General features: G+C 52.4%; 2 protein-coding genes across 2 annotated transcripts; both read right to left on the bottom strand.

Annotated features, from left to right (window-relative positions):
- Window positions 1–11145: 11145 nt before the first annotated feature.
- On the bottom strand, window positions 11146–53695 carry LOC309685864 (olfactory receptor 14A16-like; the record flags this gene model as incomplete). The annotated part of the gene is made up of 2 exons (XM_082501562.1): window positions 11146–11936; window positions 53551–53695. The coding sequence occupies 2 exons, from the start codon at window positions 53693–53695 to the stop codon at window positions 11146–11148; spliced, it is 936 nt and encodes a 311-aa protein (XP_082357688.1).
- Window positions 38725–39660, bottom strand: LOC309685842 (olfactory receptor 14I1-like; the record flags this gene model as incomplete). The annotated part of the gene is made up of 1 exon (XM_082501546.1): window positions 38725–39660. The coding sequence occupies one exon, from the start codon at window positions 39658–39660 to the stop codon at window positions 38725–38727; it is 936 nt and encodes a 311-aa protein (XP_082357672.1).
- Window positions 53696–70973: the final 17278 nt, after the last annotated feature.

Here is a 70973-nt window from a genome sequence, read left to right as displayed (position 1 = left end):
TTCAGAAAGAGACAGTTAGTGATGACTTCATTGTGCTTCAAACTCTGCTCCCCAGGAGAGACCCCGCTGCCTTGGAGGAGCTGTCAGCCCTGGAGGCGCAGGGACACCTCGAGGGATTGGGGCAGTGCGGGGAGGAGGCAGAGAAAGGCCCAGCGGGTCCTCTGCTGCTGAGCTGGGCCGGGCTGCTGGGACGGAGGGAGCTCCTGGTAAGCGGGCAGCGCTGCAGAGAGACAGCTCTGCCCAGGAGCAGCTCCTCTGCACAGCGCAGCAGGGCTGAGGGCACTGCCTGCAGGCAGCGAGGGCAGAGCAGGGAGGCGGAGAGAGGTTGAAGGCAGTCTGGAGAGGGAGGATGCTGAGGGTGAGTGGGGGGAGAACTCTTCCCAAAGCAGAGCAGCTGCAGTAGCTGGAGAGATCTCCAACAGCTGGCACCTCCCACAGCCCGTGGGATCTTTCAGGAGGACGCTCACAACTTCTCTGCTGTGGAAGAAGAGGACATTCTCTAGATTGGGGCTTCCCTGCTGCACCATCAGAGGCACAGGGCATGACGGCTGCCTTCTCCCAGGAATGGTTGAAGGGCTGTGAAGGTGGGTGTGCAGGCAGGGGTGTGCAGGGCTGTCCTTGCCAGCAGGGTCCCTGCACCTCAGGGGCTGTGTGCCAGGGCAGGGACTCTGCCGCCTGCCAGGGTCAGCTCTCCGCCTGCCCGGGGAGCTCCCACGTAGCTTCTGTGGGGAGAAGCTGTGGGTGGAAGGAGTGACCCCTGGCTGGGCAATGTCCTTCTGCTTTGAAGAGGGTGCTGTGTGGGTCAGGGCTCTTTACACCTCCAGATGACCTCTGGTCATTCCTGGAGGGACTTTTCAAGATGGAGTTCCCTTAATATGAAGGTAAATTTCTTTTGCTGTTTCTTCTCTTGGTTGACTGGGTGGGCAGTGGCACATGACCAAGAAGACTCAAATGAAAGATCAAAGGAGGGTTCATGTAGAGATAAGGAGCTTTGCTGAGTCTGTGTCTTTGGTTTCCAGCTTTGTGGGCTACAGACAGCACCAGCATCCCCTTTCCAGTCTCACCAGGGTCTGTGGCACCTGCTCTTTAGCCCCTGCACACACGCAGAGGCTGCAGGGCAGAGCTGGGCACACGGGGGCTGCCATGGGGTCTGTGAGCACTGGCAGAGAAGAGATGTGGGGGCAGGGAAAGAGCTGCTGGCAGGGAGAGCTCCAGGCAGTGGATGGGCAGGGAAGGAGGGAGCTGCTCCTGGAAGCCCTGCTGCAGGGGAGATAGGGGCACCTCCAGCCACCCCTGCAGTGCAGATGCTTTCCCTGAGCCACCCAGCACAGCCCTCAGCCCTCACGGCCATGGGCTCTGGGGTGGGAGTCAGCTCTGTGCCCGGCAGAGCAGCAGGAGAGGCGAAGGGCATCCCTCCTGCCACGTGCCCCATTGCTGCTGCCCAGCGGTGGGGCTGAGGGCACCTGCCCTGCATGATCAGTGTCTGGGTGGTGGCGTGCCCAGCAGGGTGAGGGTAATGCTGCCCTGAGTGCCCGGCTGCCTCTCCCCGTGCCTATCCCAGTCAGACCCTCATGGGATGTCTCCTGGTTTCTTCATGTGTCTCCTTTAAAGTTACCTTTTTATTGCTGTCAGCGTACTTGGGGATGGGAATTTCAGCTGCAGAGTCCCACACTGATCTTCTTCCACTCCTGCCGGTGTGTCCATGGGAACCAGTGTCCCAGCTTTCCTCTGACCTGTGGGGCTGTGGGCAATGCAGTCTGTGGGAGTGGGGAAGGAGTCCATTTTCTCTCACTGAGATCCCATAAATTGGGTAAGTCCTTTGGGTGTCCATGGAAGCTGTGAGCTGCCCTCCAGGATGCCAACCTGTCCCATAGCACCTTTGTGATATCGGAAAGCCCCACAGAGAAACACAGAGATTCTGTGACTGAGGAAATGCTGTTGGGTGGGTGAAATGAGCCGTGGGTGTCCTTGGCTAGAGGTGGGCTGCTGAGACCTTGAGAAAGGGTGAGACATTTCATGGTCTGGGATGGATCCTTCTGCTCTCAGCAGTGTCTGATTGCATAATACAAGAGGGTAATCCCCCTCCATCTCATGACGGTGCAAGATGGAGGGACAAACCATTTCCCTTGACTCTGCTCTCTGCCCCAGGCAATCCTCATGTCTCACAGCACTCACTCTGTTCCCCTGGAGGCAGCAGAAGTGCTGAGATGTTGAAAAGCCCATCTGCATTAGGTGTGGGTTCCTCAGCCAAAGCAGAACACCAGGACTGGCTCCTGCCGCCACCCTCCCTATGAACTCCCTGCTGCAGAGCAGGGCTGACCCCTCGGCAGCCACTGGGCAGCGCCCTGCTCCTCACGGCACAGGCAGCCAACGCCAATCAGAGCTCGAGCTATGGACGTGAGGAAGGTCTCCTGGAAAATGAAAAGGGAGTGTATGCAACAGAGACAGAGCCTACGGGAAATGGCTTTCATTTTTCTTACAGAAGTCTGCATTGACTTACTCTGTTTCCCTCCTTGGACAGGTGCCCCTGCCCAGAGGCAGCAAATATCCAACAGCAGCTCCATCACACAGTTCCACCTCCTGGCATTCGCAGACAGACGGGAGCTGCAGCTCTTGACCTTCTGGCTCTTCCTGGGCATCTACCTGGCTGCCCTCCTGGGAAACGGCCTCATCATCACCGCCATCGCCTGTGACCACCGCCTCCACACCCCCATGTACTTCTTCCTCCTCAGCCTCTCTGTTCTTGACCTGGGCTCCATCTCCACCACTCTCCTCAAAGCCATGGCCAATTCCCTCTGGAACACCCAGGATATCTCTTACTTTGGCTGTGCTGTCCAGCTCTTTTTCTTGCTCTTTTTTATGTCAACAGAGTATTTTCTCCTCACTGTCATGGCCTATGACCGCTACATTGCCATCTGCCAACCCCTGCTCTATGGGACCCTCCTGGGCAGCAGAGCTTGTGTCCGCATGGCAGCAGCTGCCTGGGGCAGTGGGTTTCTCAATTCTCTCCTGCACACGGCCAATACATTTTCACTGCCCCTCTGCCAGGGCAATGCCCTGCACCAGTTCTTCTGTGAAATCCCCCACATCCTCAAGCTCTCCTGCTCACACTCCTACCTCAGGGAAGTTGGGCTTCTGGTGCTTAGTGTCTTACTAGCATTAGGGGCTTTTGCTTTCATTCTCTTTTCCTATGCGCAGATCTTGAGGGCTGTGCTGAGGATCCCATCGGAGCAGGGACGGCACAAAGCCTTTTCCACGTGCCTCCCTCACCTGGTTGTGATCTCCCTGTTTAACAGCACTGCCATGTTTGCCTACCTGAAGCCCCCCTCCATTTATTCCCCATCTCTGGACCTGTTGGCGTCATTTCTGTACTCAGTGGTGACTCCAGCAGTGAACCCCCTCATCTACAGCATGACGAACCAGGAGCTCAAGGATGCCCTGTGGAAACTGATGACTGGTATCTTGGCAGAAGCAGCAATGAACTGCCCATCTTCTACATATCACACATGATGTAACTCATTACAGGCCCAAATTGTCTTTAGTACTTTTTTTCCTTTCATTTGTTTGTTTTTTAGCTTTTCTGGGTTTTGTTAATGCTGTCAATAAAAGTGAAGAATCATCCTATTGCTATGTCAGGATCTGTCTGTGTTGTGGGAGCCAAAGACTTTGTGTAAATAAGAAGCTCTTCTCTCTTTGTTTTTAAAAAACTGAAGGGCCCTGCACTGACTTGTTTGTCTGAGATCCTTTCTCCGAGAACTTCTCTATAGATGCAGGTGCCGTGTCTGTGTGCTGAGGTGGAGGGGGCAGGAGCCACCCGAGCTGGGTCTGCCTCCCAGCCTGACCAGCATGGCCCTGGGCACCACAGCCCCCGGCTCTGCAGAGCTGCACCACCAGCTCGGGGGCTGTGGGACGCCTGTGGAGGGGGTGCAGGGGTGGTTGGCCAGGCCAGCACGGATGAGCTCTCTGGGGAAGAGGTTCTGAGGGGAGATGGGCTGCGGCGGGAGAAGAGCAGGGCACCACGTGTGTGCAGGGCAGCCATGGCAAGAGGAACTCTTTGCTGCGGTGGGACAGCTCGGGTCAGGCTGCCCTGTCCCTGGGGACCTTCCTGAGGGTGCCCTGGGCCAATTCTCTCATGATATCCTGGGAAGGACGTTTGGCAGGGGGGGCTCCAAGCTGCCTGGGGTGGATATCTCCTCAGCATGAAGGCTGGGTGGACCATTGCCAATGGGGCTGCTCTGCTGGTCTGTGCTGGGAGAGAGCAGGAGGTGTCCAGATTCAGGGAGGGTGTGGGCTGGCGGGGCTGGCAAGTGCCCCAGAGAGGAAAATCCCAGGGAAGAGCTGAAGTGGGGGAGTGTGCAGGGTTGGGGCACACAGCAATGTCCTGGCACAGCCGGGCTCCTGCGAGAGACATGACAGACCAGACAAGCAGGGTCTGGGCTGTGCCTGTGCTCAGTGGATACCCCAGGGAAGTTGTCCCAGGGCCATCATCACAGAATCACAGTATCATGGAATTTCCTAGATTGGAGAAGACCTGTAAGATGACATAGTCCAATCATTAACCTAACACTGACAAGCCCATCACTAAACCATATCCCTCAGCACTATATCTACACGACCCTTAAACACCTCCAGGGATGGGGACTCCACCACTGCCCTGGGTAACGCATTCCAATGCCTGATGACCCTTTCAGTAAAGAAATTATTCTTAATATCCAGTCGAAACTTCCCTTGGCGCAACTTGAAGCCATTTCCTCTTGTTCTAACACCCGTTACCTGACAGAACAGGTGGACCCCCACCTCTCTGCAACCTCCTTTTAGATATGTTTAGAGAGCGATAAGGTCTCCTCTCTGCCTCCTTTTCTCCAGGCTAAAAAACCCCAGTTTCCCCAGCCGCTCCTCATAAGACATGTGCTCCAGACCGCTCACCCATTTCGTTGCCCTTCTCTGGACACGCTCTGGTGCCTCAATGTCCTTCTTGTGGTGAGGGGGCCGAAAGTGAACACAGTACTCAAGAAGCAGCCTCCCCAGTGCCCAGTACAGGGGGAAAATCACCTCCCTGGTCCTACTGGCTACACTAGTCCTGATACAGGCCACGATGCCGCTGGGCTTCTTGGCCACCTGGGCACACTGCTGGCTCATGTTCAGCTGCTATCAACCAACAACAGAGGTGCTTCTCTGCTGAGCAGCTTTCCAGACACTCCTTCCCAAGCCTGTAGCATTGGCGGGGTTGTTGTAGCCAAAGTGTGAGACGCAGCACTTGGCCTCATTGAAACTCCTACAGTCTGCCTTGGCCCATGGGTCCAGTCTGTCCGAATCCCTCTGCAGAGCCTCCCTACCCTCAGGCAGATCAACACTCCCACCCAGCTTGGTGTCATCCGCAAACTGACTGAGGGAGCACTCCATCCCCTCATCCCGATCATTGATAAAGATGTTAAACAGGACTGGCCCCAGCACTGAGCCCTGGGGGACACCACTCCTGACCGCCCGCCAACTGCAATTAACTCCATTTACCACCACTCTCTGGGCACGGCCTTCCAGACATTTTTTTACCCAGCAAAGCGTGTGCCCATCCGAGCCATGAGCAGCCAGTTTCTCCAGGAGAATGCTGTGGGAAACAGTGTCAAAGGCTTTACTAAAGTCCAGATAGACAACATCCGCAGCTTTTCCCTCATCCACTGAGCGCGTGACCACGTTGTAGAAGGAGATCAGGTTAGTCAAGCAGGACCTGCCTTTCACAAATGCCTTTGATAATGTGGCACTGAGTTCCACCTGTCTATATCAGATTTTATCCCACAGCGAAGGACCGCAAAACTAGAAAGGGCTACTGCGAATGTGCCAAGAGAATTAGAAAAAGCCATTAATGAGGGCAGGCAGTATGACAGCCTTAGAGGAAGAAATCAAATTATTATCAAAAATGGTTATATAGAATGGCTTAGCTCTAGAGCACCCTTTAGAAATACAGGACAGAGTAGGTGCGTTCTTGAAGAACAGCTGCTGGGGTTTTTATGTCAGTCAAGACCAGAAAAACAAAACTGAGAGAAACAAGAGAAAGACTCATTTAAAAATATTACACAAAATAGGGCAGGGATCTCCCCTAAATCTCTTTGGGTAGCTAACCTCTTGGCTCCCAGACTTAAGAACAGGACTGTGAACTGAAAGGATTTGGGTTGTTGTATTCACTCTCTTGTTTTGCTTTCTAATTAGATGGGTGTGTTTACAGTGTAGTATTACCTTATGAACATGACTTACGACTTAAATAATGAAGAGTATAGTGTGACCCTGACGGTGAAAGGAAAAGGAGGGACTGTTAGGAAAATCTCATTCCAGAACTATTGTAACAATTACTTTTTAGAGTACGAAACTGTATGAACTTTCTTAAGATATACAGCGTTTCTATTGCGTACTGCATAGCCATGGTTCAGTCAGCATGACTACAGGACCCAGCTCATTGTCGGGAGGAGAAGACAGCCCCCAGCCGGAAGAAGAAAGGATACTCCAGCACTGCGCGGATGACGCCAGCCTCCCAGCCCCTCTGACACCCCTGTGAAACCCTCCCCTGATCTGGCATCAGAGATAAGGAACTGCAGCAAAACCGACTCCAGGGATGTCTCCATTAGGAGAGCAGCAGGTGGATGATGATGCCACAGCATGAGAGTTGCTTTGCCAAACAGCAGCCTGTGTGTGCGTGTTAAGTAGCGATCACTCAAATTGTATTGTACCTGAATGCTCTAAAGGTATAAGAACCATGTGTGAAACTGCATTTGGGGTGTCCCAATTTAACTGGGACCACTCGTGCTCGTGAACAGAGAATCACTCGTGTAATTCCATACTTTGTGTCCCAGTCTCTCTCCTGGGACAGCATGGGCAGTTGGAAAGTTTTCATGATGTTATCCTCGAAGGCCGAGAATTGTCCCCAGGGGTGGCCCAGAAGGCACTTGACTGCCTTTATGGTGCTGTCCTCCCAGGCAATGATCGTTCAGGAAGGACTCTGACTGAAACCATGACTCGAATAGGACTGCCTCAAGAACATGAGAGCGATGTGCCATCCTCCCCTATGCAAGATGGTCCCCCTTTCGAGCCCAGTCGAAAGGAACAGGTGGTTTGCAAACTCTTTTGGGCAAGGATTTCCGATGCTTGTGCAATGCCTCACACAACTGTGGCCTGGGCACTCATAGACAACAGACACCTGATCATTTCCATAGTGTCAGTGTCAGTGTGTGTGCCTTCTGAAACCATGCACGTGCCAACAAGCAATGGGATTTGGGTGAGTGGCGTGTATGTACAGTGAATATGAACTTCAAATTTATACCCTTGTGAAGGCAGGATTTCAAAAGTCCCAAACAAAGTCCTTACTGTCAAAAATGCTGAGTTTATTTTTTCTAAGGTAAGAATAACCTAGACTTTCTTTGTTTTAAATAAATGCCCTTTGTCCCCCATTCCACTCTGCCTTGCCCAGCAAGACTGCAACCTGCTGCCTCCTGTTCTGCGGGTCGTGAGCCATCCATTGCAGAACGGCCTTGAACATGTCCTCTTCTTTCCCACAGAGCTGCTCCTTCTGCAGGACGCGCTGGAGCTCTTTGACGGAGAGCTCCAGAAACTCTCTCAACACCCTGGTCACCCCCTCCAAGTGATGGAGGATGAAAGCATGGGCGTCTTCTCGCAGGTCAATAATAAAGTCAATAATAAAGGCAGTAGTAATACTCGGTGAATCTCCAGATGCCGACGCAGTTCTCCAAGCACAGCTGGGACTTTAAGAACTCGCAGCACAGTCTGACGATGCCCATGACGTTGAACTGGTCGGCCGCTATCAGCAAACGTTCAACGTTGTCGGCCGTGACCGGTACTGTGCCGGTGTAGGCGTACTCGATAATGAGCCGCATCATTTCAGGTGAAGTGCGGGGGATTTTATGGACGACGTTCCCGGTATTGCTCCAGCGGGTGGAAAACAAAGCCCTGAAAAAAGCAAAGCAGTGCTGGGGGAAAAAGCATCTTTGCTGCATTAAACCCGTACCCTATTATCCCCTGTGCCTCCTTCCTGGGGCACCAATTTGGGCACACGCAGTAGCCACGCTGGGAGGCCGTGGGGTTTATTAATTCATGTGTTACGAGCCGGTTGTTTTAACAAGGAGTCACCGCCTCCGGCTGTGCACAGAGAGCCACAGGGCCAGTGCCCTCCTTGCTTCAACAAGACCACCAGAGAATGGCGCTGTGTGGGGAAGGAACACCTCCCGCCCCACGGCAGACAAGCCCGGGTGGCCACGCTCCAGCCCTGCACCGCATCTGGGGGTTCGTCAGGCACCGCTTCCAGTGCTGCTGTGATATCTTGGGTTGGGGATGAATTCCAGTGTCCAAGGAGGCACCAGGACTATGGGGAAGTGCTGGAAAAGAGGTTCAGTGCCGAGGGAAGCACTGGAGAGACACTAAGGCAGCGTGACACAGCCTGGGAAATGCTGTGTGTCCCCATCCCCTCTTGTTCCAAGCACTGACCTGAAGTATTGACTGCAGCTACAGAGGATGTTGTTGTGAGCACTGAACTCAATGCCACCCACGCTGAGAACCACATCGCAGAGTCTCTCCTCCAGGCAAAGTTCACTGAAGGCGGTGCAAAGCACAGCACTCATCTTCCTCTCCCTGGGTGAGGATGAGTGTCGCTGGGAGCCAAGCTATCGCCCACGTCACAGCCTGTGGCAGTGGAAAGTGCTTCTCCTGGAGGTGCTACAGCGCTTTGTCCGTGCCCTCCCTCCAATATCGTCTCCCAACCCCTGCCTGTCTGGTGGCTCTGGAATGTGCCCCAAAGTGAAATCACAGGCGCAGGGGTGACCCGGGACCGGCTGTGAGCCCCCGTGCAGCTGGCGCTTTACCTCCATATTGATTCATGGGTGGTGGCAAATGCTCTGTGGGGGTGGTTACAGCAGTGGGAGCAGAGCAACTGGCAGTGCAGAGGTAGACCCATCTGGGCTGCTGAACTGTGGCAAGACATTGCTGCCCAGATAGAGAATCTGGTTGTGAAAGTACATCGTGTAGATGACCACGTACCCAAGGGTCAGGCCACTGAGGATCATCAAAACAACCAGCAGGTGGATCAGGCTGCTAAGATTGAAGTGGCTCAGGTGGACATGGACTGGCAACGTAAGGGTGAACTATTCATAGCTTGGTGGGCCCATGACGCCTCAAGCCATCAAGGAAGAGATTGCGACATATAGATGGGCTTGTGACCAGGGGGTGGACTTGATCACGTTCACTATTGCACAGGTTATCCATGAATGTGAAACGTGTGCTGCATTTAAGCAAGCCAAGCGGTTAAAGCTTCTTTGATATGGAGGACGTTGGCTGAAATATCAATACGGGGAGGCCTGGCAGATTGGTTCTATCACACTCCCTCAAACCCGCCAAGGCAAGCGCCACGTGCTCACAACGGTGGAAGCAAACACCGGACGGCTGGAAACACACCCTCTACCCCATGCCACCGCCGTGAACAACTATCCTGGCCCTTGAAAAGCAAGTCTGATGGCGACATGGCACCCCAGAGAGAATTGAGTCAGACAGTGGGACTCATTTCCAAACAGCCTCATAGACACCTGGGCCAAAGAGCATGGCATTGGGCGGGTGTATCACATCCCCTACCATGCACGAGCCTCTGGGAAAATGAAACAATACAACGGACTGCTATAAACTACACTGAGAGTCATGGGGGTGGGACCTTCAAAAGTCGGGATACACATTTGGCAAAGGCCACCTGGTTAGGTAACATTTGAGGATCTGAATATGTTCGGGAAGACAGTCTGGGTTATTCCTGACACAAGCAAAGGCAAAACTATCTGTGGGATTGCTTTATTTTAAGGCCCTGAGTGCACTTGGTGGGTGATGCAGGAGGATGGGGATGATCGATTTGTTCCTCAAGGGGATTTGATTTTGGTGAGAATGTCCAATGAATCAAATGATATGATATTTATTGTTAAATTACCACTATATGTCATCACTGATACAGTTGCTATATGCTCTATCTATGGCATTGCAGTGAAAGTGACCTAAATTAATGAAGAATGAACTTTGATGAAACTGAGCAAAGTGCAGAAGTGATGAAAACAGAAGTGGCTGCAGCAACTGGCACTTGGGAATTGTCTTGAGATCGACATCTTCAACCCACAGATGATGGGCATGGGCCCTGCCGGCTACACCAGCTGCGAGCTCCAGATGCAGCACGCAACAATTCAACACCACACACCACGTCTCCTGCCGGGAAAGACAGTTACAACAAATGGAGCCCAAAGTCATGGACTAAATGAACTCAAGGGACATTTCAGTGGGATGGCCCATGGACTAAGGGAATGATATCTGTGTGCATATACACATATATGAAAGACAGGAAAATGGTGGTGATTTATGGAAAAGTGTAAGACCTGGGCATGAGGTAGATGGTATAGAATAAGGGGCAGACGCTGTCCTGGTTTTGCCTGGGATAGAGTTAATATCCTTCCTGGTAGCTGCCGTGTTTTTGATTGACTATGAGAATAACATTGTTAACTCATATTGTTTTAGTTGTTGCTGAGTGATGCTTATATTAAGTCACGGACATTTTCAACTTCCCGTAGAAGGTGGGGGGCCACAGACAAGACAAGCTGGCCAAAGGAATATTCCATCCCATAGACGTCATGCTCAGTATATAAATGGGAGTTGGCTTGGGGGAAGGAATCGGTGATCACTTCTCTGGACAGGCGGGGCAAATGATCATTGGGTGTTGACAGTAATATATTTTGCATCACTTTATTCTATATATGCTTATTATTATTATTATTATTATTATTATTATTATTATTGTTGTTGTTGTTGTTGTTGTTACTGCTACTGCTTTTATTTTCTGTTACTGTTCTATTAAAAAATATTTATCTCCGCCCATGTTTTGTTTCTCCCTGTTTTTGCCTTTTCTCGCTATTCTACTTGAGACATCCCGTTTCATTTAAGAGCTGTTACCAGACCGGCCAGATCTGACTCAGTGTTGTGCAAGGGTCAGACACAGTAGGATCAAGCCTCAGAATAAGTAGTATAAACCCAGAAAAATATCAATCAGCAGGGTTATGACAAGAGAAAAATTAGGCTCCTGATCTAAGATAAACTCTGGGCAATGTGCTGAGAAGGGGCGGCAGGTTATTGTCGGTGAAACAGCCTCCATTGGGTCAGTTTCGATAGGGCATGCTTGAGCTCCTGGTTCCTCATGCTGTAGATGAGGGGGTTCACTGCTGGAGGCACCACCGAGTACAGAAATGATACCACCAGGTCCAGGGATGGGGAGGAGATGGAGGGGGGCTTCAGGTAGGCAAACATACCAGTGCTGATAAAGAGGGAGACCACGGCCAGGTGAGGGAGGCACGTGGAAAAGGCTTTGTGCCGTCCCTGCTCAGAGGGGATCCTCAGCACCGCCCTCAAGATCTGCACATAAGACACCACAATGAAAACAGAACACCCAAAGGCTAAACAGACACTAACCACCAGAAGCCCAGCTTCCCTGAGGTAGGAGTGTGAGCAGGAGAGCTTGAGGATGTGGGGGATTTCACAGAAGAACTGGTCGAGGGCATTGCCCTGGCAGAGGGGGAGTGAAAATGTATTGGCCGTGTGCAGGAGAGAATTGAGGAACCCACTGCCCCAGACAGCTGCTGCCATGCGGACACAAGCTCTGCTGCCCAGGAGGGTCCCGTAGTGCAGGGGATGGCAGATGGCAATGTAGCGGTCATAGGCCATGACGGTGAGAAGATAAAACTCTGCTGAAATGAAGAAGCCAAACAGAAAGACTTGAGCAGCACACCCTGCATAGGAGATGGCCCTGGTGTTCCAGAGGGAATTGGCCATGGCTTTGGGGAGAGTGGTGGAGATGCAACCCAGGTCCAGAACAGAGAGGTTGAGAAGGAAGAAGTACATGGGGGTGTGAAGGCGGTGGTCACAGGCGATAGCGGTGATGATGAGGCCGTTTCCCAGGAAAGCAGCCAGGTAGATGCCCAGGAAGAGCCCGAAGGTCAAGAGCTGCAGCTCCCGAGTGTTTGCACATGCCAGGAGCAGGAACTGTGTGATGGAGCTGCTGTTGGACATTTGCTGCTTCTGGGCAGGGGGACATGGTCGAGGTCTGTTACCAGAGATTTTCCTAAGGAAAATGAAAGCCATTTCCCATAGACTTTGCCCCTCCTGTAATACGCCCTTTTCCTTTTCCAGGAGACATTCCACAGCTTCCTGACTCGAGCTCTGGTTTACTCTTGCTGATTGTGCTGTGAGGAGGGAAGAGTTCCTGGGAAGAGTGAGGACCGGGGTCCGTGCCGATGTTCTGCCTGTTCTGATGGAACCACCTACAATGCAGAAGGGCTTGTCAGCATCTGCACATGCATTGCTAAGGAACCAGGATGGCAGAAGGCAGTTGGAGAGGCTTTGGGTATTTTACAGCTCCCCCACCTCCCCTGGGCACTGTTCTGGGATGTCAGAAACCCTCAGCATTTCTGCTGCACTCCAGGAGAACAGAGTTAGTGCTGTGCGACGTGAGGATTGCCTGGGGCAGAGAGCAGAGTCAAGGGAGATGGTTTGTCCCTCCATCTTGCACCGTCATGAGATGGAGGGGGATTCCCTCTTCTATTATGCCATCAGACAGTGCTGAGAGCAGAAGGATCCATCTCAGACTATGAAATGTCTCACCCTTTCTCAAGGTCTCAGCAGCCCACCTCTAGCCAAGGACACCCACGGCTCATTTCACCCACCCAACAGCATTTCCTCAGTCACAGAGTCTCTGTGTTTCTCTGTGGGGCTTTGCGATAACACAAAGGTGCTATGGGACAGGTTGGCATCCTGGAGGGCAGCTCACAGCTTCCATGGACACCCAAAGGACATACCCAATTTATGGGATCTCAGTGAGAGAAAATGGACTCCTTCCCCACCCCCACAGCCTGCATTGCCCACAGCCCCACAGGTCAGAGGAAAGCTGGGACACTGGTTCCCATGGACACACCGGCAGGAGTGGAAGAAGATCAGTGTGGGACTCTGCAGCTGAAATTCCCATCCCCAAGTACGCTGACAGCAATAAAAAGATAACTTTAAAGGAGACACATGAAGAAACCAGGAGACATCCCATGAGGGTCTGACTGGGCGAGGCACGGGGAGAGGCAGCCGGGCACTCAGGACAGCATTACCCTCACCCTGCTGGGCACGCCACCACCCAGACACTGATCATGCAGGGCAGGTGCCCTCAGCCCCACCGCTGGGCAGCAGCAATGGGGCACGTGGCAGGAGGGATGCCCCTCGCCTCTCCTGCTGCTCTGCCGGGCACAGAGCTGACTCCCACCCCAGAGCCCATGGCCGTGAGGGCTGAGGGCTGTGCTGGGTGGCTCAGGGAAGGCACCTGCACTGCAGGGGTGGCTGGAGGTGCCCCTATCTCCCCTGCAGCAGGGCTTCCAGGAGCAGCTCCCTCCTTCCCTGCCCATCTCCACTGCCTGGAGCTCTCCCTGCCAGCAGCCTTTTCCCTGCCCCCACGTCTCTTCCCTGCCAGTGCTCGCAGACCCCATGGCAGCCCCCGTGTGCCCAGCTCTGCCCTGCAGCCTCTGCGTGTGTGCAGGGGCTAAAGAGCAGGTGCCACAGACCCTGGTGAGACTGGAAAGGGGATGCTGGTGCTGTCTGTAGCCCCCAGAGCTGGAAACCGAAGACACAGACTCAGGAAAGCTCCTTATCTCTACATGAGCCCTCCTTTGATCTTTCATTTGAAAGTCCTCTTGGACATGTGCTACTGCCCACCCAGCCAACCAAGAGAAGAAACAGCAAAAGAAATTTACCTTCATATTAAGGGAACTCCATCTTGAAAAGTCCCTCCAGGAATGACCAGAGGTCATCTGGAGGTGTAAACAGCCCTGACCCACACAGCACCCTCTTCAAAGCAGAATGACCCTGCCCTGCCAGGGGTTGCTCCTTCCACCCACAGCTTCTCCCCACAGAAGCTACGTGGGACCTCTCTGGGCAGGCGGAGAGCTGACCCTGGCAGGCAGCAGAGTCCCTGCCCAGCACAACGCCCCCGGGGTGCAGGGACCCTGCTGGCAAGGAAAGCCCTGCACACCCCTGCCTGCACACCCACCTTCACAGCCCTTTGACCATTCCTGGGAGAAGGCAGCCGTCATGCTTGTGCCTCTGATGGTGAAGCAGGGAAGCCCCAATCTAGAGAATGTCCTCTTCTTCCACAGCAGAGAAGTGTGAGCATCCTCCTGAATGATCCCACAGACTGTGGAAGGTGCCAGCTGTTGGAGATCTCTCCATCTACTGCAGCTGCTCTGCTTTGGGAAGAGTTCTCCCCCAACTCGCCCTCAGCATCCTCCCTCTCCAGACTGCCTTCAACCTCTCTCTGCCTCCCTGCTCTGCCCTCGCTGCCTGCAGGCAGTGCCCTCAGCCCTGCTGCGCTGTGCAGAGGAGCTGCTCCTGGGCAGAGCTGTCTCTCTGCAGCGCTGCCCGCTTGCCAGGAGCTCCCTCCGGCCCAGCAGCCCGGCCCAGCTCAGCAGCAGAGGACCTGCTCTGACTTTCTCTGCCTCCTCCCCGCGCTGCCCCAATCCCTCGAGGTGTCCCTGCGCCTCCAGGGCTGACAGCTCCTCCAAAACAGCGGGGTCTCTCCTGGGGAGCAGAGTTTGAAGCACAATGAAGTCATCACTGACTGTCCCTCTCTGAACCCTGGACGGATCGATCCCTGTGGTGGGAAGGAATCTCTGCTCTGCCAGGGTGTGTGGACCTACAGGAGGCATCAATGTTCAGTCTTCCTCAGCAGTATTCTTGAGGCCGGAGGGGCATTCAGTTTCTCCAGTGCACCCCACAGACCCACCAGAGGGGGGATTCCTCTTGCCTCAGCTCAGCTGCCCTAAATCGGTGTGAGCTCCTTCTCTGAGCTGCCCTGTGAGTAATGGAGACAGAGGCCAGGAGGGAGCTTTTCCAATGCAAACACCGGGTGACATCTGAGGTGCCAGAGGTGGTTCAGGACACGTGCAGGGAACTGCAAGCTCTAATGGAGCAATTGTGAGAGACAGGGCAGCATCTGGGGGCATTGTCCTGGATGCTGGTGGGGAATCCCTTTGGCCAACAAAAACATAGAAGACCACAGAATCACAGGATCACAGAACGGTAGGGGTTGGAAGGAACCCTCAGAGATAGTCTAGTGCAACACCCCTGCCAAAGTAGGGTCACCTTCAGCAGGTTGGACAGGAATGAAGCCAGGCGGCTTTTGAATATCTCCACAGAAGGAGACTCCACAGCCTCTCTGGACAGCCTGTTCCAGTGCTCTGTTGCCCTCAAAGTAAAGACATTTTTCTTTGTGTTCAGATGGAATTTCCTGTGTTCCAGTTTGTGCCCATTTCCCCTTGTCCTTTTGCTGGGCAGCACAGAAAAGAGTCTGGCCCCATCCTCTTGACACCCGTCTTTTAGATATTGATAAGCATTGAGGAGATCCCCTCTCAGCCTTCTCTTCTCCAGGCTCAACAGACGCAGCTCTCTCAGCTGTTTCTCATAAGAGAGGTGCTCCAGTCCCCTGAACATCTTTGTAGCCCTCTACTGGACTCTCTCCAGCAGTTCCCTGTGTTTCTTGCACTGGTGTACCTGGAACTGGCCACACTACTCTAGATTCGGCCTCAGAAGGGCAGAGCAGAGGGGAAGGATGACCCCCCTTCACCTGCTGGTCATGCTCTTTTGTAATTCACCCCAGGAGACTATAGGCCTTCTTGGCCAACAGGGCACATTGCTGGCTTATGGTCAACTTATTGTCCACCAGGAATCCCAGGTCCCTCTCAGCAAACTGCTTTGCAGCAGGTGAACCCCCAACCTTTACTGGTGCATGGGGTTTTTCCTCCCCAGGTGCAGGACCCTACACTTGCCCTGGCTGAACTTCATTATGTTCCTCTCCACCCAACTCTCCAGCCTTTCCAGGTCTCACTGATCGGCCTGCCGTTTCCTGGGTCCTCCTTCTTGCCCTTTTTGAAGACTGGTGTGACTTTGGCTTTCCTCCAGTCGTCAGGCACCTCTCCTGTCCCCGTGACCTTTCAAAGATGATGGAGAGCGCCTTTGTAATAACATCTGCCAGGTCCCTCAACACTCCTGGGAGTGACCCATCAGGGCGGTGGGTGTCAAGTTTGCCTAAATGATCTCTAACCTGATCTTCCTCGACCAAGGGAAAGTCTTCATTTTCTCAGATTCTTTCTCTTCGCTCCTGGGTCTGGGATTGCTGAGGGCCGGCCTTACCAGTAAAGACTGAAGCAAAGAAGGTATCAGTAATTCTGCCTTCTCTGCATCTTCCGTCACCAGGGCGGGCACCCACCTCATTCAGTAGCAGGCCCACATTTTCCCTGGTCTACCTTTTACTACTGAGGTACTTGGAGAAGCCCTTCTTATTGTCCTTGACATCCCTGGCCAGGTTTAATTCCAAGTGGGCTTCAGCCTTCCTCGTTGCATCCCTACGTACTCTCACAATGTTTATATACTCCTCCTCTCCCTGAAAAAAATGCCCCCCCAGCTCCCCTGTAGGCCCCCTTTAGGTACTGGAAGGGTCTATAACGTCTCCTTGAAGCCTTTTCTTATGCAGGCTGAACAACCCCAACTCTTTCAGCCTGTCTTCAGAGGAGAGGCGCTCCAGCCCTCTAATCATCTTTGTGACCCTCCTCTGGACTCACTCCAACAGTTCCGTGTCCTTTTTCTGTTGGAGGCTCCAGAGCTCGATGCAGTACTCCAGGTGGAGTCTCACAAGAGTAGAGTAGAGGGGAAGAATCACCTCCCTCGACCTGCTGGCCATGCTGCTTTTAATGAAGCTCGGGATGTGCTTGGCTTTCTGGGATGCAGGCACACATTTCTGGTTCATGTTGAGCTTATCCACCAACACCTCCAAGTCCTTCTCCTCAGGGCTTCTCTCTATCCATTCTGCACCCAGCCTGTATTTGTGCTTTGGTTGACTTCCTCTTGCAACTCTAAACTTCAAACATTTTTGGTGTTGTTATTCTCTTTGCTTGGTTTTGTCTTGTTTTAATAAGTGATTTCTCAGCGATTTTGTGTGCTGCCTTTGTTTGCAAAGGCAAGTGATTATAAAATTGGGGTGGGATGCAGTGAGAGGGACACGGGAGTGCGGTGCCAGTGTAGGTGCCTGGGACCCTCTGCCCAGGCTCCAGCTGCAGCTTCCCAGGGGCTCTGGTCTCCAGCAGCTCCTCTGGGACAGCAGCCAGGCCCAGGCAGGTGCTTCGGAGACACAGGGTCCTCTGGAGGCACCACTGGGTACTGATGGTCAGACAGCGGAGCGCTGCCTGGAAGCCTGAGACATTTTGACATGTGTATGAGCATGACCTCATCAGCTAAAACAAGAGAATACTTTTAATAAACATTCGGTCTTCTCCCATGAGATGTAGATGAGGAGTTTTCAGGATGTCCATTGACAGAAAGACAAGAGCTACTGACCTTTCCCTCTCTTTGCATTGTCAGGACTCTCTCTCTCAGCCTCTGAATTTAATCTCCCTCATCTTTCACGTATTTCCACCTCTCCTAAACGAAGTGGCCATGTCTGAAGGCACCTTTCCAGCAGTGCACGTGCACAGAAGAACTTGTGATTGCTCTCTACATTTCCCTTCCCCTTCCTCTTTCATCATTAGGAACACCTCTCAACAATCCCACTGCTGCTTTGAGCTTCAGGCAGTTAAAATTTGTCTTTCAGTAGTCTGTTGAATTCTGGGTTTAGGACATCGCTTCATTTGTTCTTATTTCCGTAATAACAGGTTCAACAAGACTTTAGGTTCAACAAGGTTTCAGGTTCAACAAGGCCAAGTGCCAGGTCCTGCACTTGGGTCACAACAACCCCATGGACAATACAGGCCTTGGGCAGAGGGGTTGGAAAGATGCCCGGCAGAAAAGGACCGGCAGATATGAGCCGGCAGTGTGCCCAGGTGGCCAAGAAGGCCAACAGCATCCTGGCCTGTATCAGGAATAGTGTCGCCAGCAGGACTAGGGAACTGGCCATACCCCTGTACTGGGCACTGGTGAGGCCCCACCTCGAGTACTGTGTTCAGTTTTGGGCCCCTCACTACAAGAAGGACATTGAGGTGTTGGACCGTGTCCAGAGAAGGGCAACGAAGCTGGTGAGGGGTCTGGAGGACAAATCTTATGAGGAGCGGCTGAGGGAACTGGGGTTGTTTAGCCTGGAGAAGAGGAGGCTGAGGGGAGACCTTATTGCTCTCTACAGTTCCCTGAAAGGAGCTTGTAGAGAGGTGGGAACTGACCTCTTCTCCCTAGTGACAAGTGATAGGACAAGAGGAAATGGGTTCAAGTTATGCCAGGCAAGGTTTAGATTGGATATTAGGAATTTTTGTTTCACTGAAAAGGTTATCAAGCATTGGAATAGGCTGCCCAGGGAGGTGGTGGATTCGCCATGCCTGGAGGTGTTTAAAGAAAGGGTAGATGTGGTACTTGGGGACATGGTTTAGAAGTGGTTCTGCCAGGGTAGGTTAATGGTTGGATTTGATGATCTTAAAGGTCCCTTCCAACCTCAACAATTCTATGATTCTATGATTCTATTCTATGAAATCCATGCTGATGTTTCTTGGACATGTTCTTCTGTTATCGGTGCCCAGAAATGCCACCAAGGAGGGCTCTGACTGATGGCACAACACTCCTCACCAAAGTGAGCTTGTACAGCCTGTGGCTCCCTGGGTTGCACATTTGGACTCTTTCAAAGACGGGTGCTACATTTGCTTGTCCTCTCTCACCACAGACCTCTGCCAATCCTATGACCTTTCAAAAGGGATATTCCAAAGAAATATTGATCTTCCCCTGTAACCTCATTACCACTCTTCTCCCTGTTACACACTGTGTGTACTTTCTCTAATCTTTCAGATGCTTACCCTTCTCCTGAGACAATGTTCATTTCTAAAGTCATCTTTGCAGATGCAGACTCTCTGGGCAAAGGCCCTTTCCTTTCTTCGCCAGTTTTCTCCTCCCCTTACTCTTTCTTCACTCAGATACCTCTCACCTGTGCTGCTGCTTTGACTTTCAAGGAGTTCAGAGCTTGCCTGTCTTTCAACAATCTAATTGTCTCCTCAGCCAACTCCTTAATTGTGTTTATATGTCTTGTCTATCTACCTTCCTAAACTCTTTCTCATAAGAACTCCCTTGTAGAAAGGCAGCCTCATTAGAGGTAGCTTGTCCTGAGCGTGTGATTGCGGACTGTGTGTTATTGTTTAGGAAATCTGATTATGCTTTACTTTTCTTTTCTTACAAACAGGAAAAGTTCTCCTGCACCTGGGTGCAGCCAGGGCTCTGAGGAGCGCAGGTGGGAGATGGGGCAATGGAGCTGTGACATCCAGCTGCAGACTTCAGTGGAGAAGTCTGATGCAAGGACCAGGGGTGCCAGTCCCAGGTGGCCAATGTCAGAAATGGGGAGGGTGGGGAGGTGAGGAGCAAAGCTGTCCTACAGTGTCAGACCTCCAGGGACTGCTTCTCCTCCCTGTCCAGACCCCCTGAAGGGACACCCTGTATCCAGAACAATCAGAGAATGCTTCTATCCTAATCATAAGTGATAATCAGGAGTAATATAGTATATCCTTTAAAATGAAAAAGACATTTTTCTTAGGTGCACTTTGAAATCTCCTCCTTAACTACACTCTGAAACCTCTCTAATTGGCTGTACAAGTCTTGAAGATTTGAAGAAAATTACAAGAACGATGAACACCTTGTTAGGGCTTTCTGTCTTTTAATGAGCCCCACGGTGTATTTGGTGCTGAGTCCATGAGCCTCAGGCACTGAGAGAAGATTGAACAAAGTGCTCCAGAAGTCCAAGTCAGAAGCAAAGTACCTTGAAGCCTTGATTGGCCCCACGGAGGGTCCTTACTGCCAAAGTCTCCCCAGGGACTCGTTAGAGGAGATAACTGGAGGCTGTGGCTGCAGGTAGGCAAAGGCACTGTGCAGGTGGCTGTAATGCTGAGGAACCCCTTGGCTTGGTTGATGCAGCAGAAAGGCCAAACCTTGACCCTCAGGCCCTGGGAAGGCAAGTCCTGCCCACTGGTGGCTCAGGGCTCTTCCTGGGGGCAGTGGGGTGTGAGGGTGAGCGAGGCTGAGTGTAGGAAAATTCTGTGACAACTCCTGCCCTCCCAAAAAGGGTCAAGGACAGAACAAAATCCAGAGTCCCAAAAGAATCACAGAATCATTGAGAATTGCAAAAGACCTTTAAGATCATAGAGTCCAACTGTAAACCTAACACTGCCGAGTCCACCACTAAACCACGTCCCTGTTTGGCACATCTGCACATCCATTAAATACCCCCAGGGATGGTGACTCAACCACTTCCCTGGGCCGCCTGTTCCAGTGCTCGAAAGCCCTTTTATCTGAAGAAATTTTTCCTAATACGCAATGTAAATCTCCCCTGGAGAAACTTGAGGCCATTTCCTCAAGTCCTCTCTCTCGTTACTTGGGAAAAGTGACCAACCCCCACCTCGCTACAACGCCCTTTCAGGGAACCGTAGAGAGCGAGAAAGTCTCCCCTCAGCCTCCTCTTCTCCAGTCTGAACAACCCCAGTTCCCACAGCCGCTCCTCACAAGACTTGTCCTCCAGACCCCTCACCAGCTTCATTGCCCTTCTGTGGACACGCTCCAACACCTCAATGTCTTCCTTATACTGAGGGGCCCAAAACTGAACACAGTACTCGAGGTGGGGCCTCACCAGTGCAGAGTACAGGGGGACGATCACTTTCCTAGTCCTGCTCACCACACTTTTACTGGTACAAGCCCGGATGCTGTGGGCCTTCTTCGCCACCTGGGCACACTGCCAGCTCATATTCAGCCACCAACACCCCCAGGTCCTTTTCAGCTGTGCATCTTTCCAGCCACTCTGCCCCAAGCTTGTAGCGCTGCGTGAGGTTGTTGTGACCCAAGGCCAGGACCCGGCACTTGGCCTTGTTGAACCCCACACTATTTGGGGCCCATGGATCCAGCTTGTCCAGATCCCTCTGCAGAGCCTTCCAACACTCAGGCAGATCAACACTCCCACCTTAATTGGTGTCATCTGCAAACTTACTGAGGGGGCACTCCACCCCCTTGTCTAGATCGTTGATAAAGATATTGAAGACAACCGGTCCCAGTACTGAGCCCCGGGGAACATCACTTGTGACCGGCCGCCAAATGCATTGAACTCCATTCAGCACCACTCTTTGGTCCCGGCCGTCCAGCCAGTGTTTTACCCAGCAGAGTGTACACCTGTCCAAGCCATGAGCAGCCAGTTTCTCCAGGAGAACACTGTGGGAAAAAGTGTCAAAGGCTTTAATGAAGCGCAGGTAAACAACACCCACAGCTTTTTCCTCATCCACTAAGCTGGTCACCTTGTCATAGAAGGAGGTCAGGTTTCTCAGGCAGGACTTGCCTTTCATAAACTCATGCTGGCTGGGTCTGATCGCCTGGTTGTCCTGTATGTGCTGCATGATGGAACTCAGGATGATCTCCTCCGTAACCTTCCCCAGCACCGAGGTCGGACTGATAGGCCTGTAATTCCCCAGGTCCTCCTTATGGTCCTTCTTGTAGATGGGTCCCGCATTTGTTATCTTCCAGTCAACTGGGACCACCCCAGTTAGCCAGGAATGCTGATAGATGATGGAAAGTGGCTTGCTGAGCACTCCTGCCAGTTCCCTCAGTACCCTTGGGTGGATCGCATGCGGCGCCATAGACTTGTGTATTTCTAAGTGATGTAGCAGGTTCCTCACCATTTCCCCTTGGATTGCGGGGCTTCATTCTGCTCCCCAACCCTGTCTTCCAGCTCAGGGGGCTGGGTACCCAGAGAGCAACTGGTCTTACTCTTAAAGACTGAGGCAAAGAAGGCATTAAGTACGTCAGCCTTTTCCTCATCCCTGGTCACTGTGTTTCCCTCCACATCCAATAAAGGATGGAGATTCTTCTTAGCCCTCCTTTTGTTGATGATGTATTTACGAAACATTTTTCATTGTCTTTTATGGCATGGCCAGATTAATTTCTAGTTGGGTTTTAGCCCTTCTACTTTTCTCCCTGCATAACCTCATGACATCCTTGCAGTCCAACCGAGTTGCCTGCCACTTCTTCCAACTGTCATAAACCCCTTTTTTCCCCTCAGTTCCAGCCAAAGCTCTCTGTTCAGCCAGGTCTTCTTCCCTGATGGCTCATCTTTTGGCACATGGTGACAGCCTGCTCCCGTGCCTTTACAAGTTCCTTCTTGATGAATGTCCAGCCTTCCTGGACTCCTTTGCCCTTCAGGACTTCCTCCCAAGGGACTCTGTTAACCACACCCCTAAACAGGCCAAAGCCCACCCTCCGGAAGTCCCAGGTGGCAGTTCTGCTGACCCCCCTCCTGACTTCTCCAAGAATTGAAAATTCTGTCATTTCATGATCACTATGCCCAAGACGGCCTCCAATCCTCACATCCCCCACAAGCCCTTCTCTGTTGGCAAACAACAGGCCCAGTGGGGTGCTTCCCTCCTCTGCTCCCTCCCCACCTGTGTCAGGAAGTTATCCTCAACACACTCCAGGAACCTCCTGGGCTGTTTCCTCTCCACTGTATTGCATTTACAGCAGACATCCAGTAAGTTGAAGTCCCCCACGAGGACAAGGGCTGACTATCGTGACACTTGTCCCAGCTGCTTCTAGAATATTTCATCTGTCTCTTCATCCTGGTTGGGTGGTCTATAACAGACTCCCACCATGATATCTGCCTTGTCGGCCTTTATTTAACACCTCCCAGTACAGACTGGGTCCTGTCCAGTACAAAGTGGATCATTTTAACGTGTCCCAGTATAGACTGCGCCGAATCCCAGTGTCAGTGGGATCCCCTGATCCCCTCTGAATGCAGACTGGGCACCATCCAAGTACAAACTGCATCTCCTGGCAACCTCCCAGCACAGACTGGGCCCTTTCAAGTCCAAAATGGGGCCCTTTGAACCAAGCCCAAGAAGATTGGGCCTCGTCCCTGTACAAACTGGATCCCCAATCCCCTCCCAGTACAGACTGAGCCTTGTCCCAGTATAAACTGCACCCCTTTAACCCCTCCCATGACAGACTGGGCCCCTGTCCCACTAGAAAGTGGATCTCCTCAACCCCTCCCAGCAGAGACTGGGCCCTGACCCAGTATGAAGTGGATCCCCTCAACCTCTGCCAGTACAGATGGGGCCCTCTCCTAGTACAAACTGGATCACTCGATCCCCTCTTAGTAAAAACTAGTTCCTGTCCCAGTACAAACTCCACCACCTCATCCCCTCCACACAGAAACTGGGTCAGGTGCCAGTACAAACTGGATCCCATGGCCCCCTCCCTGTAACCCCTGGGCCCCATTCCATGAGAAACTTTACCTCTTTAAACCCTCCCGGTATACACTGCGCCCTTCCCAGTACACACCAAATCCCTTAACCCCTCCCACTACAGACTGGTCCCCGTGGCAGTACGAACTAGATGCCGTGGCCCCCTCCCAGTACAGACTGGGTCCCCTCCTGGTACAAACTGGATCCCGTGCTCCCCTCCCAGTACAGAACTGACTGTCAACAAATAGAGATTACTCCATTTAACTCCTCCAAGTACAGACTGGGCCAATGCCAAGTCCAAAATGGACTCCCCGGTCCCCACCCACTACCAACTGGCCACCTCCGATACAATCTGGATCCTCTAACTTATGCCAGGACAGACTGGGACCTGTCCCAGTCCAAACTGCATCCCCCGATTCCCTCCCAGTACAGAAGGGGCCTTGTCCCAGTATAAAGAGAATCCCTTTAATTCCTCCCAGTGGAGAAAGAGCCTCTTCCTAGTCCAAAGTGGATCCCAGCCCAGCTCCCAGTGCAGACTGCTCTGTGTACCAGTACAAAATGGATCGCTTTAACACTGCCCTGTACAGACTGGGCCTCATCTCAGTACAGACTGGATCCCCCAGTTTCCTCCCAGTACAGTCTGGGCCCTCTCCACGTAGAAACAGGATCCTCTGAGCCAATCCCAGCAGAGTCTGGGCCTCGTCTCAGTACAAACAGACTGGGCCCTGTCCCAGTACAAACTTTATGCCTTTAGACCCTCCCAGGGTACACTGGGCCACCCTCCCAGTCCACACTGGAGCCCCTGGCCCCTTCCCACTACAGTCTGGGCTCTGTCACAGTACAAACTGGGTTGCTTTAACCCCTGCCAGTACAAACTTGGCCCCTCCCACTACAAACTAGTCCTCTTTAACCCCTCCAAGTACAGGCTGAGCACACTCCCAGTATAAACTGCATCCTCTCATCCCCTCCCAGTACGATTTGCACTGTGCCATTTCAAACTGGATTTCATTAAACCCTTCCAGTACAGACTTGGTCCCCTCCCAGTAAAAACGAGCTCTGGTTAGAATCATGGAATGGTTTGGGTTGGAAGGGACCATTAAACACCATCTAGTGCAACCCCCCTGCCATGAGCAGGGACACCTTCAACTGGATGAGCTGTCTCCAAGCCCTGGCCAACCTGGCCTGGTAAGCAAACAGCTTATGGCAATATGCATTAAATTTCAGAGAGTTCAGTTAGTTCGAGGAGGCTTGGCTGCAAAGTCAAATTACTGAACAGAAAATGGGTTCTGTTTCGCCTCAAACCAGCACAGGTGGGCTGTTCTTTTGGGAGGGCATAAGGAGAATAAAAGAGAAGCACTCGGGATTTCAGGGAATGGAAAGAGAAGCAAAGGATGCTGTTGGCCTTCTTTGCCCCCGGCTCCTGTTTTGCCTAATGAAACTGAAGGACCAGCAGAGCCTTTCCCGCAAAGCTGCCACCCAGCCACACCGCCCCTGCCCTCTGTCATTGCACGGGGTTAGTGCACCTCAAGGGCAGGACTTCAGAGTTCTCTTTATCGGACATCATGATATTACTTTTGGCCCATCCCTCTGGCCTGTCTATGTCCTTTGGCATGCCAGCCCTTCCCGCCAGAGTAGTGTCTGCAAATCCTATGAAAAAGAACACTTGAGTCTTCTCCAGGTCCTTAAAAACATGATAAACAGGGCAGGTGGCAGGACAGACCCTTGCAGGAGCTTTCAAGCTAGATGCCTCAAGGAAGAGTACCACACATTGACCACACACCTCTGAGCCGAAACAGCGGTCTGGTTAGTTACCCATCTCCTTATGCACCCATGCAAGCCATGACATCCTAATTCGGGCACAAGCATATTGTGGGGGAAGATGTTGAAAACTTTGCTGACTTCCAACTTAAAAGACCAGCACTGCTCTCCCTGCGCTGAGCAATCCTGTTCTTCCATCACAGGAAGCAGAGAACGGTGGGACACAAGCTGCCCTGGGTAAATCCAGGGTTTCAGACACCCACAAATGGGTTCTGAGTGGACACACTCTGGGGCACAGCCTTGAGTTCCCCTGCTTATCCGTTGGCCAATTTTTAAAAGAGCATGCAATATTTGGATGCTGCCAGTCATCAGGGAGTTCCCTCCCACAACATCCATGGCCTTTCAATGATTACGGAGTGTCATTGGACATGCTGGGACATTGGCTTACCCTGTCATCTCCCTCAGCTGCCACCCCTCCTGTCCCATAGACTGGTAAGGATTGTCTTAGTTAAGGTGACTTGGGAACAATCCACTGCTGATGGTCTTCCACCAGATTCCTACCCCGAGTCTCAGAGCCCTGGGAGACCTTGCTGGGGCAGACTGAGGCAAAGAGGATGTAGAGAATTTCCGATATAGCTCCACCCGCTCTCTGAAACTCAGCAGTGGCCACACAGTGGCTTTGTTTCTCTTCAAACTGTTCCTGTAGGAGTAAAGACTCATTCTAGTGCCCTTGAATTGCCTTTCAGGCTTAGACTGAATTGTGATGTGGACTATAGCACAGCTTGGAGGAGACTGTCCTTGAAGACCAGCTGGACTGAGCTCTGCCACCATGTCACAGCTCTGCCTGCCACAGGAACGGCTCCAGCTTGTCCTTTCTGTGCCCCTGGCTGAGATCATTGCTGCACATTTGGGCTGAAGCCCCCCAGCTGTGGCACCAGGCAAGCGGTGACTTGCCATAAGGACTCCTGGTACCAAGAGTCCAAGAACCCGTGTGTGCTACTGGTGGGACAAGAAGACGGGGTACTCATGGCCAGCTCTTCTTCTGCTGGGAGAAATAACACTGCTGCAAGTAAGTGTCTCTGCGCAGCGGAGGGAGGGAACATGAGAGATTGCATCAGCATTTTCCACAGGCGGTTCCCCTGGAGCCCCAGGGACACCTCCAAGGAGGAGCCCAGAGGGGACAGAGAGAGTGCCACCGTGGGCTGGTCCTCTGCTGCTGAGCTGGGCCGGGCTGCTGGGCCGGAGGGAGCTCCTGGCAAGTGGGCAGCGCTGCAGAGAGACAGCTCTGCCCAGGAGCAGGGCTGGGGGCACTGCCTGCAGGCAGAGAGGGGAGACCTACGAGGCAGGGAGAGCTTAAAGGCAGTCTGGAGTAGGGGGTGCTGAGAGCTCGCTGGGGCAGAAATCTTCACCGCCCTCTGCGTGGTAAGTGTCGGGGTGCCGGGCAATGCAGCTCCAGTTCCTGGAGGGATCTCCTCAAGCTGGTCCATCTGAGAGCTGCTGGGCTCTGTCAGGAGGACTCTCTCAGTTTCAGTGCTGTAGAGGAGGAGGATGTGCTCCAGAGCAGGGCTTCCCTGCTGCCCGGTGAGAGGGACAGGGCCCGAGGGCTGCCTTCTGCTGGGGTTGGTTGTGGAGGTGTGCGTAGGGGTGTGCAGGCAGGGGTGGCCAGGGCTGTCCTTGCCAGCAGGGTCCCTGCACCCTGGGGGCTGTGTGCTGGGGCAGGGACTCTGCCAGGGTCAGCTCTCCACCTGCCCGGGGAGCTCCCACGGAGCTTCTGTGGGGAGAATCAGTGGGTGGAAGGAGTGACTGCCAGCAAGGCAGATGCCTTCTGTTGCTGAGATGGACCTGTGTGGGTCAGGGCTGCTCCAGATCCACATCACCCCCAGGACATTTGCAGAGGGCCCTTTTGAAGAAGGATATCGAGGCACCTTTCCCCTGAAAGAGAACAAGTCTGTGCTGTGGGATTTCTCCTCTTTGCTGCTGGGTGGGCAGTGGGAGGTGGGAGTGGATTTCTCCTTTGTGGAGAAGGCACAAAGACCCCCGTTCTCGATAGCACTTCCCTGAAGCCCTCCTGAGCCCCAGCACACCCAGAGATGCCCCCGGGCAGCGCTGTGCTGCCAGGAGGGGTCTGCAGGGCAGAGCTGAGCACACAGCGGGTGGGATGGGCTCTGGGGCACTGGCAGGGAGGAGACCCGGGGGCAGAGAAGCAGCTCCAGGCAGGGGCAGCTCCTGGCAGCCCAGACACAGGCAGGGACAGAGAGGGAGCTGCTGCCAGAAGTGCCCAGGCAGGGGGGATCCCGGCACCTCCCGCCATCCCCTGACCTTCAGACAACCTCTCCGCAGCAAGCCTCTGCTCTCCTCTCCCGCCAACCCCACAGCCACAGGGTCCAGAGCTCGAGATGCCTTCTCAGCAGCTGCACCTTCAGTCCAGGAGAAGTGTTTGTGTCCTACAAGTGATGCACAACATAAAAGCAAGTACCCTGCAGTGTCTCTGTCTTGAGACACTGTCACTGAGGAGAAGGCTTCACTGCACGCCTGTCTGACTCCCTCTCCTCACTTCCTTTTTTCAGAGCACAGAGGCATTTCTCCTCGTTTCCCCACCCCTCTGTTGAACTCTGCATCTCAGGAGTTTGGGAGGGGGTGCGGGTCAGCTTCTCTTCTGCCTCTGACTCTGGGAGTCCTGCCCCAGAGGTGTCCTCATGGAAAGTAGGTGTCGAAGTAGTATTTTACTTGATAAGGGAGTGTGTCATTGAGTTTGTGGGGTTGGGAATGAGCTGGGTCATTCCTCATTCACCTGTGGGAGGGGGATTTCTGTGAGGAATGGCATTGGGATTTCCTCAGAGAAGTCTGTCCCAGTTTGTCACTACCTTTTCCTCCTTGGACAGGTCCCCCTGCCCAGACACAGCAAATGTCCAACGGCAGCTCCATCACCCACTTCCTCCTCCTGGCATTGGCAGACATACGGGAGCTGCAGCTCTTGACCTTCTGGCTCTTCCTGGGCATCTACCTGGCTGCCCTCCTGGGAAACAGCCTCATCATCACTGCCATCACCTGTAACAACCACCTCCGCACCCCCATGTACTTCTTCCTCCTCAACCTCTCCCTCATAGACCTGGGCTGCATCTCCACCACTCTCCCCAAAGCCATGGCCAATTCCCTCTGGGACACCCAGGATATCTCTTACTTTGGCTGTGCTGTCCAGCTCTTTTTCTTTTTCTTTTTTATGTCAACAGAGTGTTCTCTCCTCACCGTCATGGCCTATGACCGCTACGTTGCCATCTGCCATCCCCTACACTACGGGACCCTCCTGGGCAGCAGAGCTTGTGTCCGCATGGCAGCAGCTGCCTGGGCCAGTGGGTTTCTCAATTCTCTCCTGCACACGGCCAATACATTTTCACTGCCCCTCTGCCAGGGCAATGCCCTGCACCAGTTCTTCTGTGAAATCCCCCACATCCTCAAGCTCTCCTGCTCACACTCCTACCTCAGGGAAGTTGGGCTGATTGTGGTTGGTGTCTGTTTAGCCTTTGGGTGTTTTGTTTTCATTGTGGTGTCCTATGTGCAGATCTTGAGGGCAGTGCTGAGGATCCCCTCTGAGCAGGGACGGCACAAAGCCTTTTCCACGTGTGTCCCTCACCTGGCCGTGGTCTCCCTCTTGATCAGCACTGGAGTGTTTGCCCACCTGAAGCCGCCCTCCATCTCCTCCCCATCTCTGGACCTGGTGGTGTCATTTCTGTACTCGGTGGTGCCTCCAGCAATGAACCCCTTCATCTACAGCATGAGGAACCAGGAGCTCAAGGATGCCGTACGCAAACAGGCCCAATGGACACTGTTTCGCTGAGAATAACCTTCTGCCCCTTCTCTGCACATTGCCAAAGGCTCATCTTAGGCTGCAATTCTGCTTTTTCCTCTCGTGATAATCCTGCTTATAGATAATTTTCTGAGTTTACGCTGCTTGTCTTAAGGCTTGATCCTACTGTGTCTGACCCTTGCACAACACTGAGTCAGGTGTGGCCTGACAGATAACAGCTCTTCAGTAAAAGGGCACCTCCCAAGGGCAGGATGGGCTGTTCCTCCAAAGTTCCTTCCAAGAACATGTTCAAGGAATCAATATTTTAAGGAGTCTGTTCTTGTTTTTTCAATGTTTCTGGAGCCAAGCTCACGGTACTATTGGGTTCCACTGCACCAAATATTCTGGATTTAAAAGCGCTCTTGGTGCCCAATAGAAGGGGAGACCGTCCATGAGCTCCCATTATCTCCTCAGTCTTCTTCATGTATGAGAGGACTGACGGCATATACCGGACATTCTGGAAATGCATTTTTTAGGGGGGAGGAGAGGCGGGATTAGGGACTCAACACTTGCCCTTGGACTGGAACGGATGGAGACTCCGAAGGTGAAACACCCTCCAAGGTGAAGTCCACCAATATAAAGCACTGAATCAATGTGTCCACGCACAAGGACGCTGCAGTGCCGAGGGAGTCAGCAGGGCCTCATCAGGCACAGGGAGGGGAGAGTGGGGAGACGCATGAGGTGCCTGAGGGGACCCCAAGGCCAGGACTGCTGTGCCCTCATGCGCCTGGCCAGATTCACTTCTACCTGGTCTTTAGCTTTCCTAACCTGATCTCTCGCTGCTCGCACAATTCTTTCCAGGATACCTGTCCTTGCTTCAACCCTTCTGTAGGCTTCCTTTTCCTTTTTGAGATTGACCAGGACCTCCTTGGTCATCCACGCAGGCCTCCTGCTGTCTTTCCCTGAGTTCCTCTTTGCCGGGATGTATTGCTCCTGAGCTTGGCTGAGGTAGCCCTTGGATAATAGCCAACTTTCATGGGTCCCTCTTCCTTTCAGGGCTTTGTCCCAATGTAGTTCACCAAGCAGGTCCCTGAAGAGGCCAATGTCTATCTCCTGAAGTCCAGGATAGCGAGCTTACTGTGTGCTCTCCTAGCCACCTTAAAGATCCCAGACTCTGCCACCTCAAGGTCACTGCAGCCAAGGCTGCCCTTGACCATGACATTCCCCATGGGCCCCTCTTTCTTGGTCAGGACAAAGTCCAGCATAGCATCTCTCCTCATTGGCTCTGCTGTCACTTGGAGAAGGATGTAATCGTTAAGGTGTTCCAGGAACCTCCTGGATTGCCTATGCGCTGCTGTGCTTTCCTTCCAACAGCTATCAGGCTGGCTAAAGTTCCCTCTGAGGACCAGGGCTTGTGAATGTGAGCCTACTCCAATCTGTCTATAGAGGGCCTTATCCACTCGGTCTTCTTGGTACCCCCATGTACTTTTTCCTCTTCAACCTCTCTGTTCTTGACCTGGGCTCCATCTCCACCACTCTCCCCAAAGTCATGGCCAATTCCCTCTGGGACACCAGGGTCATCTCTTATGCAGGACGTGCTACACGGGCCTTGCTGTTTGTCTTTTTCATTTCAGCAGAGTTTTCTCTTCTCACCATCATGGCCTAAGACCGCTACGTTGCCATCTGCCATCCCCTGCACTACGGGACCCTCCTGGGCAGCAGAGCTTGTGTCCGCATGGCAGCAGCTGTCTGGGGCAGTGGGTTCCTCAATTCTCTCCTGCACACGGCCAATACATTTTCACTGCCCCTCTGCCAGAGCAATGCCCTGCACCAGTTCTTCTGTGAAATCCCCCACATCCTCAAGCTCTCCTGCTCACATTCAGACTACCTCAGGGAAGTTGGGCTTCTGGTGCTTAGTGTCTTACTAGCATTCAGGGCTTTTGCTTTCATTCTGTTTTCCTATGTGCAGATCTTGAGGGCTGTGCTGAGGATGCCCTCGGACCAGGGATGGCACAAAGCCTTTTCCACGGGCATCCCTCACCTGGTTGTGATCTCCCTGTTTAACAGCACTGCCATGTTTGCCTACCTGAACCCCCCCACCATTTCCTCCCCATCTCTGGACCTGTTGGTGTCATTTCTGTACTCAGTGGTGATTCCAGCAGTGAACCCTCTCATCTACAGCATGAGGAACCAGGAGCTCAAGGATGCCCTGTGGAAACTGATGACTGGTATCTTGGCAGAAGCAGCAATGAACTGCCCATCTTCTACATATCACACATGATGTAACTCATTACAGGCCCAGATTGTCTTTAGTACTTTTTTTCCTTTCATTTCTTTGTTTTTTAGCTTTTCTGGGTTTTCTTAATGCTGTCAATAAAAGTGAAGAATCATCCTTTATCCTATTGCTATGTCAGGATCTGTGTTGTGGGAGCCACAGACTTTGTGTAAATAAGAAACTGTTCTCTCTTCGTTTTTGAAAAACTGAAGGACCCTGCACTGACTTGTTTGTCTGACATCCTTTCTCCGAGAACTTCTCTGGAGCTACAGGGGCCACGTCTGTGTGCTGAGGTGAAGGGGGCAGGAGCCACCCGACCTGGGTCTGCCTCCCAGCCTGACCAGCATGGCCCTGGGCACCACAGCCCCCAGCTCTGCAGAGCCGCACCACCAGCTCGGGGGCTGTGGGACGCCTGGGGAGGGGTGCAGGAGTGGCTGGCCAGGCCAGCACGGATGAGCTCTCTCGGGAAGAGGCTCTGAGGGGAGATGGGCTGTGGCGGGAGAAGAGCAGGGCACCGCGTGTGTGCAGGGCAGCCATGGCAAGAGGAACCCTTTGCTCTGGTGGGACAGCTCGGGGCAGGCTGCCCTGTCCGTGGGGCCAAAGGACCTTCCTGAGGGTGCCCTGGGCCAATTCTCTCATGCCATCCTGGGAGGACGTTTGGCAGCTGGGGCTGCAAGCTGCCTGGGGCAGAGATCTCCTCATCATGCTGGCTGTGTGGAAATTCTCACTGGCCTCTGTGTCCTGCTGTGGGACCAGTCCCAATGGGGCTGCTCTGCTGGTCTGTGCTGGGAGAGGGCAGGAGGTGGCCAGATTCTGGGAGGGTCTGTGCTGGCAGGGCTGGCAAGTGCCCTAGAGAAGAGAACCCCAGGGAAGAGCTGAAGTGTGGGAATGTGCAGGGTGGGGGCACATAGCAGTGTCCTGGCACAGCTGGGCTCCTGCGAGAGACATGAGGGACCAGCAGAGCAGGGTCTGGGCTGTGCCTGTGCCCACTGGACACCCCGGGGAAGTTGTCCCAGCGCCATCATCACAGAATCACAGTATCACAGAATTTCCTATATTGGAGAAGACCTGTAAAATCACATAGTCCAATCATTACCCTAACACAGACAAGCCCACCACTAAACCATATCCCTCAGCACTATATCTACACAACCCTTAAACACCTCCAGGGATGGGGACTCCACCACTGCCCTGGGTAACGCATTCCAATGCCTGATGACCCTTTCAGTAAAGAAATTATTCCTAATATCCAGTTGAAACTTCCCTTAGCGCAACTTGAAGCCATTTCCTCTTGTTCTAACACCCGTTACCTGACAGAACACGTCGACACCCACCTCTCTGCCACCTCCTTTCAGATATGTTTAGAGAGCAATAAGGTCTCGCCTCAGCCTCCTTTTCTCCAGGCTAAACCACCGCAGTTCCCTCAGCCGCTCCTCATAAGACATGTGCTCCAGACCCCTCACCCATTTCGTTGCCCTTCTCTGGACACGCTCTGGTGTCCTTTTTGTGGTGAGGGGGCCAAAACTGAACACAGTGCTCAAAATGCGGCCTCCCCAGTGCCCAGTACAGGGGGGAAATCTCCTCCCTGGTCCTACTGGCTACACTAGTCCTGATACAGGCCACGAAGCCGGTGGGCTTCTTGGCCACCTGGGCACACTGCTGGCTCATGTTCAGCTGCTATCAACCAACAACAGAGGTCCCTCTCTGCTGAGCAGCTTTCCAGACACTCCTCCCCAAGCCTGTAGCATTGGCGGGGGTTGTTGTGGCCAAAGTGTGAGACGCAGCACTTGGCCTCATTGAAACTCCTACAGTCTGCCTTGGCCCATGGGTCCAGTCTGTCCGAATCCCTCTGCAGAGCCTCCCTACCCTCAGGCAGATCAACACTCCCACCCAGCTTGGTGTCATCCGCAAACTGACTGAGGGAGCACTCCATCCCCTCATCCCGATCATTGATAAAGATGTTAAACAGGACTGGCCCCAGCACTGAGCCGTGGGGGACACCACTCCTGACCGCCCGCAAACTGCAATTAACTCCGTTCACCACCACTCTCTGGGCACGGCCTTCCAGACAGTTTTTTACCCAGTAAAGCGTGTGCCCATCCGAGCCATGAGCAGCCAGTTTCTCCAGGAGAATGCTGTGGGAAACAGTGTCAAAGGCTTTACTAAAGTCCAGATAGACAACATCCACAGTCTTTCCCTCATCCACTGAGTGCGTGACCACGTTGTAGAAGGAGATCAGGTTAGTCAAGCAGGACCTGCCTTTCATAAATGCCTTTGATAATGTGGTACTGAGTTCCACCTGTCTATAGCAGATTTTATCCCACAGCGAAGGACCGCAAAACTAGAAAGGGCTACTGCAAATGTGCCAAGAGAATTAGAAAAAGCCATTAATGAGGGCAGGCAGTATGACAGCCTTAGAGAAAGAAATCAAATTATTATCAAAAATGGTAATATAGAATGGCTTAGCTCTAGAGCACCTTTTAGAAGTACAGGGCAGAGTAGGTGCGTTCTTGAATAAGAGCTGCTGGGGTTTTTATGTCAGTCAAGATCAGAAAAACAAAACTGAGAGAAACAAGAGAAAGACTCATTTAAAAATATTACACGAAATAGGGCAGGGATCTCCCCTAAATCTCTTTGGGTGGCTAACCTCTTGGCTCCCAGACTTAGGAACAGGACTGTGAACTGAAAGGATTTGGGTTGTTGTATTCACTCTCTTGTTTTGCTTTCTAATTAGATGGGTGTGTTTACAGTGTAGTATTACCTTATGAACTTGACTTACGACTTAAATAATGAAGAGTATAGTGTGACCCTGACGGTGAAAGGAAAAGGAGGGACTGTTAGGAAAATCTCATTCCAGAACTATTGTAACAATTACTCTTTAGAGTATGAAATTGTATGAACTTTCTTAAGATATACAGCGTTTCTATTGCGTACTGCATAGCCATGGTTCAGTCAGCATGACTACAGGACCCAGCTCATTGTCGGGAGGAGAAGACAGCCCCCAGCCTGAAGAAGAAAGGATGCTCCAGCACTGAGCGGATGACACCATCCTCCCAGCCCCTCTGACACCCCTGTGAAACCCTCCCCTGATCTGGCATCAGAGATAAGGAACTGCAGCAAGACCGACTCCAGGGACGTCTCCATTAGGAGAGCAGCAGGTGGATGATGATGCCACAGCATGAGAGTTGCTTTGCCAAACAGCAGCCTGCGTGTGCGTGTTAAGTAGTGATCACTCAAATTGTGTTGTACCTGAATGCTCTAAAGGTATAAGAACCATGTGTGAAACTGCATTTGGGGTGTCCCAATTTGACTGGGACCACTCGTGCTCGTGAACAGAGAATCACTCATGTAATTCCATACTTTGTGTCCCAATCTCTCTCCTGGGACAGCATGGGCAGTTGGAAAGTTTTCATGATGTTATCCTCGAAGGCCGAGAATTGTCCCCAGAGGTGGCCCAGAAGGCACTTGACTGCCTTTATGGTGCTGTCCTCCCAGGCAATGATCGTTCAGGAAGGACTCTGACTGAAACCATGACTCGAATAGGACTGCCTCAAGAACATGAGAGCGATGTGCCATCCTCCCCTATGCAAGATGGTCCCCCTTTCAGGCCCAGTCGAAAGGAACAGGTGGTTTGCAAACTCTTTTGGGCAAGGATTTCAGATGCTTGTGCAATGCCTCACACAACTGTGGCCTGGGCACTCATAGACAACACATACCTGATCATTTCCATAGTGTCAGTGTGTGTGCCTTCGGAAACCATGCACGTGCTAACAATCAATGGGATTTGGGTGAGTGGTGTGTATGTCCAGTGAATATGAACTACAAATTTATACCCTTGTGAAGGTAGGATTTCAAAAGTTTCAAGCAAAGTCCTTACTGTCAAAAATGCTGAGTTTATTTTTTCTAAGGTAAGAATAACCTAGACTTTTTTTGTTTTAAATAAATGCCCTCTGTCCCCCCTTCCACTCTTCCTTGCCCAGCAAGACTGCAACCTGCTGCCTCCTGTTCTGCGGGTCGTGAGCCATCCATTGCAGAACGGCCTTGAACACGGCCTCTTCTTTCCCACGGAGCTCCTCCTTCTGCAGGACACACAGGAGGTCATTGATGGAGAGCTCCAGAAACTCTCTCAACACCCTGGTCACCCTTTCCAAGTGATGGGAGATGAACGCGTGGGCTGCTTCCCGCAGGTCAATAATAAAGTCAATAATAAAGGCAGTAGTAATACTCGGTGAATCTCCAGATGCCGACGCAGTTCTCCAAGCACAGCTGGGACTTTAAGAACTCGCAGCACAGTCTGACGATGCCCATGACGTTGAACTGGTCGGCCGCTATCAGCAAATGTTCAACGTTGATGGCCTTGACCGGTACTGTGCCGGTGTAGGCGTACTTGGTAATGAGCCGCATCATTTCAGGTGAAGTGCCGGGGATTTTATAGACATCGTTCCCGGCATTGCTCCAGTGGGTGGAAAACAAAGCCCTGAAAAAAGCAAAGCAGTGCTGGGGGAAAAAGCAGCTTTGCTGCATTAAACCCGGACCCTATTATCCCCTGTGCCTCCTTTCCGGGGCACCAATTTGGGCACACGCAGTAGCCACGCTGGGAGGCCGTGGGGCTTATTAATTCATGTGTTACGAGCCGGTTGTTTTAACAAGGAGTCACCGCCTCCGGCTGTGCACAGAGAGCCACAGGGCCAGTGCCCTCCTTGCTTCAACAAGACCACCAGAGAATGGCGCTGTGTGGGGAAGGAACACCTCCCGCCCCACGGCAGACAAGCCCGGCTGGCCATGCTCCAGCCCTGCACCGCATCGGGGGGTTCGTCAGACACCGCTTCCAGCGCTGCTGTGAGATCTTGGGTTGGGGATGAATTCCGGTGTCCAGGAAGGCACCAGGACTGTGGGGAAGTGCTGGAAAAGAGGTTCAGTGCCGAGGGAAACACTGGAGAGACACTAAGGCAGCGTGACACAGCCTGGGAAATGCTGTGTGTCCCCATCCCCTCTTGTTCCAAGCACTGACCTGAACTATTGACTGCAGCTACAGAGGATGTTCTTGTGAGCACTGAACTCAATGCCACCCATCAAAGAGTCTCTCCTCCAGGCAAAGCTCACTGAAGATGGTGCAAAGCACAGCACTCATCTTCCTCTCCCTGGGTGAGGATGTGTCGCTGGGAGCCAAGCTATCGCCCACGTCACAGCCTGTGGCAGTGGAAGGTGCTTCTCCTGGAGGTGCTACAGCACTTTGTCTGTGCCCTCCCTCCAACACCGTCTCCCAACCCCTGCCTGTCTGGTGGCTCTGGAATGTGTCCCAAAGTGAAATCACAGGCGCAGGGGTGACCCGGGACCGGCTGTGAGCCCCCGTGCAGCTGGTGCTTTACCTCTATATTGATTCATGGGTGGTGGCAAATGCTCTGTGGGGGTGGTTACAGCAGTGGGAGCAGAGCAACTGGCAGTGCAGAGGTAGACCCATCTGGGCTGCTGAACTGTGGCAAGACATTGCTGCCCAGATAGAGAATCTGGTTGTGAAAGTACATCATGTAGATGACCACGTACCCAAGGGTCAGGCCACTGAGGAACATCAAAACAACCAGCAGGTGGATCAGGCTGCTAAGATTGAAGTGGCTCAGGTGGACATGGACTGGCAACGTAAGGGTGAACTATTCATAGCTTGGTGGGCCCATGACGCCTCAAGCCATCAAGGAAGAGATGCGACATATAGATGGGCTTGTGACCAGGGGGTGGACTTGATCACGTTCACTATTGCACAGGTTATCCACGAATGTGAAACGTGTGCTGCATTTAAGCAAGCCAAGCGGTTAAAGCTTCTTTGATATGGAGGACGTTGGCTGAAATATCAATACGGGGAGGCCTGGCAGATTGGTTCTATCACACTCCCTCAAACCCGCCAAGGCAAGCGCCACGTGCTCACAACGGTGGAAGCAAACACCGGACGGCTGGAAACACACCCTCTGCCCCATGCCACCGCCCTGAACAACTATCCTGGCCCTTGAAAAGCAAGTCTGATGGCGACATGGCACCCCAGAGAGAATTGAGTCAGACAGTGGGACTCATTTCCAAACAGCCTCATAGACACCTGGGCCAAAGAGCATGGCATTGGGCGGGTGTATCACATCCCCTACCATGCACGAGCCTCCGGGAAAATGAAACAATACAACGGTCTGTTATAAACTACACTGAGAGCCATGGGTGGTGGGACCTTCAAAAGTCGGGATACACATTTGGCAAAGGCCACCTGGTTAGGGAACATTTGAGGATCTGAATATGTTCGGGAAGAGAGTCTGGATTATTCCTGACACAAGCAAAGGCAAAACTATCTGTGGGATAGCTTTTTTGTAAGGCCCTGAGTGCACTTGGTGGGTGATGCGGGAGGATGGGGATGATCGATGTGTTCCTCAAGGGGATTTGATTTTGGTGAGAATGGCCAATGAATCAAATGATATGATATTTATTGCTAAATTACCACTCTATGTCATCACTGATACGGTTGCTATATGCTCTATCTATGGCATTGCAGTGAAAGTGACCTAAATTAATGAAGAATGAACTTTGATGAAACTGAGCAAAGTGCAGAAGTGATGGAACCAGAAGTGGCTGCAGTAACTGGCACTCGGGAATTGTCTTGAGATCGACATCTTCAACCCACAGATGATGGGCATGGGCCCTGCCGGCTACACCAGCTGTGAGCTCCAGATGCAGCACGCAACAATTCAACACCACACACCACGTCTCCTGCCGGGAAAGACAGTTACAAGAGATGGAGCCCAAAGTCATGGACTAAATGAACTCAAGGGACATTTCAGTGGGATGGCCCATGGACTAAGGGAATGATATCTGTGTGCATATATACATATATCAAAGACAGGAAAATGGTGGTGATTTATGGAAAAGTGTAAGACCTGGGCATGAGGTAGATGGTATAGAATAAGGGGCGGACGCTGTCCTGGTTTTGCCTGGGATAGAGTTAATATTCTTCCTGGTAGCTGCTCTGTTTTGGATTGACTATGAGAATAACATTGCTAACTCATATTGTTTTAGTTGTTGCTGAGTGATGCTTATATTAAGTCACGGACTTTTTCAACGTCCCGTAGAAGGTGGGGGGGCACAGACAAGACAAGCTGGCCAAAGGAATGTTCCATCTCATAGACGTCATGCTCAGTATATAAATGGGAGTTGGCTTGAGGGAAGGAATCGGTGATCACTTCTCCAGACAGGCGGGGCAAATGATCATTGGGTGTTGACAGTAATATATTTTGCATCACTTTATTCTATATATACTTATACTTATTATTATTATTGATGTTGTTACTGCTAATGCTTTTATTTTCTGTTACTGTTCTATTAAACGATATTTATCTCAGCCCATGTTTGTTTTTTTTTTTTTTCCCTGCTTTTCCCTTTTCTTGCTATTCTACCTGAGACATCCCGTTTCATTTAAGAGCTGTTACCAGACCGGCCACATCTGACTCAGTGTTGTGCAAGGGTCAGACACAGTAGGATCAAGCCTTAGAACAAGTAGTATAAACCCAGAAAAATATCAATCAGCAGGGTTATGACAAGAGGAAAATTAGGCTCATGATCTAAGATAACCCCTGGGCAGTGTGCAGAGAAGGGGTGGCAGGTTATTGTCGGTGTAACAGCGTCCATTGGGTCAGTTTCAATAGGGCATGCTTGAGCTCCTGGTTCCTCATACTGTAGATGAGGGGGTTCACTGCTGGAGGCACCACCGAGTACAGAAATGACACCACCAGTTCCAGAGATGGGGAGGAGATGGAGGGGGGCTTCAGGTGGGCAAACACTCCAGTGATGATAAATAGGGAGACCACGGCCAGGTGAGGGAGGCACGTGGAAAAGGCTTTGTGCCGTCCCTGCTGTGAGGGGATCCTCAGCACCACCCTCAGGATCTGCACATAGGACACCACAATGAAAACAAAACACCCAAAGACTAAACAGGCACTAACCACAAGAAGCCCAACTTCCCTGAGGTAGGAGTGTGAGCAGGAGAGCTTGAGGATGTGGGGGATTTCACAGAAGAACTGGTGCAGGGCATTGCCCTGGCAGAGGGGCAGTGAAAATGTATTGGCCGTGTGCAGCACAGCATTGAGGAACCCACTGCCCCAGGCAGCTGCTGCCATGCGGACACAAGCTGTGCTGCCCAGGAGGGTCCCGTAGTGCAGGGGATGGCAGATGGCAACGTAGCGGTCATAGGCCATGATGGTGAGGAGAAAATACTCAGCTGAAATAAAAAAGAGAAAGAAAAAGAGCTGGACAGCACATCCTGCATAGGAGATGGCCCTGGTGTTCCAGAGGGAGTTTGCCATGGCTTTGGGGAGAGTGGTGGAGATGGATCCCAGGTCAAGAACAGAGAGGTTGAAGAGGAAGAAGTACATGGGGGTGTGGAGGTGGTGGTCGCAGGCGATGGCGGTGATGATGAGGCCGTTTCCCAGGAGGGCAGCCAGGTAGATGCCCAGGAAGAGCCCGAAGGTCAAGAGCTGCAGCTCTCGTGTTTCTGCAAACTCCATGAGGAGGAACTGTGTGATGGAACTGCCATTGGACATTTGCTGCTTCTGGGCAGGGGGACCTGTCCAAGGAGGAAAAGGCAGTGACAAACTCGGAGACTTCTCTGAGGAAATCCCCATGCCATTCCTCACAGAAATCCCCCTCCCACAGCTGAATGAGGAATGACCCAGCTCATTCCCAACCCCACAAACTCAATGACACACTCCCTTATCAGGTAAAATACTACTTCGACACCTACTTTCCATGAGGACACGTCTGGGGCAGGACTCCCAGAGTCAGAGGCAGAAGAGAAGCTGACCCGCACCCCCTCCCAACTCCTGAGATGCAGAGTTCAACAGAAGGATGGGGAAAGAGGAGAAATGTGTCTGTGCTCTGAAAAAAGGAAGCGAGGAGAGGGAGTCAGACAGGCGTGCAGTGAAGCCTTCTCCTCAGTGACAGTGTCTCCAGACAGAGAAACTGCAGGGCACTTGCTTTTATGTTGTGCATCACTTGTAGGACAATCACACGTCTCCTTGACTGGAGGTGCAGCTGCCGAGAAGGCATCTCGGGCTCTGGACCCTCTGGCTGTGAGGTGGGCGGGAGAGGAGAGCAGAGGCTTGCTGCGGAGAAGTTGTCTGAAGGTGAGGGTATGGCAGGAGGTGCCGGGATTCCCCCTGCTTGGGCATGTCTGGCAGCAGCTCCCTCTCTGTCCCTGCCCATGTCTGGGCTGCCAGGAGCTGCCCCTGCCTGGAGCTGCTTCTCTGCCAACGGGTCTCCTCCCTGCCAGTGCCCCAGAGCCCATCCCACCCGCTGTGTGCTCAGCTCTGCCCTGCAGACCCCTCCTGGCAGCACAGCGCTGCCCAGGGGCGTCTCTGGGTGTGCGGGGGCTCAGGAGGGCTTCAGGGAAGTGCTATCGAGAACGGGGGTCTCTGTGCCTTCTCCACAAAGGAGAAATCCATTCCCACCCCCCACTGCTCACCCAGCAGCTGAGAGGAGAAATCCCACAGCACAGAATTCTTCCCCTTCAGGGGAAAGGTGCCTCGATGTCCTTCTTCAAAAGGACTCTGTGCAAATGTCCTGGGGGTGATGGGGATCCGGGAGCAGCCCTGACCCACACAGGTCCATCTCAGCAACAGAAGGCATCTGCCTTGCTGGCCATCACTCTTTCCACCCACTGCTTCTCCCCACAGAAGCTCTGTGGGAGCTCCCCGGGCAGGTGCAGAGCTGACCCTGGCAGAGTCCCTGCCCCGGCACACAGCCATGGGGTGCAGGGACCCTGATGGCAAGGACAGCCCTGCCCACCGCTGCCTGCACACCCCTATGCACACCTCCACAACCATCCCCGGCAGAAGGCAGCCCTCAGGCCCTGTCCCTCTCACCGGGCAGCAGGGAAGCCCTGCTCTGGAGCACATTCTCCTCCTCTACAGCACAGAAACTGAGAGAGTCCTCCTGACAGAGCCCAGAGCTCTCAGATGGACCAGCTTGAGGAGAACCCTCCAGGAACTGGAGCTGCATTGCCCGGCACCCTGAGACTTACCACGCAGAGGGCGGTGAAGATTTCTGCCCCAGTGAGCTCTCAGCGCCCCCCACTCCAGACTGCCGTTAAGCTCTCTCTGCCTCGAAGGTCTCCCCTCTCTGCCTGCAGGCAGTGCCCCCAGCCCTGCTCCTGGGCAGAGCTGTCTCTCTGCAGTGCTGCCCTCTTGCCAGGAGCTCCCTCCGGCCCAGCAGCCCGGCCCAGCTCAGCAGCAGAGGACCAGCCCACGGTGGCACTCTCTCTGTCCCCTCTGGCCTCCCTCAGAGATGTCCCTGGGGCTCCAGGGGAACCGCCTGTGAAAAAGGCTGATGCAATCTCTCATGTTCCCTCCCTCAGCTGCGCAGAGACACTTACTTCCAGCAGTGGTATTTCTCCCAGCAGAAGAAGAGCTGGCCATGAGTACCCCCTCTTCTTGTCCCATCAGTAGCACACACGAGGTCTTGGACTCTTGGTACCAGGAGTCCTTATGGCAAGTCACCGCTTGCCTGGTGCCACAGCTGGGGGGCTTCAGCCCAAACGTGCAGCAATGATCTCAGCCAGGGGCACAGACAGGACGAGCTGGAGCCGTTCCTGTGGCAGACAGAGCTGTGACATGGTGGCAGAGCTCAGTCCAGATGGTCTTCAAGGACAGCCTCCTCCAAGCTCTGCTATAGTCCAGATCACAATTCAATCTAACCCTGAAAGGCAATTCAAGGGCACCAGTATGAGTGTTTACTCCTTCAGGAACAGTTCAAGGAGAAACAAAGCCACTGTGTGGCCACTGCTGAGTTTCAGAGAGCGGGTGGAGCTATATCGGAGATTCTCTACATCCTCTTTGCCTCAGTCTGCCCCAGCAAGGTCTCCCAGGGCTCTGTGACTCGGGGCAGGAATCTGGAGGAACGCCACCAGCAGTGGATTGTTCCCAAGTCACCTTAACTAAGACAATCCTTACCAGTCTATGGGACAGGAGGGGTGGCAGCTGAGGGAGATGACAGGGTAAACCAATGTCCCAGCATGTCCAATGACACTCCGTAATCATTGAAAGGCCATGGAGGTTGAGGGAGGGAACTCCCTGATGACTGGCAGCATCCAAATATTGCATGCTCTTTTAAAAAAATGGCCAACCGATAAATAGGGGAAGTTGTGCCCCAGAGTGTGTCCGCTCAGAACCCATTTGTGGGTGTCTGAAACCCTGGATTTACCCAGGGCAGCTTGTGTCCCACCGTTCTCTGCTTCCTGTGATGGAAGAACAGGATTGCTCAGCGCAGGGAGAGCAGTGCTGGTCTTTTAAGTTGGAAGTCAGCAAAGTTTTCAACATCTTCCCCCACAATATGCTTGTGCCCGAATTAGGATGTCATGGCTTGCATGGGTGCATAAGGAGATGGGTAACTAACCAGACCGCTGTTTCGGCTCAGAGGTGTGTGGTCAATGTGTGGTACTCTTCCTTGAGGCATCTAGCTTGAAAGCTCCTGCAAGGGTCTGTCCTGCCACCTGCCCTGTTTATCATGTTTATAAGGACCTGGAGAAGATGCAAGTGTTCTTTTTCATAGGATTTGAAGACACTACTCTGGCGGGAAGGGCTGGTATGCCAAAGGACATAGACAGGCCAGAGGGATGGGCCAAAAGTAATATCATGATGTCCGATAAAGAGAACTCTGAAGTTCTGCCCTTGAAGTGCACTAACCCCGTGCAATGACAGAAGGCAGGGGCGGTGTGGCTGGGTGGCAGTTTTGCGGGAAAGGCTCTGCTGGTTCTTCAGTTTCATTAGGCAAAACAGGAGCCGGGGGCAAAGAAGGCCAACAGCATCCTTTGCTTCTCTTTCCATTCCCTGAAATCCCGAGTGCTTCTCTTTTATTCTCCTTATGCCCTCCCAAAAGAACAGCCCACCTGTGCTGGTTTGAAATGAAACAGAACCCATTTTCTGTTCAGTAATTTGACTTTGCAGCCAAGCCTCCTCGAACTAACTGAACTCTCTGAAATTTAATGCATATTGTCCATAAGCTGTTGGCTCTCAGAGTGACAAAACCTGATCATCTATAATTTATGCCAAGGCATGGTATGCAGAGAGGCTCTTGCTTAGACTTTTTGCTATAACAACCAAGGGCAGCTCACTTTGTTATATGCCCCGTTGGAGGGTCGGAAGCGGTAAAGTGTAGAGGGGTCACACCTTTGGATAGGAGCGGAGATGAGAAGTGACCCAAAACTGACTAACTTATCTAAACTGACAAGTCCTTTCTCTCTCTCCCTCCTCTCCTTGGAAAGAGAGGTGAGGGAGAGCATCTGTCGTTTGTTGCAGTGGCCAGGCCGGCCCAAACCACGACAAGGGTGAAGGAACTGCACTGTTGGAATGAAGGCAGTCCTTGCTCCTGCACACAGAATTCCAGCCACAAGTAGCTCTGTGCTCATTTAATATTTGGTTGGCTGCCTCGAGGAATTGCCCCTGACACACCCTTGGCTGGGCTCAAACAGCATTTTGTCTGGGAAGCTCTCCTAATGAACAGCCTCATCCCAACTTCATTGCGTGGTCTGTAAATGGAGAGGCAAGCCCTGCAGTCAAAGTGGAAGGTTTGTGGGTGATGGTGGTGACTGAAATGACCCACAATGCATCTTTGGTGTGGCTTTCTGGATGCTCAGAACCAATGGACCTCTGAAGGAAAGTCAATCTGGAATTGGAGCTTACAGAAAACACATTTAAAACTCTTTTCTACTGAGTCGCTTGGAGCAGCAAAATTCCTGTTAGTGTTTGCCTGTGTAAAGGCTGTATGGGAAGTGCACAGCATAAAACAGACCATGCAGCTTGAGCTAAAATATGCGTTAAGGAGGAAAAGGATGTTACAAACTCAATAAGCAGGTGATTGAACCAGGGCAATGCCCTAGGAGATCCCACTGTCTTAAAGTAGCAGATCCTACTTCTCCAGCCTGTCAAGTTTACGTTAGTCATGGCAAAGTGAAAAAGGAAGCCGGTGCCATTGGAACCCTGTGGTGTGCCATGTATGATTCACAGGATCTCCTGAGAGAAATGGATGACGAGGTAAAGAATGTGAAAAAAAGACACCCGTAAATTGAAGGAGGAGGAATTTCCCAAAATAAAGACAATCATCTTAATCAAAGTTTGATAGGAAGATCTCAGGGTAAACAGACATAGACCCTGGTTACAAATGAAACAGCTGGACTTACAAGTTGGACAAGCACAAGATTTAGAAACAGAACTAAAGGTTTTAGAAACTGAGCTACAGAAAGCTGGAACAGCAGCTCAGCTTCCAGCAGAGTAACATATAGTCATGAACAGAAGTCACAATCAATGCAGCGCACTCCCCTCAGTCTGGGAATTCAAGAGTATGTCTTGGACAAGATCCATAGGGTCTACTGGGAAGGCCCAGGTTCTTGTGGGCTGGCACCAGGGATCCTGGAGTGCTTGCCAGCAGATTCTTGGGGATAACGCACAGCTGAAGTGGCCATTGGGAATAGGAGAAACTTGGCCCTATTATTAGAGGACGCATGAACATGCACGGACCCTCTTCATGTATGGCAAACTCAGGCTAAATAACTCCAGAGTAGAGTCACTTTGTTATAGTCACTTTGAGTGGCTATGAGAGAGCCCATCGTCTTGACCCAAGGTGGGAAAATGTCATCTTCCAACCAGGGCAATGAAAGGAATTAATGTGAAAAGACCCATCAAGTCAACCTGCATCATAAGGGAAAGCAAATTTTCCTTTTCTAAAACAGACAGAAGCCCCCCCTTGCAAAACCAACATGGTTGGTCACCACTGCCAATCTGCTGCTTTAACTGCTCCACACCATAGAGTCTGATCTCAGTACTGACTTTACCACAAGAATTATGCATGAGCACTGCAAATCCTAAATGTAAGATGTGCCACCCTGTCTCTGGCAACCCGTGGGGCAGAGGAGAGGGAAAAGCCAGTAACGGGGTTTGGATGTTGAAGGTGGGGTCCAGCAGAGATGAGGAGTCAAGGGAGTGGATGGGGAGAGATAGGCAAAGGTGAGACAAGTTCTGATCTTGATTGTGAGGCCACTACAGTTGTAGGAGCATGACTGTGCAGCAGCTGGCCCCAGCAGTTTGGGGACAAGAGGTTTATCACAAAACCGCTCTTCCCAGCAGAGCCAAGATAGGGGCAGAGGGAAAGGGGAGCGGCAGGCCAAGGGGAGATGGCTGGCATGGTGATGATTCTGAGGGCACTTCCACAGCAGCAGCCTGGTTGGCCCTCAGGAGACATGCTGGCCAGCAGTCATTCTGAGGTTATCCAGCGCATCAGAGTCCCCACCCAAGAGGAACCCCATCCTTGGGGAGGGGAGGGGGTGAGGCAGGTGGAAGAGGCCCACCTGGGTTCTGATCCTGGGGGCACCTCTGTTACAGCAACCTGACCAACCATGGCAGACGGAAGGGCAGGTGGGGCTCATGGCCACCTGGCTCAGGACGAGCCCTGACACTGGCAGAAAATCTTCTCCTTATCTCCAGGTTGAACATCCCCTCTTTCACCCAACACTTCTCTTTCATCCTCTTAATATGCACCAGAGGTGGAGAGCCAATCTCTGTATTTTTTTGACCTCCTCCTAGGTTCTGACAGGCTGCAAGGAGGTCCCCGTAACCCTTCTTTCTGCTCTTGACCTTCCTTGCAACCACTGGCTCAAGGGGAGCTTTGCCTTCCTAAAAACAATGACGTCAACAGAGATAAGTTTCTTCCTTGTAATGTCCTTGCTGTCACCTCCGGGCAGCTGCTTCATGGCCCCTGTCAGAGCCAGCCTCGTCCCTCTACTCACCCAGCCTCCCTGCACCCACCCCCGCCCCCAAATGCATTATCATCACGGGAAGACTTGTGGTACACAAAGAGGTTTCTAGGGCAATCAAAACCATGCTCAGTGGAGAGAGGGAAACAAGGGTGGGCTCTTTGTGTGCTGTATTATGTTAGTGTAAGATATCTACCCATATAGACACACAGCAAAAATGGATCCTTCCAAGAGCTGGTCTGACACCTTCCATGTATCCAGAACCTGGCCCCGGGATCCCCTCGTCCCCCTGCTCGACCTCAGGCACAGACAAGCACATGCTCACACAAATGGCTCTCTCCAGCACAGAGTCAAAGAATCATTGAGGCCAGAAACCAGTCAGCGTCCAACTTCTCTGGGCTGCCCCTTCATGCTTCATTTTAGTCAGGACCTCCTTTCTCACCCATGCCAGGCTCCTGACAGCTTTAACAGACTTCCTATATGATGGGGTGGACTGTTCTGGAGCTGCAAGAGTCCATCCTTGACTAGCAAAGAGCTTTCTTCTCCACAGGGCCCTATCCCATGGGATTCTTCTGATCAGGTCCCTCAGAAGGCCAAAGCCTGCTCTCCTGAAGTCCCCCTCTTGGCCTTGTTCCCTTCTTTCAGGAGCCTCAACTCTACCTTCTCATCCCTGACTGTGACATCCCTGACAGTGGGAGATGGGAATTTGTTTTCTCCACTCTGGAGCAGGCACAAAGACCCCAGTTCTCGTTAGCATTTGTCTGAGCCTCTTCTTATCCCCTTGGCATGCAGAGATGTCCCTGGGCAGTGCCCTGCTGCCAGGAGGGATCTGCAGGGCAGAGCTGAGCACACAGCGGGAGGGATGGGGTCAGTGAGCACTGGCAGGGAGGAGATGTTGGGACAGAGAAACAGCTCCCGGCAGGGACAGCTCCAGGCAGCAGAGACGTGGGCAGGGAGTCGGAGGGACCTGCTCCCACAAACACCCTGGGAGAGGGCACTTGGGCACCCTCCCTGCCATCCCCTGCAGCGCAGACACCCACTCTGAAGGAACGCCCTGGTCTCCTCTTCCACCCAGCACAGCCCAACCCTCTGTCCTTCTATTGCCTCCTCACAGAAACACTCCTGGCATTTCTCCACATTTCCCCTTCTGCCTCTGCTCCCCTTGTTGGTATCACCGGAGTTTCTGGGGTTGGGTTGGATTCAGCCGTGAAAAATATCTGTGGTTGCTGCTATGCGGATGCTTCCATGGGAGTAAAATGTCCTCCTAATCTGCACAGTCAGGGTGATACAAATGAGCTAAGTCGCCCTTCAGGACATCCCATCTTTAGGACATTCCACTCTTTCCAATGAGGTCCTACTGGGCTGAATCCAGCTGGGCTCCTGAAGAGCACAGCTCACCCATGGCATCTCTCTGATATCCAGCAGCCCCATGACAAAGGGAATAGAGAGAAATGAGAAGTCTGTCCAAATGTATTGATGCGTTTTCCTCTATGAAGAGCCCTCCATATCCTGATGGACCAAATGTGCAATGGAAATTCCATGACAGATTCCATCTTCTTGACGTTCCTGAACACACAGAAACTGCAGCTCTTGTACTTCTGGCTCTTCCTGGGCAGCTACCTGGCTGCCCTCCTGGGAAACGGCCTCATCATCACCGCCATCACCTGCGACCACCGCCTCCACACCCCCATGTACTTCTTCCTCCTCAACCTCTACCTCATAGACCTGGGTTGTATCTCCACCACTCTCCTCAAAGCCATGGTCAATTCCCTCTGGAACACCAGGGCCATCTCCTATGCAGGATGTGCTGATCAAACCTTACTTTTCAGTTTCTTCATTTCAGCTGAGTATTTTCTCCTCACCATCATGGCCTATGACCGCTACGTTGCCATCTGCCATCCCCTGCACTACGGGACCCTCCTGGGCAGCAGAGCTTGTGTCCACATGGCAGCAGCTGCCTGGGGCAGTGTTTTTCCCTATGCTGTGCTGCACACGGCCAATACACTTTCACTGCCCCTCTGCCAGGGCAATGCCCTGCACCAGTTCTTCTGTGAAATCCCCCACATCCTCAAGCTCTCCTGCTCACGTTCCTACCTCAGGGAAGTTGGCTTATTGCTTTTAGTGCCTTTCTATTTTTGGTGCCTTTTTTTTTTTCCCCCTCATGCTTTCTTATGTGCAGATCTTGAGAGTGGTGCTGAGGATGCCCTCTGAGCAAGGGCGACACAAAGCCTTCTCCACATGCCTCTGTCACCTGGCTGTTTGTCTGTCAGTACTGCCATCTTTGCCTGAAGTCCCCCTCCATCTCCTCCCCAGCCCTGCATGTGGTGATGGCTGGTTGTCATTTGGTGGTACCTCCAACACTGAAGCCCCTCATCAAGAGTGTGAGGATCCAGGAGCTCAAGGATGACCTTAGGAAACTGACTGGAAATTTTTCGGTAGCCATAGACTACCTATGTGCTTCTACAAAGGATTCCCACTGTATGTCATGACCAAATAAGACTGTTTCTTTATATTTTTTTTCCACTTGTGATGATTTTGTATTCAAAGAAATGTCATTATTAATCTCTTCCTACTTACGTATCCACACATCTTGTTTGACCCAGAGACTTCTGTAAATGGGGATCCAGTGTCTCATTGCATTTAATAAAAAAAAAATAATAATTACCTTGCATCAACTTCTTTGCCTAAGAACCCTTCTTAACACAGCAGGAAGGAATGGGAAGTGAAAACACCTTTCTGGCTGTACCAGCCTGGGGAAGGCTGCCCTGTCCCTGGAGCAGTAAGAGCATCCCCCAGACATTCAAGCTCTCCTGCTCAGACTCCTGCCTCAGGGAAGTTTTGGTACTTGTGGATGGCCTCTGTATGGCCTTTGGGTGTTTTATATTCATTCTTTTCTTCTGTATGCAGATCTTGAGGGATGTGCTGAGGATCCCCTCTGAGCAGGGACGGCACAAAGCCTTGTACAGGTGCCTGCCCCACCTGGTCGTGCTCTCTCTGTCAGCACTTTGCTGACCAGAAGGCCCTCCCCATCCCTTGATTTGGTGGTGGCAGTCCTGTACTCTGTGGTACCTCCAGCTGTGACCCCCTTTTCTACAGCATGAGGAATGAGAAGCTGAAGCAGGGCAGTAGGAAAGTGATTTCACGGATGTTTGTCAAGAGTGGTAACATTTCACCCACAGTCCAGGAATGAATCCTGGGTTATCCCATTCCAGACCTGTTTGTTGTTTGTGTGGCTTATCCTTTCCCTTATCTACCTTGCCATTATTGGCATCATTTTCATTATCATTATCAGCATTTTTATTTTTGCCATGAATAATCTTTTGTGATAATCGGTGGTTATGATGATCCCCCACAATTGTTTAGATTCAGCGTACTTCTAGCAAGGAATGAACCCACGCTGTCTCACCTGGAGCCCATATATATGTACATCTAACACTGTGGAAGAGCTGAAGTTCTCTTCGTTGGTCTGTAATACAACGTGATTTCCCAAGTGCACTGCCTGAAATCTCAGCTCTGCTCTCAAAGCTGGTGCCAAGAAGAGGCTCACCTCAAATAGGCCTCTTTCTCCTTGGATTAAGCAAAGAGGTCAACCTTGTGATCCGTTCTCCTGGTTTGAGTGACACAGGACTAAATTCTCTTTTAATACTTGGGAAGACTGCACTTTTAGAAGGCTCTGGGTTCTGAATTTGTCAATATATATACTTTATAGCCAACTATGGTGTGGGGGTTTCAAGGTCTCAATGTTTTCGAGCTTGCCGGGTGCAGGGATGAGGAGGAGCGAGTCCCGAGCACTTGACCCGAGCTGCCAACAGGATTATTTCATACCATGAGCATTGTCACATTCAATATAAAGTTTGTTGTGAAGTGCCCTCTCTCCCTTGATGGCTGCCATCCTGAGAACTTCATGCCCTGGTGCCAGAGCCCTGAGCCCTTCCCTTCCTCCTGAAGCCGCAGCGCCCACAGTGTCCCACATTTGCTGTCCACTGCTGGGCGTGCACAGCTTCCTACGGTTATAGTTGGCTGAGTATAATCCTGGTATATTTTGTATTGGTATTGGTATATTTGGTTGGACCCCACCGCGCTTTTCCACTTCTGACCCTCCAACGGGGCAAATAACAACGTTGGTTGGCCTTGGTTGTTATAGCAATAAGTATAAGCAAGATCCTCTCTGCACACCATGCCTGGGCATCAACTATAAAGGTCTGATCACTATGAGAGCAAATAGTGTCTGCACAATACGCTGTTAATTTCAGCAGTTAGAAGAGACCCGGCTAAGAAGCAAAGTTACTGAAGAAAATGGTCCCTGTTATACCTCAAACCGGGACACCAGCTCTCTCTGGGTGACCTCTTGCATCACAGCTCTACCTTTCCAGGGAAATTGCTTCTTCCTTATGTCCAGTCTCCACTTTCCCAGCTGCACTTTGTAGCAGTTTTGCTCTCTCCTGCTTTGTCCCACTTCCAAGGAAAGCTCAAAAATCTGAGGAAGCACCCTCCAGGCAGGTGACCTCACTCATCAGCCTTCTTGTGGCCTTTCACTTGACCAGACAGAAGTAACCTCACCATGATCTTCTAAACCATGTGACTACTGCTGGCCTTTCAGCTTCTTGGAAAGACACAAACAAGCCATCTGCCTGCTGCTGTCCCATCAGGTACTCAGGCAGAAGGGACATGCCAGCCCACATCCACGTCCTCTTCTTGGATGGGGCTCCACCGTACAGGGGGATTATAAGGACATTCAACAACGTTGGCCCAAATGCTAATCACTGAGGGATTCTTGTTATGACTGGCTTCAGGCAGGACTTTGTACCGCTGTTGACTTTTGTGCCTGATCATCTAGCCAACTTCCCTCCTACCAGACCATCCACTGCTTCAGTCCAGAGAGCATCAATCTGGCCATAAGGAGACTGTGGGAGATGATGTCAAAGGCCGTGCACAAGGCCAGGTACACAACATGCCCTTGTTTCCCCTAACCATCCTGGTCCAGCAATGCCTTTCTTCTCCTTCCAGTGCCTGGAGACGGCTGCGGGAGGACATACCCCACCACCTTCTAAGGGACTGAGGAAGGCACACCACCTTGTAATTCTCCCAATCCTCACCCCTGCCCTTCTTGAAGATGGGTTTGACATCTGCTTTTTCCAAGGACCCCGGAACCTGTCTGGCTGCTCTGGCACTTTTGAGGGCACAATCCAGAGTCACAGGACAGGGTGATGGAGCAGAGAGGAGCACTTGCAATGAGCCTGTCCACGGCAGCTGAGATGACTGTCCCTGGGACAGTGGGGATTTGTTTGTGAGGTCACACACAGAAATGTCAGAGCTCTGTCGGGTGCCCACACCTCAGCTGGCCTCGGGCACTTCTCATACACACATGGGTGATCAGAGACACGAGTCCTTCCCTTGCCCGTGCAGAAGCAATGCACTGCAGAGGTCACAGTGTCTCTCTGACCTCCTGCAGTCAACCCTAGAGGCTGGGAGGCACCACAGCCCTGCAGTGTGTCGCCATGCTCTGCACTCCTCATGAGGAATGGACACGGGGACCTCGGTTCAAGGAAGCACATCCCAGTGCTGCATCCAGCTGTTTCCCCAGGGGATGTTACACTCCAAGTGAAGTGACCTCGTCTGTCCCACACGCCTTCATGGCAGCCCCAGGAATAGCTGATGGCATTTGTGCTCACACGTGTCCATCTCCCCACACGCACAAGATGTGCATGCTTAAGTCTCATCTGTACAATGCAAAGATGGACCTTGTCTTTGGTGTCCCTCTGTGGAGGGACAAAGAACCTCTTTGAGGTGGGATGAGAGTCCAGTGCTGGAAATGGAGGTTGTTTTTGGCTGGCCCATGATGGTGGCCCTGGGGCAACTTCCCCGGGGCGTCCAGTGGGCACAGGCACAGCCCAGACCCTGCTCTGCTGGTCCCTCATGTCTCGCGCAGGAGCCCAGATGCGCCAGGACACTGCTGTGTGCCCCCACCCTGCACACTCCCACACTTCAGCTCTTCCCTGGGGTTTTCCTCTCTGAGGCACTTGCCAGCCCCGCCAGCCCACACCCTCCCTGAATCTGGCCACCTCCTGCCCTCTCCCCAGCACAGACCAGCAGAGACAACCCCATTGGGAATGGTCCCACAGCAGGATGTGCAGGCCAGTGAGACTGTCCACCCAGCCGGCATGCTGAGGAGACCTCCACCCCAGGCAGCTTGCAGCCCCAGCTGCCAAACGTCCTCCCAGGATGGCATGAGAGAATTGGCCCAGGGCACCCTCAGGAAGGCCCTTTGGCCCCAGGGACAGGCAGCCTGCCCCGAGCTGCCCCACCGCAGCAAAGGGTTCCTCTTGCCATGGCTGCCCTGCACACACGTGGTGCCCTGCTCTTCTCCCACCACAGCCCATCTCCCCTCAGAGCCTTTTCCCGAGAGAGCTCATCCATGCTGGCCTGGCCAGCCACTCCTGCACCCCCTCCCCAGGCGTCCCACAGCCCCCGAGCTGGTGGTGCGGCTCTGCAGAGCCGGGTGCTGTGGTGCCCAGGGCCATGCTGGTCAGGCTGGGAGGCAGACCCAGCTCAGATGGCTCCTGCCCCCTCCACCTCAGCACACAGATGAGGCCCCTGCAGCTCCAGAGAAGGTCTCAGAGAAGGGATCTCAGACACAAAACTCAGTGCAGAGTCCTTTATTTTGTTTAAACACACAGAGAGAGGAGCTCCTTATTTATACAAAGTCTCTGGATCAAACAAGACAGGCAGATCCTGACATAGAAATAAGATAAAGGATGACTCTGTTCTTTTGTTGACAGCATTAGTATAGCCCAGAAAAGCTAAAACCCAAAGAAATGAAAGGAAAAAAACCTAGCAAAGAAAGTCTGGGCCTGTAATGAGTTACATGATGAGTGATATGTAGAAGAAAATGTGCAGTTCATTGCTGCTTCTGAAAAGAAACCAGTCATCCATTTTCTTAGAGCATCCTTGAGTTCCTGGTTCCTCATGCTGTAGATGAGGGGGTTCATAGCTGGAGGCACCACTGAGTACAGGAATGACACCAACAGGTTCAGGGATGGGGAGGAGACAGAGGAGGGCTTCAGATAGGCAAACATGGCAGTGATGAGAAAGAGGGAGACCACGGCCAGGTGAGGGAGGCACGTGGAAAAGGCTTTGTGCCTTCCCTGCTCAGAGGGGATCCTCAGCACTGCCCTCAAGATCTGCACATAGGACACCACAATGAAAACAAAACACCCAAAGGCTAAACAGGTGCTAACAACAAGAAGCCCAACTTCCCTGAGGTAAGCATCTGAGCAGGAGAGCCTGAGGATGTGGGGGATTTCACAGAAGAATTGGTTCATAACATTGCCCTGGCAGAGGGGGAGTGAAAATGTATTGGCCGTGTGAAGGAGAGCATAGAGAAACCCACTGGCCCAGGCAGCTGCTGCCATGCGGACACAAGCTCTGCTGCCCAGGAGGGTCCCGTAGTGCAGGGGTTGGCAGATGGCAATGTAGCGGTCATAGGCCATGATGGTGAGAAGAGAAAACTCTGCTGAAATGAAAAAGACAAAGAAAAAGAGCTGGACAGCACATCCTGCATAGGAGATGGCCCTGGTGTCCCACAGAGAATTGGCCATGGCTTTGGGGAGAGTGGTGGAGATGCAGCCCAGGTCCAGAACAGAGAGGCTGAGGAGGAAGAAGTACATGGGGGTGTGCAGGCGGTTGTCACAGGCGATGGCGGTGATGATGAGGCCGTTTCCCAGGAGGGCAGCCAGGTAGATGCCCAGGAAGAGCCAGAAGGTCAAGAGCTGCAGCTCCCGTGTGTCTGCGAACGCCAGGAGGAGGAAGTGGGTGATGGAGCTGCTGTTGGACATCTGATCCCTTTGTTCATGAGGTTCTGCCAAAGGAGGAAAACACACTCACAGGTTAGGACTGCTCTGAGCACATCTCTTCACATTCCTGTGTCCCATTCTCCTCTGTCCTTCCCAAACACACATTGCCTTCCTCCTTCCTTTCAGCACCTTTGGACTTCCCCAAGTTCTGAGCTCTGCTTTGTGCTGGCCAAACATGACACGAGAAGGAGGCTTCTGCCCATGGGCTCCCGAGCAGTCACCCCTGCTTGACAGCAGTGGGCATCTGGGAAACGTGGGGCAGCTTCTGAAAGTCACCGTTTGCCTCATCAGTAATCCCTGTGTCATGAAGACAAGCTGGTCAGCATTTTCCAGCAGGAGAATGCCAGGGAAATTCCCACAAGTGCTCAAAGTGCAGTGATCTCAGCAGAGCCAGCTCACCCCCCAGCTCCACACTGCATTTTCCACAGCCCCACAGGTTTGGGTGGTTTGAAGGACTTTGGTCCCACGGACACAGCTGCATGGCAATGTTGGCGTGTGAGCCACACCTGAACCCCCTCTTACTAGAGAGTATGGATGTAAGAACAAGAGCAGCATGGACAGGAGGGGAAGGTGGAGAAATGCTCCTGCTGAGAGAAGACAGAGACCCATAGAACTAAGGAGTTTCTCCTCCTTGGTGTGTGGCTGCTGAGGAGGCACCTCAGCCAGAAACCCCACAGCCTTGATGTCAGAAGCTCTGCTGGGCGAGAGAGGAGGCCAGTAGAAGGCGCCCTCATTACAGGAGATGGCAGGAAGGTGCCCGAATCACCCTCCCAAGGCACATGGGAGCTGTTCCCTCTCTTTCCCAGCCCAGGGCTCTGCTGCCTGGAGCTGTCCCTGCTGGGAGCTCTTTCTCTGGCAGCGCGTCTCCTCGCCGGCAGTGCACACAGAACCCATCACAGATGCTGTGTGCTCAGCTCTGTCCCGCAGACACCTCCTGGCAGCAGAACACTGCCCAGGAGCATTTCTGTGGGTGCAGGCTCTGACAGGAACATCTGACCAACGCTGATAAGGCTGGAAAGGTGATGCTGGGTGCTCTCTGTAAGCTGTAGCATATGGATTTTTCTTACTCCCTGATTTATTCACCTCTAAGTGAAAAAGATTTGGAGGCTCTGTGCCTTCTGAAGAACGGGGAGACAAATCTCCACGTCTCACTCCCCACACAAAAAAAAAAAAAAAAAAAGCAGAAGACTGAAAGCACAAACTCCTTCGCTTTCAGGTAGCCCCTGCCTTGAGGTTCTTCTTGAAAAGTTTCCTCTGCCACTGCCCTTCAGCTGTGAGCAGCCCTGACCCACGCAGTTCTCTCTCGGCAACACCAGGACCCTGCCATGCAAGGAGTTGCTCCTTCCACACACACCTTCTCCCCACAGCACCTCCGTGGGAGCTCCCTGGGCAGGCGGAGAGCTGACCCTGGCAGGCGGCAGAGTCCCTGCCCCAGCACAAAGCCCCTGGGGTGCAGGGACCCTGCTGGCAAGGACAGCCCTGCCCACCCCTGCCTGCACACCCACCATCACACATGGCAGTGGTCCTAAGGAGAAGGCAGCCGTCGTGCCCTCTCCCTCTGAAGGCACTGCAGGGCATTCCTCCTCTGGAGCACATTCTTCACCTCTACACTAGAGGAAGTGTCAGAGTCCTCCTGAAAGATCCCATAGGCCATGGGAGGAGCAGCTTTTGGACATCTTTCCAAGAACTGCAGCTGCAATTGCCCTAACCCAGAGACTTACCATGTCAAGGGCTATGAAGGTTTCTCCCGCAGTAAGCTCTCAGCATCCTCCCTCTCCAGACTGCCCTTAACCTCTCTCTGCCTCCCTGCTCTGCCCTCGCTGCCTGCAGGCAGTGCCCTCAGCCCTGCTGTGCCGTGCAGAGGAGCTGCTCCTGGGCAGAGCTGTCTCTCTGCAGCGCTGCCCGCTTGCCAGGAGCTCCCTCTGGCCCAGCAGCCCGGCCCAGCTCAGCAGCAGAGGACCAGCCCACGGTGACACTCTCTCTGTCCCCTCTGGGCTCCCTGGAGGTGTCCCTGGGGCTCCAGGGGAACCGCCTGTGAAAAAGGCTGATGCAATCTCTGATGTTCCCTCCCTCAGCTGCGCAGAGACACTTACTTCCACCAGTGGTATTTCTCCCAGCAGAAGAAGACCTGGCCATGAGTAACCCCTCTTCTTGTCCAATCAGTAGCACACACGGGTTCTTGGATTCTTGGTACCAGGAGTCCTTATGACAAGTCCCCAGCTGACTGGTGCCACAGCTGGGGGGCTTCAGCCCAAACGTGCAGCAATGATCTCAGCCAGGGGCACAGACAGGACGAGCTGGAGCCGTTCCTGTAGCAGACAGATCTGTGACATGGTGGCAGAGCTCAGTCCAGCTGGTCTTCAAGGACAGCCTCCTCCAAGCTCTGCTATAGTCCAGATCGCAATTCAATCTAACCCCGAAAGGCAATTCAAGGGCACCAGAATGAGTGTTTACTCCTTCCGGAAGTGTTCAAGGAGAAACAAAGCCACTGTGTGGCCACTGCTGAGTTTCAGAGAGCGGGTGGAGCTATATGGGAGATTCTATACATCCTCTTTGCCTCACTCTGCCCCAGCAAGGTCTCCCAGGGCTCTGAGACAAGGGGCAGGAATCTGGAGGAACGCCACCAGCAGTGGATTGTTCCCAAGTCACCTTAACTAAGACAATCCTTACCAGTCTATGGGACAGGAGGGGTGGCAGCTGAGGGAGATGACAGGGTAAGCCAATGTCCCAGCGTGTCCAATGACACTCCGTAATCATTGAAAGGCCATGGAGGTTGAGGGAGGAAACTCCCTGATGACTGGCAGCATCCAAATATTGCATGCTCTTACCTAGTCTTTCTTTTCTCGCTGACATACTTAAAGAAGGACTTTTGTTTGTCTTGATGCCCCAGGCCAGATTTAGTTCAATCTGGGCTTTAGCTTGCCTAAACTGATCCGGGGCTGCTTGAACAATTTCTCTGTATTCTTCCCAGGCTTCCCGCCCCTGTTTCCACCCCCTGTAGGCCTCCTTTTCACTTGTGGGCATGTCCAGGAGCTCTTTGTTCATCCATGCAGGCCTCCTGGCTTTTCTGCCTGCCTTCTTCTTTGTAGGGATGCATCACTCCTGAGCTTGGAGAAGGTGAGCCTTGAATATTAACTGGCTTACTTGGGCCCTTCTTCCCTTCAGCGCTTCATCCCATGGCACTATACTGAGCAGATTCTTCAAGAAGACACAGTCAGCTCTGCTAAAGCCCAGGGTGGTCAGCTTGCTGCGCACCTTCCTCGCTGCCTTGATGATCTCAAACTTGACCATTTCATGGTCACGGCAGCCCAGGCTGCCCTTGAGCTTGACACTGCCTACCAGCCCCTCCTTGTTGGTAAGGACAAGGTCCAGCAGAGCTCCTCTCCTCGTTTGCTCCTCTACCACTGGGAGAAAAACGTTGTCAATACAATCCAAGAACCTCCTGGACTGCCTATGCCCTGCTGTGTTACCCTTCCAACAGATGTCAGCAAACTTGCTGAGGGTACACTCTGTGCCCTCATCCAGGACGTTGATTAACATGTTGAACAAGACTGGCCAGTACTGACCCCTGGGGAGCACTGCTACTTACAGGCCTCCAACTAGACTCTGCGCCGAACACTATGCTATCAGCCTCATTCCCCACAGTATTCTTGTGTCCAGTTACAACATTATGGTCTGATTGGGTGGATAAGTAGATGGGTAATAACTGAGATCAGTACTCGGGCTTGAAGGAACTTGGTGAACGCATAGTGTTCTGCCCAGAGGGATGTATCTAGTCGGGTTCCACCATGTTTCAAGGGCTTTTAATTACACAAAGGAGATGACAAAATCCTTTTTTTATACCATTTGTAGATGACACCTCAATGAGGAGAGCAGACACTATATTAGAAGGCAGGGTTGCCATCCCAAGGGACTTAGACAAGGACAGGCCACTAGTAACATCATGTTATCCAACAAAGACAGATCTAAAGTTTTTTTGCTGAGGTTGACTAAGGGCCTGAAGTGACAGAGGGCAGGGACTGCCTAGGTTGGTATCAGCACTGCAGGAAAGGCTCTGGTGGTACTTCTGTTTCATTAGGCAAAACATGGAGCCATCTGCAAACGCCAAAAGCATCCTGGGCAGTATGAGCAGGAGCACAGCCAGTGGGAGTGATTATCGCCCTGGGCTCCGCACATTTGAGAACAGATCCAGAATACTCCCCCAGGTTCTGACCCGCTGCAATGCCTGAGAGACACTGTTAAAAGAGCCCGTTCAGTGGAGGGCCACCAAGGTCATGGTTGGAGCACTTGTGCTGTGAGAAGAAGCTGAAAAAGCTGGGCTTGTCCAGCTGGAAGAAAGGAAGATCTTGCGGGAACATGCAGCAGCATGTCCCAGTGGACAACAGGATGACGATGAGCCAGCAATGTGTCTTGGTGGCCGAGAAGGCCAATGGCATCCTGGGGTGCATCAAGCAGAGTGTGGCCAGCAGGTCGAGGGAGGTCATCCTCCCCCTCTACTCTGCCCTGGTGAGGCCTCATCTGGAGTACTGTGTCCAGATCTGGGATCCCCACTTAAAGAAGGACAGGGAACTGCTGGAGAGGGTCCAGCAAAGGGCTACGAAGATGATGAGGGGATTGGAACATCTCTCTTATGAGGAAAGGCTGAGGGACTTGGGGCTTTTTAGTCTGGAGAAAAAAAGAGGCTGAGGGGGGACCCTATCTATGCTTATAAATACTTAAAGGGAGGGTGCCAGGGGGGTGGGAAGTCTTTTGTCAGTGGTGCCCAGTGATAGGACTATAGGGAACAGGCACAAACTTGAATGTAGGAAGTTCCATCTTAACATGAGGAGGAAGTTCTTTCCTTTGAGGGTGGCAGAGCACTGGCACAGGCTGCCCAGAGAGGTGGGGGAGTCTCCCACTCTGGAGACATTCCAAACCCGCCTGGTTGCCATCCTGTGCAACCTGCTGTAGGTGACCCTGCTCTTGGAGGGGGCTTGGACTAGATGATCTCGAGAAGACCCTTCCAACCCTGACCACTCTGTGATTCTGTGAAACTGGAGAGATGTGGATTTGAAGGGTGGACTGTTCGGTGGATGAGGAACTGGTTTGATGGTCCCATCCAGTAGTGGTCAACGGCCTCATGTCCAGATGGAGACTGGTGACAAGCGGTGAACCTCAGCAGTCCGTACTGGGACCAGTACTGTTCAATATCTTCATCAATGACATAGGCAGTGGGATCGAGTGCACCATCAGCAAGTATGCTGATGACACCACACTGAGTGGTGCAATTGAAACTCCCAGCGGACAGGATGTCATCCAGAGGGACCTGGAAAGGCTCAAGAAGTGGGCCCGTATAAACAGCATGAGGTTCCACAGGGCCAAGTGAAGGGTCCTGCACGTGGGTTGGGGCAATCTGTGATATCAATACAGCCTGTGGGATGAAGGGATGGAGAGCAGCCCTGCCGAGAAGGACTTGGGTATACTTGGGGATGAAAAGCTGGACATGAGCTGGCAATGTGCGCTCGCAGATCACAAAGCCAACGGTATCCTGGGATACATCAAAAGAAGCATTACCAGCAGGTCGAGGGAGGGGATTCTGCCCTTCTGCTCTGCTTTGGTGAGACCCCACCTGCAGTGCTGCTCCAGCTCTGGAGCCCTCAGCACAGGACAGACATGGACCTATTGGAGTGGGTCCAGAGGAGGCCACAAAGATGCTCCGAGGGCTGGAGCACCTCTGCTGTGAGGAAAGGCTGAGAGAGTTGGGTTTGTTCAGCCTGGAGAAGAGAATGCTCTGGGGAGACTTTATTTGGGCCTTCCAGTACCTAAAGGAGGCCTACAGGAGAGCTGGGGACAGAGTTTTTAGCAGGGCCTGTTGCGATAGGACAAAGGGTGAGGGCTTTAAACTAAAAGGGGGGAAATTTACACTCGATATAAAGACCTGTTAACAATGAGGATGGTGAGACACTGGCCCAGGTTGCCCAGAGAGACAGGAGATGCCCCATCCCTGGAAACATTCCAGGCCAGGTTGGCCGGGGCTTGGAGACAGCTCATCCAGTTGAAGGTGTCCCTGCTCATGGCAGGGGGGTTGCACTAGATGGCCTTTAATGGTCCCTTCCAACCCAAACCATTCCATGATTCTAAACAGAGCCTGTTTTTACTGGGAGGGGACCAAGTCTGTACTGGAAGGGTTTAATGAAATCCAGTTTGAAATGGCAGTGCCCAGTCGTACTGGGAGGGGATGAGAGGATCCAGTTTATACTGGGAGCGTGCTCAGCCTGTACTTGGAGGGGTTAAAGAGGACTAGTTTGTAGTGGGAGGGGCCAAGTTTGTACTGGCAGGGGTTAAAGCAACCCAGTTTGTACTGTGATAGAGCCCAGACTGTAGTGGGAAGGGGCCACGGGCTCCAGTTTGGACTGGGAGGGTGGCCCAGTGTACCCTGGGAGGGTCTAAAGGCATAAAGTTTGTACTGGGACAGGACCCAGTCTGTTTGTACTGAGACGAGGCCCAGACTCTGCTGGGATTGGCTCAGAGGATCCCGTTTCTACGTGGAGAGGGCCCAGTCTGTACTGGGAGGAAAGTGGGGGATCCAGTCTGTACTGAGATGAGGCCCAGTCTGTACAGGGCAGTGTTAAAGCGATCCATTTTGTACTGGTACACAGAGCAGTCTGCACTGGGAGCTGGGCTGGGATCCACTTTGGACTAGGAAGAGGCTCTTTCTCCGCTGGGAGGAATTAAAGGGATTCTCTTCATACTGGGACAAGGCCCCTTCTGTACTGGGAGGGAATCAGGGGATGCAGTTTGGACTGGGACAGGGCCCAGTCTGTCCTGACATAAGTTAGAGGATCCAGATTGTATTAGAGGTGGCCAGTTGGTAGTGGGTGGGGACCGGGGAGTCCATTTTGGACTCGGCATTGGCCCAGTCTGTACTGGGAGGGGTTAAAGGGATCCAGTTTCTATTTGGACGGAGCCCAGTCTTTACTGTCAGGTGTTTAAGGGATCCAGTTTATAAAGGGACAGAACACAGTCTGTACTTGGAGGGGTAAAATGGAGTAATCTCTATTTGTTGACAGTCAGTTCTGTACTGGGAGGGGAGCACGGGATCCAGTTTGTACCAGGAGGGGACCCAGTCTGTACTGGGAGGGGGCCACAGCATCTAGTTCGTACTGCCACGGGGACCAGTCGGTAGTGGGAGGGGTTAAGGGATTTGGAGTGTACTGGGAAGGGTGCAGTGTATACCAGGAGGGTTTAAAGGGATAAAATTTCTAGTGGAATGGGGCCCAGGGGTTACAGGGAGGGGGCCATGGGATCCAGTTTGTACTGGCACCTGACCCAGTTTCTGTGTGGAGGGGGTGAGGTGGTGGAGTTTGTACTGGGACAGGAACTAGTTTTTACTAAGAGGGGATCGAGTGATCCAGTTTGTACTAGGAGAGGGCCCCATCTGTTCTGGCAGAGGTTGAGGGGATCCACTTCATACTGGGTCAGGGCCCAGTCTCTGCTGGGAGGGGTTGAGGAGATCCACTTTCTAGTGGGACAGGGACCAGTCTGTCATGGGAGGGGTTAAAGGGGTGCAGTTTATACTGTGAGAAGGCTCAGTCTGTACAGGATTGGGGATCCAGTTTGTACAGAGACAAGGCCCAGTCTTCTTGGGCTTGGTTCAAAGGGACCCATTTTGGACTTGAAAGGGCCCAGTCTGTGCTGGGAGGTTGCCAGGAGATGCAGTTTGTACTTGGATGGTGCCCAGTCTGCATTCTGAGGGGATCAGGGGATCCCCCTGCTACTGGGATTCGGCCCAGTCTATACTGGGACACGTTAAAATAACCCACTTTGTACTGGACAGGACCCTGTCTGTACTGGGAGGTGTTAAATAAAGGCCGACAAGGCAGATGTCATGGTGGGAGTCTGTTATAGACCACCCAACCAGGATGAAGAGACAGATGAAATATTCTAGAAGCAGCTGGGACAAGTGTCACGATAGTCAGCCCTTGTCCTCGTGGGGGACTTCAACTTACTGGATGTCTGCTGGAAATGCAATACAGTGGAGAGGAAGCAGCCCAGGAGGTTCCTGGAGTGTGTTGAGGATAACTTCCTGACACATCTGGGGAGGGAGCAAAGGAGGGAAGCACCCCACTGGGCCTGTTGTTTGCCAGCAGAGAAGGGCTTGTGGGGGATGTGAGGATTGGAGGCCGTCTTGGGCATAGTGATCATGAAATGACAGAATTTTCAATTCTTGGAGAAGTCAGGAGGGGGGTCAGCAGAACCGCCACCTGGGACTTCCGGAGGGCGGGCTTTGGCCTGTTTAGGGGTCTGGTTAACAGAGTCCCTTGGGAGGAAGTCCTGAAGGGCAAAGGAGTCCAGGAAGGCTGGACATTCATCAAGAAGGAACTTGTAAAGGCACGGGAGCAGGCTGTCACCATGTGCCGAAAGACGAGCCATCAGGGAAGAAGACCTGGCTGAACAGAGAGCTTTGGCTGGAACTGAGGGGAAAAAAGGGGTTTATGACAGTTGGAAGAAGTGGCAGGCAACTCGGTTGGACTGCAAGGATGTCATGAGGTTATGCAGGGAGAAAAGTAGAAGGGCTAAAACACAACTAGAAATTAATCTGGCCATGCCATAAAAGACAATGAAAAATGTTTCGTAAATACACCATCAACACCAGGAGGGCCAAGAAGAATCTCCATCCTTTATTGGATGTGGAGGGAAAGACGGTGTCCAGGCATGAGGAAAAGGCTTACGAACTTAATGCCTTCTTTGCCTCAGTCTTTAAGAGTAAGACCAGTTGCTCTCTGGGTACCCAGCCCCCTGAGCTGGAAGACAGGGTTGGGGAGCAGAATGAAGCCCCCACAATCCAAGGGGAAATGGTGAGGAACCTGCTACATCACTTAGAAATACACAAGTCTATGGCGCCGCATGAGATCCACCCAAGGGTACTGAGGGAACTGGCGGGAGTGCTCACCAAGCCACTTTCCATCATCTATCAGCATTCCTGGCTAACTGGGGTGGTCCCAGTTGACTGGAAGATAACAAACGCGGCGCCCATCTACAAGAAGGACCAGAAGGAGGACCTGGGGAATTACAGGCCTATCAGTCCGACCTCGGTGCTGGGAAAGGTTACAGAGGAGATCATCCTGAGTTCCATCATGCAGCACATACAGGACAACCAGGCGATCAGACCCAGCCAGCATGAGTTTATGAAAGGCAAGTCCTGCCTGAGAAACCTGACCTCCTTCTATGACAAGGTGACCGGCTTAGTGGATGAGGAAAAGGCTCTGGATGTTGTTTACCTGCGCTTCATTAAAGCCTTTGACACTTTTTCCCACAGCATCCTCCTGGAGAAACTGGCTGCTCATGGCTTGGACAGGTGTACACTCTGCTGGGTAAAACACTGGCTGGACGGCCGGGACCAAAGAGTGGTGCTGAATGGAGTTCAATGCATTTGGCGGCCGGTCACAAGTGATGTTCCCCGGGGCTCAGTACTGGGACCGGTTCTCTTTAATATCTTTATCAACGATCTAGACAAGGGGGTGGAGTGCCCCCTCAGTAAGTTCGCAGATGATACCAATTAAGGTGGGAGTGTTAATCTGCCTGAGCGTCGGAAGGCTCTACAGAGGGATCTGGACAAGCTGGATCCATGGGTCCCAAATAGTGTGGGGTTCAACAAGGCCAAGAGCCAGGTCCTGCCCTTGGGTCACAACAACCTCACGCAGCGCTACATGCTTGGGGCAGAGTGGCTGGAAAGATGCCCAGCAGAAAAGGACCTGGGGATGTTGGTGGCTGAATATGAGCTGGCAGTGTGCCCAGGTGGCCATGAAGGCCCACAGCATCCGGGCTTGTACCAGTAAGAGTGTGGTGAGCAGGACTAGGAAAGTGATCGTCCCCATGTACTCAGTACTGGTGAGGCTCCATCTCAAATACTGTGTTCAGTTTTGGGCCCCTCACTACAAGAAGGACATTGAGGTGTTGGAGCGTGTCCAGAGAAAGGCAATGAAGCTGGTGAGGGGTCTGGAGGACAAGTCTTGTGGGAAGCGGCTGAGGTAACTGGGGTTGTTTTGCCTGGATAAGAGGAGGCTGAGGGGAGACTTTCTCGCTCTCTCCGGTTCCCTGAAAAGACGTTGTAGCGAGGTGGGGGTTGGTCTCTTCTCCCAAGTAATGAGAGAGAGGATTTGAGGAAATAGCCTCAAGTTTCTCCAGGGGAGATTTACATTGCGTATTAGGAAAAATTTCTTCAGCTAAAGGGCTTTCGAGCACTGGAACAGGCGGCCCAGGGAAGTGGTTGAGTCACTATCACTGGAGGTATTTAATGGATGTGTAGATGTGGCACACAGGGACATGGTTTAGTGGTGGACTCGGCAGTGTTAGGTTTACAGTTGGGCTCTATGATCCTAAAGGTCTTTTGCAATTCGAAATGATTCTATGATTCTTTTGGGACTCTGGATTTTGTTTAGTCCTTGCCCCTTTTTGGGAGGCCAGGAGGTGTCACAGAATTTTCTTACACTCAGCCTCGCTCACCCTCACACCCCACGGCCCCCAGGAAGAGCCCTGAGCCACCAGTGAGGGGCAGGACCTGCCTTCCCAGGGCCTGGGGGTCAGGGGTTGGCCTTTCTGCTGCATCAAACCAAGCCAAGGGGTTCCTCAGCATTACAGCCACCTGCACAGTGCCTTTGCCTACCTGCAACCACAATCTCCAGTTATCTCCTCTAACGAGTCCCTGGGGAGGCTTTGGCAGTAACGACCCTCAGTGGGGCCAATCAAGGCTTCAAGGTACTTTGCTTCTGACTTGGACTTCTGGAGCACTTTGTTCAATCTTCTCTCAGTGCCTGAGGCTCATGGACTCAGCACCAAATACACCGTGGGGCTCATTAAAAGACAGAAAGCCCTAACAAGGTGTTCATCGTTCTTGTAATTTTCTTCAAATCTTCAAGACTTGTACAGCCAATTAGAGAGGTTTCAGAGTGTAGTTAAGGAGGAGATTTCAAAGCGCACCTAAGAAAAATGTCTTTTTTATTTTAAAGGATATACTATATTACTCCTGATTATGACTTATGATTAGGATAGAAGCATTCCCTGATTGTTCTGGATACAGGGTGTCCCTTCAGGGGGTCTGGACAGGGAGGAGAAGCAGTCCCTGGAGGTCTGACACTGTAGGACAGCTTTGCTCCTCACCTCCCCACCCTCCCCATTTCTGACATTGGCCACCTGGGACTGGCACCCCTGGTCCTTGCATCAGACTTCTCCACTGAAGTCTGCAGCTGGATGTCACAGCCCCATTGCCCCATCTCCCACCTGCGCTCCTCAGAGCCCTGGCTGCACCCAGGCGCAGGAGAACTTTTCCTGTTTGTAAGAAAAGAAAAGTAAAGCATAATCAGTTTTCCTAAACAATAACACACAGTCCGCAATCACACGCTCAGGACAAGCTACCTCTAATGAGGCTGCCTTTCTACAAGGGAGTTCTTATGAGAAAGAGTTTAGGAAGGTAGATAGACAAGACAGATATAAACACAATTAAGGAGTTGGCTGAGGAGACAATTAGATTGTTGAAAGACAGGCAAGCTTTGAACTCCTTGAAAGTCAAAGCAGCAGCACAGGTGAGAGGTATCTGAGCGAAGAAAGAGTAAGGGGAGGAGAAAACTGGCGAAGAATGGAAAGGGCCTTTGCCCAGAGAGTCTGCATCTGCAAAGATGACTTTAGAAATGAACATTGTCTCAGGAGAAGGGTATACATCCGAAAGATTAGAGAAAGTACACACAGTGTGTAACAGGGAGAAGAGTGGTAATGAGGTTACAGGGGAAGATCAATATTTCTTTGGAATATCCCTTTTGAAAGGTCATGGGATTGCAGAGGTCTCTGGTGAAAGAGGACAAGCAAGTGTAGCACCTGTCTTTGAAAGAGTCCAAATGTGCAACCCAGGGAGCCACAGGCTGTACAAGCTCACTTTGGTGAGGAGTGTTGTGCCATCAGAGTCCTCCGTGGTGACATTTCTGGGCACCAGCAGCAGAAGAATGTGTCCAAGAACCATCAGCATGGATTTCATAGAATAGAATCACAGAATCATAGAATTGTTGAGGTTGGAAGGGACCTTTAAGATCATCAAATCCAACCATTAACCTACCCTGGCAGAACCACTTCTAAACCATGTCCCCAAGTACCACATCTACCCTTTCTTTAAACACCTCCAGGCATGGCAAATCCACCACCTCCCTGGGCAGCCTATTCCAATGCTTGATAACCCTTTCAGTGAAAAAAAAAAAAAATCCTAATATCCAATCTAAACCTTGCTGGCATAACTTGAACCCATTTCCTCTTGTCCTATCACTTGTCACCAGGGAGAAGAGGTCAGCTCCCACCTCTCTACAAGCTCCTTTCAGGGAACTGTAGAGAGCAACAAGGTATCCCTTCAGCCTCCTCTTCTCCAGGCTAAACAACCCCAGTTCCCTCAGCCGCTCCTCATAAGGCTTGTCCTCCATACCCCTCACCAGCTTCATTGCCTTTCTCTTGACACGCTCCAACACCTCAATGTCCTTCTTGTAGTGAGGGGCCCAAAACTGAACACAGTACTCGAGGTGGGTCCTCACCAGTGCTGAGTACAGAGGGATGATCACTGCCCCAGTCCTGCTCACCACACTATTTCTGATACAAATCAGGATGTCATTGGCCTTCTTGGCCACCTGGGCACAATGCTGGCTCATATTCAGGCAGCTGTCAACTAACAGCCCCAGGTTCTTCTCCCCCAGGCAGCTTTCCAACCCCTCTGCCCCAAGCTTGTAGTGTCCATGGGGTTGTTGTGACCCAAGGGCAGGACCCGGCACTTGGCCTTGTTGAACCTGAAACCTTGTTGAACCTAAAGCCTTGTTGAACCTGTTCTTATGGAAATAAGCACAAATGAAGAGTTTCCTAAAACCAGAATTCAACAGACTACTGAAAGTCAAATTTTAACTGCCTGAAGCTCAAAGCAGCAGTGGGATTGTTGAGAGGTGTCTGAATGATGAAAGAGGAAGGGGAAGGGGAATGTAGAGAGAAATCGCAAGTGCTTCTGTGCACGTGCATTGCTGGAAAGGTGCCTTCAGACATGGCCACTTCGTTTAGGAGAGGTGGAAATACGTGAAAGATGAGGGAGATTAAATTCAGAGGCTGAGAGAGAGTCCTGACAATGCAAAGAGAGGGAAAGGTCAGTAGCTCTCGTCTTTCTGTCAATGGACATCCTGAAAACTCCTCATTTACATCTCATGGGAGAACACCAAATGTTTATTAAAATTATTCTCTTGTTTTAGCTGATGAGGTCGTGCTCATACACATGTCAAAATGTCTCAGGCTTCCAGGCAGCGCTCCGCTGTCTGACCATCAGTACCCAGTGGTACCTCCAGAGGACCCTGTGTCTCCGAAGCACATGCCTGGGCCTGGCCACTGTCCCAGAGGAGCTGCTGGAGACCAGACTCCCTGGGAAGCTGCAGCTGGAGCCTGGGCAGAGGGTCCCAGGCACCTACACTGGCACTGCGCTCCCGTGTCCCTGCCACTGCATCCCACCCCAATTTTATGATCACTTGCCTTTGCAAACAAAGGCAGCACACAAAATCGCTGAGAAATCACTTATTAAAACAAGACAAAACAAAGCAAAGAGAATAACAACACCAAAAATGTTTGAAGTTTAGAGTTGCAAGAGGAAGTCAACCAAAGCACAAATACAGGCTGGGTGCAGAATGGATAGAGAGAAGCCCTGAGGAGAAGGACTTGGAGGTGTTGGTGGATGAGAAGCTCAACATGAGCCAGAAATGTGTGCCTGCAGCCCAGAAAGCCAAGCACATCCTGAGCTTCATTAAAAGCAGCATGGCCAGCAGGTCGAGGGAGGTGATTCTTCCCCTCTACTCTGCTCTTGTGAGACTCCACCTGGAGTACTGCATCCAGCTCTGGAGCCTCCAACAGAAAAAGGACATGGACCTGTTGGAGTGAGTCCAGAGGAGGCTCACAAAGATGATTAGAGGGCTGGAGCACCTCTCCTCTGAAGACAGGCTGAGAGAGTTGGGGTTGTTCAGCCTGTATAAGAAAAGGCTCCAAGGAGACCTTACTGTGGCCTTCCATTACCTAAAGGGGGCCTACAGGAGATCTGGGGAGGCACTGTTTTCAGGGAGTGTAGCGATAGGATGAGGGATAATGGTTTGAAACTGAAAGAGGGGAGACTGAGATTAGATATTAAGAACAAATTCATTACTCCAAGGGTGGTGAGACACTGGAACATGTTGCCCAGGGAAGTGGTGGATGCCCCATCCCTGGAGGTGTTCAAGGCCAGGCTGGATGGGGCTTTGAGCAACCTGGTCTAGTGGGAGGTGTCCCTGCCTATGGCAGTAGGGTTGGAAGTAGATGGTTTTTAAATTCCCCTCCAACCTAAACCATTCTATGATTCCATGAAATATAGAGATGACATAAGCTCTCTGAGAGATCTCCTCCAGTGCTTGACTATCTTGATGGGGAGAAAGATTTTCTTCATGTTTTTCAGCTGATGCCCATTGGCCTTCCTCCTCCCATCATGCACAACAAGGAAGAGCCTGGCAGCCTTTTAATGCAAGAAGATACGGGGCAAGTCATGAAAGAGGATGAAGAGATTTGTCAAGTGTTGGTGATGTTCCCCATTTGCAGGAGGGGAAACTGCATCAAGGAGGTTTGATTGTCCCCCTTCCCTTTCTTGGCCAGAAAGCCAAGGAGGGATAACATAGCAGACAGAGGAATTGGTAATGAGCCTGTCCAAGGCAGGTGAGATGAACCTCACTGGGATAGTGGGGGTTGTTCCTGAAGTCAGTCACACAAATGTCAGGGCTGTGAGGTGTCCCCACCTCATTTGGCCTCATGCGCTCTTCGTACACACAGGGGTGTTTGGAGACACGAGTCCTTCCCTTCCACAGGCAGAGGCAGAGCATTGCAGCAGTCGTAGTGTCTCCCTGGCCTCCTGTTGCCAGTGCCAGAGGCTGGCCGGCACCTCAGCCCTGTGGTGTGTCCTCCTGCTCTTCACTCATCTGAGATGCCCCAAATCGTGAAGAATGAACAGGGGGACGTCAGTTCAAGGATGCACATTCCAGTGCTGCATTATGGGGGTTTCCCAGGGGACCTTACTCTCCAGGTGAAGTAACCTCAGGACACCGTCTGTCCCACAGTCCTTCATGGCACCCCTAAGAACAGCTGATGGCATTTGTGCTCACTTGGGTTCATCTTACCACCCGCACGCAATGTGTATGCTTCTGTCTCCTCTGTACAACGCAAACATGGTCTTCACACCTCGTCTTTCAATGTCCCTCTGTGGAGGGAAGAACAACCTCTCTGAGCTGGGTGAGAGGGCAGTCCTGGAAACGGTGCTTGTTAGTGGCTGCCCTGTGACGATTGCCCCGGGGCAGCTTCCCTGGGGTGTCCCATCAACAAAGGCAGAGACATCACCCTGCTCTGCTGCTCCTGTGTGTCCCTCCCAGGAGCCCGGGCTGTGTGAGGACACTGCTGTGTGCCCCTACCCTGCATGCTCACACACTTTAGCTGTACATTGGTGTTTCTTCCTCCCCAGCGTTTCCAAGCCCAGCCGTCCCAGCCCCTTCCCAGCAATCCCCACTCCTCTACCTTCTCCCCAGCCGAGCAGAGCAGCCCGGTCTGGTTGGGCCTTGTAGCAAGGAGGAAACGGAGGTAAGTGGCAGTGTCTCTTCTGCTGTCATGTCCTGGAGATCCCATCCCAGGAAGCGTGCAGCCCCCGTTACCAGTGGCGCTCCCCAGGAAAGCACAGAGTCCTGGACCCGGTGCTCCTCCGGCAGCTTCTGCTGTCCCAGCCGCAGGGCAACCTGGCCCAAGCTGGCACTCACAGCCAAGTGTTTCTCTTTCCATGTCTCCCCTGCACACACACCGTTCCCTGCTCTTCTCCCAGGACATCCCACCTGCCCACAGAGCCTTTTCCCAAGGTCAGCACGTCTGTGCTGGCTCAGCCAGTCATTGCTGCGCCCTGTCCCCATGGTCCCCACAGCCCTCGAGCTGGTGATGCTGCTCTGCAGAGCAAGTGGGCTGTGGTGCCCAGGACCAATGGGCTGATTCTGCTGGGCTGTGCTGGTCAGGCTGGGAGGCAGACCCAGCTGATGGTGGTCACTGCCACTGAGCACCTCCCACACAAGCTCTTAGGTGGCCATGGAAGGTGCTCAGAGGTACCCTGCCTTACTCCAGTGCTGTGAGATGTGTTTGGGTTCTGCGCTGGATCCAGTCTGTGAAAGTTCACTGAGGGTAAAATGAATCACTTGCCAGACTCCTTTCCCTGGGCCAGCTGTCTCCCTCGCGGCTGCAGAGCTCTCATTTGCAGGCTCATACACAGACTTGGTGTGTTGTCTGTGGGTGACACCACAATGGACAGGCTCGTGCTCAGTCGGCACCATTCACTGCTGACTCCCTGGCACACGCTGTCCCTGCAGATCCCTTGTGCTCTTCTGGCAGCTCCCAAGTCCCTCCAGAAAAACGCTGCTCTGCCATCAGCCCTATGAACTGCTGCAGAGCCCCAGGCAGGTTCGTTGGAGACCATTCACTGTCTGCATGGGCCCTGGCCACCAACAAGCAACACATGAACCAGCCCTAAGTCCCTAGAAGGCCATTCTGGGACCACAGTCTCATCGCACTGAGCCCACAGAGAACAAACAAAGCAACAAGGCTCTTTAGAGTCTATTCCTTGGGCATGTTCCTGAGAGCAACTTTGGAAGAAGACCGAAGCCTTCAAGCACTGTGCTGAGGACATCCCCTGTCATGATGGAGATGCCGTTATAGAGGTCAGCTGTGTCACAGAAGTGCTCATGGCCTGTCCCTGCCTGCAGTCACAGGACTACCACACAGCAGGACTGTGACCCCTGAGGCTTACACCTACACAAGGGCTCCAAAGGAGAGCGTGGGAGTGGCAAGAGAGCAGCTCTGGCAAGACCGAGGCTGGTGCGCCCTGGCAGTGCTGCTGTGCTGGGACTCGTTCCCCTCCACCTCTGCACGCAGGCACTGCCCTGTGTCTTTACAGAGGTCTCAGAGGAAGGATCTAAGACAAACAAGTCACTGCAGGGTCCTTTCTTTTGTTTGAATACACAGAGAGCACTGCACCTGATTTACACAGTCTGTGGGTCAAATTCTACAGGTACACAATGAATTAGAAGTGGGAAGAATAATAAAATTTTGCTGAGCACAACATTATAACAAGAAAAACAAAGAAACACACACACACACACAGCAAAAACCTGAGAAGACAGGCTGGGCCTGTAATGAGTTACACTCTGAATGCTGTGCAGAAGAAAACAGGCAA

This window comes from Vanellus vanellus (genome assembly GCF_965231255.1).
Source record: "Vanellus vanellus genome assembly, contig: HAP1_SCAFFOLD_89, whole genome shotgun sequence".
Taxonomy (NCBI): domain Eukaryota; kingdom Metazoa; phylum Chordata; class Aves; order Charadriiformes; family Charadriidae; genus Vanellus; species Vanellus vanellus.
The sequence above is the reverse complement of the archived record's forward strand: the minus strand, read 5'-3'. Positions and strand labels throughout refer to the sequence as shown.